The sequence below is a fragment of the Cibotium barometz genome, chromosome 10, assembly GCF_041138505.1.
Source record: "Cibotium barometz isolate CiBa-2024 chromosome 10, ASM4113850v1, whole genome shotgun sequence".
Classification (NCBI taxonomy): Eukaryota; Viridiplantae; Streptophyta; class Polypodiopsida; order Cyatheales; family Cibotiaceae; genus Cibotium; species Cibotium barometz.
The window spans coordinates 8,767,899-8,839,987 of record NC_141055.1 but is presented as its reverse complement, the minus strand read 5'-3'; the positions used below and the strand labels follow the sequence as shown (position 1 = coordinate 8,839,987).

Genomic DNA, 72,089 nt, shown 5'->3' with positions numbered 1-72,089 from the left:
AAAGGTAGAGAAGGCTATGATAACTCACTGACAGCCCATTACAAAGCTTTAAAGTCACCTAGGTGGCCAGGTCTAAGAATATCTCCTTTTTTTAAATTTTTTTTATTTTTGTGAAAAATCAAATATATGCTTTTAAGACTAGGCCTCTAGGCTTGGTCAAAGATGGATTAGCATTTTAAGCATTTCACTAAACGTCCAAATTAAAGGGCCCAAGAAGACTCCATTGAGTTCCTAATGATAATGAATATAGAACAAAATCCCACTCATGCCTATCATAAGATTTATCAAAGTCAAGCTTTAAAAAAATGAAGTCCTGATTAGTTTGCTCGACATTACTTAATCTCTCCCACAACCCAATTATGGCATCCAAGGTGTATCTAGTTTTGATAAAACCCTTCTGGTCTTTTCTAATCCAGTCATCCAGATTCTTAAGTGCAGCTTCTTCCGTCTTAGTGAGGTCTTGAGCAATAAAAACTGGTTTAGACTCCTCACCCAGATCTGCTAAGTCTATCTCCTTAACTACTGCAGGGCCATCGTAGACACTGCTACTCCCATTGGTAGGTGTTCGTTGGGCTTTTGTGTAGACCACTTTACGTTCCCCTCCTGTGGTGGTGAATGATTTGAAATGCTCGGGTGCAGGGTGTAAGTCTACTGGTTCTTGTTGTGCTCAATTTTTTTCTTTTAATTCCACCTCCTTTTGTTGCTGAGCTGACTCTTGGTTTTGCCGCCTTCTTGCAGTACGACTTAGTTTTGGCTTCTCTTTGATTTCTAATTGGGCTACGTCATGAGGTTGCGGAATACACCACATGACACTTTGGAGGTATTGTCCCCAATTATCTACTAACTTTCGATGAGCGTCAATAGCTCCTACCTAACTAAGCCATTCTGCAGTGGATCTCTCTTTATTTATTGCAGTTCGTACATTAACTCGATAGCGTTGTCGCTTATGTCTCGTTTTCTTCTTACCAAGTTTTTGATTTTTGTTTCTGTCAGACTCGAACTCACTTGGTCGATCTTCACTTGTGTCACTTTCGGATGAACTGCAGGAGGTCACCGTCCTAGGCCTTGAGCACCTTGCTTCCACACGGGTGAATATTTGATTCATCCCCCCCATCAGGCTCAGAGTCAGTTTCTTCTTGAGATTCATACTCAGAGTTGCATTGGTCAGAGTTTTCGCTACTTTCAGTGTCAGTGGAGTTTGCCGCTTTCTCGCCATCAGGAGTCAAGTGCATAACACCTATCATGTTTATTGGTACTAACGGTGGTATATCTTGCCCCTCAGGTGTTACCCAACTTGTGCCTCTATTTCCCCATGTGTCTATGGTTGCCGCTAGGTGTACCCAATCCACGTTATCCGACTCAGTCATACCCGGTAGGACATCCATATAAGGAGAATCTTTCCCATCATCAGTCTCTTTTTTGCATGTATAGCAATACCTTAATGGGGTGGAGTGAATAGTGGTATCTGATCGATTATCAATGATAACCTTGCTTCCTAAAGGATGTGCACGACCATTCTTAAGATCAACTCGAATGACAGAGTCCTGGAATTGTAGGTAGACATGGTTTTATAACCAATCATGTACCATTTGTGCTTCCCTCATGAAAGGACATCCTAAGATCATTTGATATGACATAGGATGCTTGGAGAAATCTATTACAATGAAGGTATGTCTTACTTTGTATCCCAGAATCTTGATCTTAAGGTCTCTTAACATTCCAATAGGTTTAGCAATAGTTCCGTTTGCCATCTTAACCACTATGTTTGTGACTTCAAGGTGAGGTCTTTCCATAGACTCCCAACAGTTTTTAGTCACTCACAATGCTGACTCCAGCACCACCATTGAGGATTCCCTTTAGAGTTAATCCCTTGGTAGTAATGGGGAGAGTTGCGTTAGATTCGTCACCTTCAAAGTACTATCCCAACTTGTTAACAAGTATTTCAACGACCGAGTCTTCATCTAGGTTGGGTTGTAGATCCCAATGTTCCCCTTCATCTTGAAGCATGTCAGGTCTATCCATATTTGCAAATTGTGGTAACCCCGCCTTCAGTTCTCCATTGAGAAATGCTCGAAGAGCTAAGAATAGCTCAAGATCTCCGTATAACTTGGATATGATGGTGGTTTTGATTTCAGAGGACATGAAATCCATTAGCTTGGACACATTCAACGATACTTTTCGAGACATCGCCCCTTGACTAGGGACTGGTAAAGATGGAATCATTTTCTCTTTGATGGGGTCAGGCATTCCCTCACTAAACATTCTTTCCAGCAAGAAGGGTGTTTGCCCACTTCTTCCTAATCTCCTATCCTCACTTTCTTCCCAAATGATACTAGGTATAGCTAACGGTTTATGGCTCCTGTGAGGCTGAACTTGTGTAGGAAACACTGTGTCTAGACTTTTGATTCTTCTCTGGTTTGGCTCCAGTTCTCTTTGTGTTTCTTCCACCAAACCCCTTAAGTGTTGCACTTGTTCAATCTCCTCAACTGGGTTTGGGTAAGTTCCAATTTTTTTCTTGAGGGTTTTTGGCCCACGTGGCTTGTCTTGGGGAGTCTCAGTCAGTTTGGGTGGCCGAGAAGGCATTAGCTGACTTGGTTGTGGGGCTGGGGGAGTTTTCTTTTGTTTCCCCTGATTTATGTATTTGCTTGATTCTCCTTTGTTGAGCTCTCGAGGGGGTTCCTCCCTTAAGGTAGTGGCTTTGGTCCCCATGGTTTCTATTGAATCAAAATCATCTTCAGGATCATTCATATACACGAGGTCGTCTCCTGTCCCTATGTTAGTCTTTGAACTAGGCTTGGAGCTCGTGGCATTAAGTGATCTCTTCCGCCGCGTTTTCTTTTTCTTTGCTCGAGCAATTGATGCAGTATCCCTCTCTTCGAGAATGTAGTTTTGATTTTGAAGCATTGACCGTGTAACTACATTCGCGGGTACAACAGGTGTGGTTCCTCGTGCCTAGTTGGTGACCTTAACCAAATTCAATGGCGTAATCTTGGGTGCACTAAGATTATGTGGACATTGAGCAATCAAATGATCTATGCCACAACGATTACATGTAAGTACCCGCATTCCCGATGTGCTCCCTTGATTTGGTTGCATTTGAGTAGCGATCTTCTGTAGCCTATTAGGGCACTCCGCTACACGATGCGGTCCACCACAATCATAGCATTGAAGAGGGGGTCTCCTTGCCAAGGTATTAAGGTTTTGCCCTCTTGTGTGGCGAGAGCAGCCGCTTGATATACAGGCTTCACTTGCCCAAAATGATCCTCCATGTAGTACTGTGGAGTCATTTCAAACGTATCAATCCCATATGAAACAGTGGGGTCTATCTCCTCTTCATAATCCCCACACGCACTATGTGACTCACAACCCATCTGGTTTATTGGGGTAATCCTTGGATCTGGAGGTTGTGGTCCTAGCACTAGCGGTGGTAACGGCACAGACTGGACTACATTCAGGTTCCTTGGAACTATGTGCTATGACGGTTGCTCGACAAGTTGCTCGACACAGACTGGACTACATTCAGGTTCCTTGGAACTATGTGCTATGACGATTGCTCGACAGGTGGTGCAGGCATCAGTGCAGGTACTTGAGGTGTGTTTGACCAGGCTAGTGGTGCCTGATTTGCCAACATACGCTTAAGTACTAGGCAATCCTTAGATTGATGGCCATACTTACCACATGCATTACAATTCCCATTGAATTTAACTCTGAATGTGGGACATTCACTCGTGCTATGTGGTCCTAGGCAGACCGAACACCATTGTTGCTCTCTTCTTGGGTACATATGGCTATTTTAAGGAGCTCGATTACCCCTAAAGTATTCTTGGAGAACCTTAGTAAGGTCGGTCTCACAGACATACATTTCGGATATCTTGGGCTCCTTGGCAATAGGTTTTACCGTCATTGGCTCGTGCCCAGATGCTTGCAAACTAACGGATTTTGTCTCCGAAGACACCTTTTTACCTGCAATCATCAAGTTGTCTTCTAACTGGATTGCATTGGCAGTGACTGCTTCCCATGTTGTAAGACCTCTAATGACTAGGCCATTGTATATGTCCTCGTGGCACAATCCTCGGATGAATCTATCGAGCAGTTGGTTGTTATTGAAGCGCTCATCGGGAGTGCAGCGAGAATTTAGATGTTTCAATCGACTAATAAAGTCTCTCATTGACTCCCCTTCCTCGTGTTCAACTTTTTGGAGTTGAGATGCTACTCCCCAAAGCACACCCTCACATATGTATTCTTTCAAGAACAATCTCTTGAGAGTGGGGTAGTGAGTACGCTCTTCAACCCTTAAGGTTCGATACCAATCTCCAGCCTTCCCACTTAAGGTTAAGCCTAAGGCTTTACATTTATGTAGCTCATTGTGCTCTTCCAAGGACACACATGTGTTCAAAAACTTCAATGTGCTTCCTAACATCCTCGTTACCACTGAAGTTCTGAGTGAGCTTAGCCACTTGTACCGCCTTGCTTCTAAGTTCTCTCTCAGGCATGCCCCGCATGTTTTCCGCAATGGATCGTCCGATCGTCTGAGCAAACGCTGCGAGATCACCTAGGTGAGTAGGCATAGCTGGTGGAGGCACTTCTGGGATAGCCTGGTTGATAGGAGTTGGCGTTGGTCTTGGTATGTATGCAGCTGACGTAGGATATGATATGTGACTAGGCCTAGCTCCTCTTGGATAAGGGTTGTGATAAGGCGGTCATGGAGCATACGCCATTGGCATACTAAGAGGCATAGGAGCTACATGAGCATGAGTAGTGATAGGTACATATGGTCGATAGGCATTGGCACGCATTGTTGTAGGTACTGTTCCACTAGGTAGCGGTGTCATACTAACTACAGTGGTAACATGTGCACTTTTCGTCATGCTCATCATCGGAGTAGGCATTGTGGATTCCCTAATGGAAAGTTGAGCCAAGTTTGGGAAGTTAAAGTTACTGCTCGTGGGCTCAACCTGCATTGAGACTCCAGGTCAAAACAACATACGAAGGGTCTATGGGACTCACCAAGGGAGTCTCCAATTGTGACTGGGTTGGTTGTTTGGCCTTGCCCGTATCCAAAAATCTCATAGGGCCAGTGGAAACTAGGTTCACTCCCCTATTCTGCCTCTCAAATCGGATAATTCTATGAATAACCTCACATATCATTTGTTGTTGCTCCTCTAGATTAGTGGCACTAGACGTAGATCGTATGACTTCTAACCAACCTACATGGTATGTGTAACCCGTGTATAGGTCAATTAGAGTCTCTGTGTGTAGATCATATTCCCAATTTTCATTGAGAAATATCCCATCTAGACTTGACGTGCCAAACGGTTCTCTTGAAGTGGACGCAATGTCACTTCTTATGGATTGACTTCTAGGGACCTCTACTTTAGGAAGAGCATCAGAAGGTGGTAGCTCAGTAGGGCCTTCATTAAACGAAGTGGGTAGAATATCCACATAGACACTCTTTGGGAGGGTAGGGTCTACATAATGGCGAATCTACTGCCCCTCCTTCTTCGTTTACTTCGCTTGTCGCATGTTCAGAGCGTGCAGCGCTACTCTACATACCTTTGGAATGCAATTAGATTTGGTATGCAATTAGATTTGGAATGTGTGGATAAGTGGGAATACGGAAGTTTTTCAACAAACTGTCGCTTGTGAAGGGAAGAAAAAGGAAGAAAATGCATACACTACCAAAGATAGTGAGCATATCCAGAATATTTTGGAATCTATCTAATGGGAAATGTTCATTTTTCTAGTAGCCTTTTAATATATATATATATATATATATAGCCCGCCCGCCCAAAGAGGGTCTCTCTCTCTCTCTCTCTCTCTCTCTCTCTCTCTCTCTCTCTCTCTCTCTCTCTCTCTCTCTCTCTCTCTCTACGGAGGACAAGTGTGGTGTGGCTGCGTAGGATGCCTTGTAATTCTGATCATACGATATTCTACAGAGAATAAAGGGAAAGGCTAGGCTTATTCACACACAACATCACTTTAAAAAATGTCCCCTACACGTGGCTTGGTCTCACCTTTACATGTGTCAATAAGACAAATATAGATGGCTGAATTGTATCTTAAGCTCGCATGCTCTAGGCCATTGAAAAGAATGTATCAAAGCTTCCGAGCTTTTGATCCACCGAGTATCACTCCTTTTGTCCCCCTTTTTTTAACAACTCATGGTTGCCATCTTTGCTGTTGCGACTGCCGTCTGAGCCTTGCCGCTTTCTCTCGGTAGTCACCTTTATGCAATTGTCATCCTACTTTTCTTCAAAGTTTTTTTTTTTTTGTAGCTATTAGTGTGCGCATTTTATGATAAGAGTTACATATTACAAAGCTCTAAAACCATCTTTTGCTGAAACAAAGCAACACTCGCACAAGTTTCAAAACAACCCTCGTATATGCTCAATACCAAAGTGCTTACTCAATCAAAATTTTATTTCTCCAATCATATAGTCTTCCAAGAAAGGGCACTTTCTTTGGCTCTTGTAATTTTTGGAGAGTGAGCCAACTCTTCACCTATACCAATTTGTGGTTTTAGTACTATTATATTAATTTATATAAATAAACACACAAATGATATTTATGTGTTTTCAAGGAAATCTATTTTTATAATCATATATCAAAGTTCTAAAAATACATCTCATATGCTCAGTCGAAAAGATGATTTTGAATTAAGTCATAAAGAGTAAGTGTGTATGGTGCCCATTAATAGAATCCACATTTTACAAAAAAAAGCTCTAAAATCAATTTGCTCAAATAGATGCTTAGAAACTTTATGAAAGTATTTAGGTTTATGACACCCATGTATTTACAATGTATGGGGTGACATTGTTCATATTGGAACCATCGTGTTTTCTTCTAACTTATGATGCTAAGGTGGGTGCCCTAGCAAATTGCAATGTATAGGGGGTAGTCAATGGGTGAGGATATGGTCCAAGGATCATCCAAAGTGTATCTTGGATCCCAAATAAAAGTGGCTAGAGATGGTGCTCTAGCAAAGGCCATAGATGTATAAGTATCATGAATAATTAGGCCTAATGAAGATGCATGTGGAGTGCATGACTCTAGATAAGGCATGGAATCACAATGTGTACCATGAGGTTTCTCCTCCATGAATCTATCATGAAGTGGGGAGAAGTGCTCCTGATAAAAAGAGCAAGCCAAAGGATGGGAAATAGTCAATGTTAAGGCTATCTATTGCATAGTGTCCATAGACATTGACTCCAAATGATTTGAAGTGGTTGTCAATGATGAGGACAAATACAACTCAACCACTGATGCAAGATAATTTGGATATCTAATGGGTGTGCTTGACAAAGCACATGCTACCTCACTAGAGGGCACAAGATATGCATCATGGTGTAACACCTCCATGTGAAACTCTAAATAGAAAAAATTTGTGTGATCCTGGAGTAGTAAGAGGTAAAAAGGAAGGCCATGATGAGATATATACAATAAAGGGCCTCTATACACCATATCATGATGGGTGGAATATGTGTCTCCAAAGACCACACAAGAAATATCCTCCCATGCCGCCCTTAGGAATGGAACTAAATCCCAAATATCCTCATAATATCAAAGGATTTGCACAAAACTAGTGATGCAAGTGTGGTCATGGGGGATGGGTAGCTGATAAAGAAATGACACCAATGAATCCATGCTAGATCATTAAAGGAATGGAGAAAAATGTAGATGTGTGATCAAAGTGCATGTGCCACCTTTTTGTGCCTATGTGCACACAAATGGGGGGTACAAAATACATGGGTATGATCCACATATCTCAATGGAGTGAAGATACAAAGATAAGTGGTCAAATACACCACGAAAAAAATGCAAGGGTATGATCCACATATCTCCATGGAGGAGTGCAGATACAAAGATAATCACCACGAAAAAAAATCTAAGAATCTATAGGCCCCAACAAAGGTGCAAAGAGAATCACAAAACCTTGATTCCCCTCATTTAAAAAAAAATCATAGTGTAAAATATTGTCAAAGGGGAGTATAGATGATTTTTTAAATTTTTTAAAAAAAATTAAAAGGTTAGAAAGGTGTTAGGAAGTCAGTCTTTTTTTTGTTTAATAAAAGTTAAGAGGGGTGTGTGTGTGTGTGTGTGTGTGTGTGTGTGTGTGTGTGTGTGTGTGTGTGTATAGTTAAGAGGTGTGTGTGTGTGTGTGTGTGTGTGTGTGTGTGTGTAAGGGAGTGGGTGAATTTGTGTATGTGTGTTAGAGTTTAGTGTGTTAGTTACTAGGGTAGGGGATATCAGGTGAGAAAAGAGGGGAAATTTTTTAATTGGTGGGGGGAAACATGTGGAGGGGAGGGAATAGGGGGTTAGTTGTTGTGAGGGTTTAGTTGATAGAAGGATAAGGGGGGTAAGTTTTAGGTTTTCTTTTAATTAATGCTCTCACCCTCAATGGGTTTTCGATGTGAAGAGAAAGGGTGGCTGCACCACTTCTAGGGTGCTTGCCCGCCTAGCTACACTGCACTCTCTAGTGCAGTGTAGGATAAGGGGGGTAAGTTTTAGGTTTTCTTTTAATTAATGCTCTCGCCCTCAATGGGTTTTTGATGTGAAGAGAAAGGGTGGCTGCACCACTTCTAGGGTGCTTGCCTGCCTAGCTACACTGCACTCTCTAGTGCCGGGGGCCTTTGCTTGTTTTCTCTCCCCGTTGCACATGCAGGTGGCCCTTTAGCCTATGTAGAGGATGAATATAGATGCCTAGCCTCTTCTCTTCTCCACCCGTGTGCATGCTCTTCTCTTATTGTTTGTGGGTCATTTGAATACATCATTGTGTTCAATCAATATGTGTGCTCTGTCTTCTTATGTTTATTGCTCTAGCCTAAGTTCTCTACGGGTGGGTGCTCCCAGTGCTACAGTCTCCTTGGCTATGTGTCTCCTTGCCATGTGCGATTGCTCCCTCCCATACTCTTTTCACCAGTCCAAGTGAGTTGGTGGGTTTGTCTTGAAGCTCCTCCCCACATGCTTGTTGTAAATTAAATCTTCCCACCACTTTCACTTCCATCATGGTGGTATTAAGTGATGTATTTTGAGGGACATCAAAAGAAATGGTAGCAAAAAGCTCTTATTTATTGCAACACCTTTCTCTCTCTTGAGCACATAAATTCATCATGAGTACTGCATGTGAATTCACCCATTCCTAACAACCATTGTCATTGATTGAACAAAGCTGAAAATGATTACCAATATTATCCATGACTTAGCTTTGTTGTTCTTGGCACTTTTGTTGATTGTTGTCTTTGTTGCATTTGCCAAGTGTTGAAGTAGAGTTTCGTTGTTCTTTACAAACATTTCCTAGCAATGAAACCAATGTGTAGTTTTTTTGTGCTCCTAGGTGTTCGCATGCCAACGGAAGACATGTAGCAAGCTTGACACCCAAATGCTTGCCTCACACAAGCTCTTGGCAAGGAGACGAATGAAGAGAGAGTGGGTGTTGAAGAAAACCTGCACTACCTAACACCCTTATCAATGAAATGAATAAATGAATAAGCAAACACATACAGCAATCTATCAAAGCTTATACACAACTATACACATCCCTTCACACAACTCTCTCTCTAACACCATGAACAATCCCAAGTATCAAGTTAAGGGCTCACTTAAACATAGAGTGCTCTCACCACCATGTCAAAATAATGGGGAGTATGCACAACGGAAGCAATAGTTGATGGCAAGATATAGCAACATATATGAGAGAGAGAAAGAATACAAGATGCATAGAAAGCTTCTATATTACCTTCTATTTCAGCCACTCCAAAGTTGTCTTGACCTTCACCTTATGAATGTCTTAATTGTGTTACAAAAACTGAAGCCTCCTGCCCTTTACATAGGGTTCACCAAGGGCTAGGGTTGCCAACCCTAGATCCCTTTTCCACCCACATGCCCACTTTATTTAGGGTGTGTTCACACCTACATGACCTCTTTCTCTCACTCTTTATCACTTGTATATCATATATTTCAACACCCCCTCTCAATGTCACCATGGGACAATGCCAAACATGGAGCAAGGTGAGCATTGGACATACAAGAACAAAAGACCCCCTCTCAACCATAGGATATATGACAAGGTAGATAGCCTTTATAGATTAGGCTTTTACAAAAGTGATGAGTTATAGAGAATTGTGGTTCACTCCCTATTCTAGTAAACATGCTTCACTCCTCAACCAGAAGAGTTACTTATGTGGATCATTTGAGGAATTTACATAATTCCCCTCAACCTTAGTAACATCTTTGGTACCATCTCTTCTATAGTGGTTTTGTGCACCACTCTTATTGCTCCTTCGCTTTGATGAAACCATATTCTTGCAAAAGACAATCTTCAAGTGAGATTTGGATGTACCATTCTTCATTACATTGGTTTCATTGGTTAGACACGCTTCATGCGTACATGTCTCCTTCTAATCATGCTAGCTTCCTTAGTCCAGCAACCACATAGATTAACACAAAGCTGCCACCCATGTTTCAATAGCTTATGCATGTGCTTCTCAATGTGCTTCTTGCTTCCACCTTCCACTTCATCATGATGTATAAATACATACACCAATGTGAACACTGATTTAGGAGAGGTCTTACCACTTAGTTATCAACACAAGGGAAGTGTCTAACTCCATTACAATACGATAGATGACTTCCATGCATATGAGTTCATAAAAAAAAATTAGGATCGGATTTCATGCTTGATGCGTTGAATTGTTTGGTTTCAGAAATTGTGCATACCTTGCACTTCCCAAGCGAGAATGGCAAAAATAATTCCTTCCTCTGCTTGCCTTGAGCTTGAAGGAAATGAGGGACAACCTTTGAGAAAAAAAAAGTTGAAAACCTTTGAAATTAAGGTTTAAAAGAACTTTGAAAGTAAGGTTTAAAAGAACCTTGGAGATAAAAGCTTATAAAAAATCTTGGGGAAAAGGTTTTAAAAGAACCCTTTAAAAAACTTCTGAAAAAAAAGAAAGGTTTTTGAAAACATTAGATAGTGGCATTTTTTTCTTTCCCTATGAAAAACGCGGCACGTTTTGTTGCTTGATGATGCACTATTATGTGGCTCCAATGACGATTGCAGAAGCTGGCATTTACTTGTTGTTGCAGAGGTAGCTTGTGTTGTAGCCGAGCTATTGCTTAAGCAACAACAACCACCCGGCAGGCGCACCAATCCGATCAATGGATTGTGATGAAAACTCAAGGGATGGACGACGGCGATGAACGATAGAATGATGGTGGACAGTGACCTTGCATTTTGGGTTGATGTGTTTGATGCGCCTGCAATCTTCCCGCCACCTTTGTTGTGGGACAGAAGCTTAGCAATCATTCAACCAATCACACAATAGCTTCTTTGGATGGCTCCAAAGCTTCCAAAAGAGGATCATTGACGGAATTCTTTGACAAAAATAAAAAATAAAAAAATACCAATTTGCTTGCGTTTTCTTCTCCTTTTTCCTCCTCTTCTTCTTCTTCTTGTCGATGATGAGGAATGTCTTCCTCTTCTTCCTCCAAGCTTCAAGAACTTGTTGATGATGATGGAATCTCCTCTTTGATGAAGCTGTTTTGATGCCTTCCTTCTTGAAGCCTTTTTTCTTCTCACCTTCTTCTACCACCATCCTTCTTGATGAAGCTCTTTGATGGAATCTCCTCTTTGATGAAGCTCTTTTGATGCCTTCCTTCTTGAAGCCTTTTTTCTTCTCACCTTCTTCTACCACCATCCTTCTTGATGAGGATGTGAATGGCTTATGATAGTGAGAGAGAAAGAAAAGGGGATTGAAGGGAAACTTAGCCTTTGCAAGGCTCTGATACCATGTCAAAATAATGGGGAGTATGCACAACGGAAGCAATAGTTGATGGCAAGATAGAGAAACATATATGAGAGAGAGCAAGAACACAAGATGTATAGAAAGCTTCTATATTACCTTCTATTTCAGCCACTCTAAAGTTGGCCTGTTGACCTTCACCTTATGAATGTCTTGATTGTGTTACAAAAAGTGAAGCCTCCTACCCTTTATATAGGGTTCACCACAAGGGCTAGGGTTGTGCTAACCCTAGATCCCTTTTCCACCCACATGCCCACTTTATTTAGGGTGTGTTCACACCTACATGACCTCTTTCTCTCACCCTTTATCACTTGTACATCATATATTTCAACACACCATTCCACATGCAAGGAACCTAAGAAAGGACAGTTACACTCTCCCATCTTTCTCCAAGCAAGAGATGCAAATCCTCAAGCACACAAGGCTTCCTCTTGCAGCATAACCTCACACCTTCTTGCTAGCTACATAGTAAGAAGAAGGGACAAGAGATCTTTCACCATTGCAACACACACTCTCTCTCACACAAGGACTAACAAAAGGGCAAAGGGAACAAGAGGAGACTTTTCATAAGAACAAGCTCACACTCTCACTCAAGGACAAGACACAAGAGTGGATTCCAACTCTAAAGTAGAGGGGAATGAGCTCTCCCTCACCCATGCTCTTATTATATAGCTAAAACAAGGCTAGCTATATGCCACATGGTAAGTATAGGTGAGTTACACAAAATACAACCAATGAGGTGTGGACAAGCCCATCATCCCTCCATTACCTAAGGCAAAAACCTTACGTGCACCAAATAAATAATACAATGTGTGCAATGTGCATGTACACCTAGAGTGGTCAATGAAGCTCAACGTTAACCCCAAGGTGTTAACCTGTGGGTGTTAATCCCTAGACCCTAGTGGTTAACACCATGTCACCAACATGATTGCATTACAAGGCAAGAAAACCCAACCCCAAACCAAAAACATGGTTTGTCAGAAAGAAGTTGCTAGAAGCCTAAGGATACTATGTAGGTTACATACAACTCTGGCTACCCAAGACAACACAATCAAAACCAACTCGTCAAGAAAGCTATCTCGAAAGGAGGACTGCTACTAAAAGAGGGTTGGTACGTGATGCTCTTCAAGTGACCCAAGGGTATTATGAAGGTAATAAAAGCACTTGGATACCTAAAGCCACACCAACATTACCCCCAACTTCTGTAGCCACCACGGAAGGTACCAAGTCAAGGTGGCAATAGCAATCCAAAGCTACTAAGGCAAGGTGGCAATGGAAACCCAAAGCTAGAAATAATACTAGAACCCCCATGCTGATCCATAACAAAGGGTATGAGAAAGATTGAAGAGTTCATGGAGCCACGTGACCATCACCAAACACACCATAATAACATCCCTTGGAGAGAGTCTTCACAAGAAACCATTAGAGATTCTCTCACACAACTCTCACATGTATAATAACAAGATCTCAAAATTCCAAAGGAGTAGTCTCCCATTATAATCTATGGATAGAACAATGTAAAATAATCCTAGTTTAGTGACAATGTATGCAACAATGGATCATTGTATAATGTTAAAGATGAAGATAACAACATTCACATGCATTCCCTTCATGAGAACAATTTTAAAACTACCTATAAGATCTTGCACCTCCACAGTGCACCTCAAAGATAACAACATTTACATATGCATTCCCTTCATGAGAACAATTTAAAAACTACCTATAAGATCTTGCATCTCCACAGTGCACCTCAAAGACCAATGAGTTTCTAGTAGTTATATAATGGTTTTGAAAAGGATGTATATAATTTCTAATAATGTCTCCTTGTAAAAAATTGAACAATCCATTGCTATAAATGATGCCCTAAACTAGGCTTGTTTGCATCATTCTATTAATATTTGATTGTGAATCAATCTTTAAACTAACATTTTAAAAAAAAATTATTGACCATTCAAGACCTTATTGAGATTATGTGTATATAAGGGTTGTGAGACTCTTTAATGATTTTCCATAAACTCTTTTCTAGGATTATTACCTTTAAAAAGATTTCATCATAGCAATATAAAATCAACGTAAGGAGATATTTCTTACCTTTACTATCTTTGGAAGGAATAAAGATAAGCTATTTTTTCATCACTGTGATCATCTTATATTAGTCTTTGATGTCACCTTTTTTAGACTTCTATCAAGATGATCCTTCTTGAATACCACATTTATGTCACAAGCCATTTCTTTCAAGCATGTTGCAACCCATTCAGGGGGCTCAAAATAGGTCCACTTTTTTAATTACAAAGGGGTGTTTACAAGAATACAATTTGGTATATCAACGAGTTATTTATACAAATCTATATATCCATGCATCTTTCTTCTTCCTCTTCTTTGGATGTTTAGAATCCCTCATCAAAGTTCACCATAAATATACTAAGGATTATGCAAGCTAATGAAAATACTAGATGGTATTGGTGATCGAATCTAACGGCTTTAGTTGTTTGATAAAATTTATGAAACATTTAGAGATGTTAAATAATCTTGCTATAGGCTTTTAGCCTATGCCTATATGACAACTCTAATTGGTTGGCTAAGACTATTAAATTTGGAAGAGAAATGTAATTTCAATGATTTAAAGGAGACCTTTAGCATAGGGTTTGCACAAAGGAGTACAAGATGGATCCCAATCATATAATTGTATAGAATTGAATAAAGAACCTAAGTAAACATTCAAAGATATTGTGTGCATCAAGTACCTTGACTCCACTGCAAGGAGAGAAAAGAAATTAAGTGACAGAAAATTATGTTTCCTCTTAGGTCCTAAGCCACATAGTTTCTTGCTTATAAAGGAAACACCCTCATTCAATCAATGTTATAAAGATTTAATATGCATGAAATGATATTGAATCAAATCCCGACAAAACAACAATGGATAAGTCATAATACTCTCATCATTTAGGGCTACACAAGATTTAAAAAAGTGGAAAGATCTATCACTAGAGTGATTGTAGAGGGGATTGTTGTTTCACTTCTTGAATATATAACTAGAGTGATTGTAGAGGGGATTATTGCTTCACTTCTTGAACTAGAGTGATTGTAGCGGGGATTATTGATTCACTTCTTAAACATATATAACTAGCATGATTATAGAGGGGACTGTTATTTCACTTCTTGGACATATAACTAGCATGATTGTAGAGGAGATTGTTACTTCACTTCTTGAACATATGATGGAATAATGCCCATTGAATGATTATACCTTTACCCACCATAAAGAGACATGGTATAGTGTGTAGTGTGCAAAAAAAAATCCCACAAACCTAGAATGTTTGTACCCTAGACCAAATCCATATGTATACTATATACATTGTGTTGGACATATCATCTCTAGCTCTCTTTTACTCCATTTTATGCCCCCTTTTTATCTAGATATTTATTTGATGTCATTAGGAAATTTTCCCATATTTTTCCACTATTTTATACCTTATTTTTAGGCATTTATCACTTTTGCTACAGTCATGTGTCTTTTTCTACTAGTCAACTACTCTCCATGAGATGTATATAAGCATGGCCATTGTTCCTTCATAATTAATTTAATACATTTCAGTTTTTGGCTCAAGTGTTGGATCTCTCTTGGTTGTCTACTCTCTCTTGTGTGATCTCTATTTGCTTTTGCTTCATATTCACATATTCTCACATGGTATCAGAGCTCTTGTGCTTCCACAGATCAACATAAGAATTATGCCAGAGGAGGTATCATCGTGAGAACTTTGCTCAGAAGGTAGCCTTGGAATCAGCTCTCCAACTTGAAGATTACCGATAGTGCTAACATCATGGATTCTATTAGAGAGTTCATAACCATTCAGAAGCAGTTGGTCTCTTTGGGGAGCAAAGCTACTGACGAGGACTTTGTCAATCGTCTCCTATCCCAAGAAATTCTCTAGTTTTTGTGATATTATATCACTTCTTCCTTCTACTCCTGATCTACATACCATTGTTGGCATGCTTCAGGATAGGGCCATGAGAAAGAAGAGTAGCCAGGGTACTTCTGAGACCCTACTTCAAGCTAAGGGCAAAAGAAAATGGCAGTCCAAGGTTGAGCAATAAAGGTGACCACAAACATGCCAACAATCCTGCTTATAAGGAGCTTACTTGTCATTATTGTGGTCTCAAAGGGTCACATTCAGCCTAATTGTCACAAGAAGAAGAGAGAAGGTGGTTCTGCTAAAAAACCCCCCAATCAAACCTCTTCATCTACCAACCAAACTCAAAAATCCTCTTCCACCAAGCACATTATCTTCATCGGTATTGAGGAGCTTCCCTCTGACTCTCCTTTTTCTTCCACCTCACGTCTTACAACACAGATTGGGTGGTTGATAGTGGGTGTAAGGCTGCTCACATGACTCCTGAGAGAACCATTCTTCATCATGAAATTTGTCCTAGCACTTTGACGGTGTCCATTGGTGATGATTTCGGCTTGGAGTCCTCTTCAGTTGGTAATGTGCGACTTACATCTTCCTCGGGCTAGCCTTCTACCATTCAGGATGTGTGTTCCCAAGCTCTCTAGCAATCTCCTCTCAATTTTTTGGATTATGTATCTAGGAAGGGAAGGTGGTCTTTATCGGTTGAAGGACTTTGTGGCTCTTTGACTGAGTCCCAATCTCATATGCTACAACTTCTTCACAGCTATCATGCCTTGGTAGCTCTTGTCGATACGAATTTGTGGCACATAGAGAAACTTGAGATAGGTGCAAGTGATATATTTCATTGCTTTGAATGGCCCCTTTTTATATGAGGAGGTATACCCTTGGGCTTGTACATCAATGTGGGATAATTCCCTTTGCTCATGTAGCTGCATGCTATGCTTTTTTCTCTTATTTGGCATTCTCAACTCACTCCCTATCTCTTCCTTGTGCTCTTTGCTACCACGTCTCTCAACACCCCTTCTTGGTGCCAAATCTTTGGGCTACTCAAGGTGGTTGGATTCCGGTATTTACAACATATTTTAGATTAGGGTAGTGGTTGGTAGCTTGATGCTGCTCAGTGGTACTGCTGGCTTGAGATCTCCTTGCTTTTTCTTGATCAAGATCCCTTGTTGCTTTCTTCATTCTTCATGTCGATGTCGTGTCATGGATGCTTGTTGGCTCTTGGTCTTTGCTCTTTGGCTTGACTCTTGGCTCTTTGACAACCCCTTTGGTGTGGACTTTTTTATTTATGGTTTGCACACATACGTTCACATACTCCTGTGGTTGTGGCGTTTTTACATGGGTTGTGTGCTCCTTTTTCACACACACACACTAGAGTGCTCAATTGGACACTTTTATAATCCTTTTTACACTTCAGAGAATTTTGCCTGGTCATATTGGTGGCATGTACAATGGTTGCGATTTTTTGTGAAAAAAGAATTATCGAGGATGATTTTGTCAAATGTGATGATGCCCAAACGACACATGTTGGTGACAAGACCCCAGACAAAGCGTATATGGAATTTTCTGAGCCCCACATATTTGCATGTGAACCACCCCTTATAGTGGGTAAAGTAGCACATATTTCTTGGAATTTGGTAAGGTTTATTAAAAACCTTTGATTTTTTTTTAAATTATTATTATTTTTTCAATAGTTTTCAAGCTTATCTCTTTCGTATCTTGGGCGGCTGTCAACGGAGAAGATAAATCCTCCTCTGCAACATCTGAAGCGTGCCAAACCCATGCCTTATCACTGCTGAGGTGCTCCTGCAGAGTGGCTGTGGAAGGCACATATCTTTAAGGTCTTGTTCTGATGCATGAGAAGGTGAATCTTGCTTATAACCTTGTGCTTCAGCAGAGCAGCCGGACTTGTCCCACGCCCCCCTCTCCTTCCACTGATTCCCGTCCTTATCGAATCGATAAAGCTTGGCCTTTAGGTCCATGAGGGCATCTTCGTCCTCCTCGCATGTGATCACAGAGCAGCTTGCTGGCTTTTTCACCTTCGTGGGTGCAAAGAGCTTAGCAGCAGCAGGCTCAAAGAGATTATGTGAATGCTTCACTTGCCCCTTCTACACCAGTTTTTTTTTTTTAAAGATACACAGAGAGTAGCTTCTTGAATTTGGGTGGAAGACCGGTCTTGTGTTTCCGTTCAATGAACTTGGCTATGGCTTGCTAGCTGGAGCCATTACTTTCTAGCTAGTGCTATAGGAGTAGCTAATGCTCAAGAGAGGAGGGAATCCTAATCTAAGACTAAAACACTTGTTAATGAAATCTAATCATTTCCTAAAAACTAGAGAGTCTTACCCTAGCTCTCATACCATGTTGAGAATCATGGATCAAGCTCTCCTAATGACAAGCAACTACCTAATATGATGCTACTCCTACTCTAATGATAACACAATTAACATAACTAATCTAAGATGGGTGTTACTTAAGTGAACTCATGATGATGAGTGTGTGCTAATTAAAGTACATTCAAATTAATTAAACTCCAAGATAGATTAACTTGGACACATAAAGAAAACTGAGATAAGTGTAAGTGATATATTTCAATTCTTGAAATGGTCCCTTTTTATGTGAGGAGGTATATATACCCTTGGGCTTGTACATCAATGTGGGATAATTTTCTTTGCTCATGTGGTTGCATGCTATGATTTTTTCTTCCTTGGCTTACTCAACTCACTCCCTATCTCTTCCTTGTGCTCTTTGGCACCACATTTCTCAACATTCTCAGCAAATGGTTGATGGTCTTCCACTACTAAAACCCTCCCACTTTATTTGCGTGGTTTGTCTTCATGGCAAAAAGCAACACCAAGATGCCTTTCCTCTCACAAGGCTACTCATCGGGCTTCTCATAACCTCCCCAATTAAACCTCTTCATCCACCAACCAAACTCAATAATCCTCTTCCACTAAGGAGACCATCTTCATCAGTATTAAGAAGATTCCCTTCTTTGACTCTTCTATTCCATCCACCTCACGTCTTATGGATTGGGTGGTTGATAGTGGTGGGTGTACTACTCACATGACTCCTAACGCGACCATTCTTCATGACATTCATCCTAGCTCTTTGATGGTGTCAATTGGTGATGGTTTTAACTTAGAGGCCTCTTTGGTTAGTAATTTGCGACTTACATCTTCCCCATGCCAGCCTTCTACCATTTGAGATGTGCTTCATGTTCCCAAGCTCTCTAGCAATTTGCTCTCAATTTTTTGGATTACAAAGAAAGGATATGGTGTCTACTTTGACAATTCTATCCTTGAGATCATAGACATTAGCACCTTGCATATTGTTGCCATAGCTATCCAAGAAGGTGGTCTTTATCGATTGAAGGACTTTGGTGGCTCTTTGACTGAGTCCCAAGCTCATCTGCTCCAACTTCTTCACAGTTAGCATGCCTTGGTAGCTCATGTGGATACGGATTTGTGGCATGCTCGCTTCGGGCATCTGAATTGTACTTCTTTGCAGCTGTTGTCTTCTCAGCAGAAGGTTGAGTGTCTTCCACCATTGAAACCCTCCCACTCCACTTATGTGGTTTGTCTTTATGGTGGCAAGCAACACCAAGATGCCTTTCCTCTCACGAGGCTACTTATCGAGCTTCTCATATTCTGGAGCTCATTGTAAGAAGAAGAGAGAAGGCGGTTCTACTAAGAAACCCCCCAATAAAACCTCTTCATCCACCAACCAAACTCAAAAATCCTTTTCCACCAAGGAGATTGTCTTCATCGGTATTAAGGAGCTTCCCTCTAACTCTCTTGTTCCTTACACCTCACATCTTACACATTGGGTGGTTATTAGTGGGGTTTACTACTCACATGACTCCTAACAGGACCATTCTTCATGACATTCCTCCTAGCTCTTCGACGGTGCCCATTGGTGATGCTTTCAACTTGGAGGTCTCTTCACTTGGTAATGTGTGACTTAACTCTTCCCCAGTTCTATCCTTGAGATCATCAACACCAGCATCTTGTAGATTGTTTCCACAAGGATCTAGGAAGGTGGTCTTTATTGGTTAAAGGACTTTGGTGGCTCTTTGACTAAGTCCCAATCTCATCTGCTTCTGCAACTTCTTCACTGCTGTCATGCCTTGGTAGCTCATGTGGATACAGATTTGTGGCATGCTCACTTTAGGCATTTGAATTATACTTCTTTGTAGCTATTGTCTTCTCAGCAGATGGTCGAGGGTCTTCCACCACTAAAACCCTTCCACTTCACTTGTGTGATTTGTCTTCATGGCAAGCAACATTGAGATGCCTTTTCTTGCGAGGCTACTTATCAGTCTTCTCATATTCTAGAGCTCATGGTTGCAACAAGAAGAAGAGAGAAGGTGGTTATGCTAAGAAACCCCCCAATTAAACCTCTTCATACACCAACCAAAATAAAAAATCCTCTTCCACAAAGGAGACAGGCTTCATTGGTATTAAGGAGATTCCCTCTGACTCTCCTATTCCTTCCACCTCACGTCTTATGGATTGGGTGGTTAGGGTGTAGTACTCACATGACTTCTGACAAAGCCATTCTTCTTGACAATCATCCTAACTCCTTGACGGTGTCCATTGGTGATGCTTCCAACTTGGAGGCCTCTTTGGTTGGTAATGTGCAACTTAACTCTTCCCCGGGCCAACCTTCTACCATTCGGGATATGCTTCATGTTCCCAAGCTCTCTAGAAATCTCCTCTCAATTTTTTGGATTGCGAAGAAAGGATATGGTGTCATGCTTAAGATCATCGACACTAGCACGTTGCAGATTGTTGCCACAAATATCCAGGAAGATGGTCTTTATTAGTTAAACGAATTTGGTGGCTTTTTGAACGAGTCCCAATGTCATCTGATGTAACTTCTTCATAGATATCATGCCTTGGTAGCTCATGTGGATATAGATTTGTGGTATGCGCACTATGGGCATCTAAATTATACTTCTTTGTAGTTGTTGTCTTCTCAACGGATGTTCGAGGGTCTTCCACCACTAAAACCCTCCCACTTCACTTATGTGGCTTGTCTTCATGGGCAAGCAACACTAAGATGCCTTTCCTCACGAGGCTACTCATCGGGCTTCTCGTATTCTAGAGCTCATTCATATGGACCTATGCGGCCCCATGTGGACATCGTATACATCTATATATTCCTTGAGAACTGCTATAAATTTTGTCTTCTATATGGGTTAAATTGGTGGCTATCCACACCAATTTGGGTTCCTCTCTATCCACTTGTTTTGCATATTTTGGTCCATCATAGGACACTCATGATTCCTTGGGTTTTTCCTTTTTTGGTGGTGGCACACACACCTTTTGATTTTCCACGTTATATTTTTTGAATGGAGAAGGGACTTGTTTAGAGTCCTCTGCCTAATCACTGGTGATTGGGCTTGAAGGCTCAGCCTCTTTCTTGACTCTCCCTTCCTTTATGGCTTTGTTTCATCTTCTTTGTCCAAACTTAGAAGTATTTTTGGATTCCATTAAGTTACATCATAGGAGTAGTTTTGGGCTAGCACTTCAACTATCTCAAGATCTATTTTTGTGGCATTTACACCTATGTTGCCTTCAAAGCTTCCACATATTGCAAGTATTATTCTTCCCCCTTGGTGGGTTCCTGGCTCTAATTTTTGCTGGTTTCTTAGCTCTTTTGAGTGGAGCTTCTCTTTTTTTGAAGGAATTCTCTGATAAGGGCATGATGTTCATTGTTTTAACACTTCTTCTTCTTTGTCTTCGTTTGTTAGAGGAGCTGCTTAGTGCAAGACTTGCACTTAAGCCCTTGATTGGTACAACTTTTGGTTTGTTCGAAGACTTTTTCCCTATTTTTTATTCCTTGCAGAACTAATCTTTTTGGAAGCACTAGGGTTACAGTCCTGATCGGAATTATGTCGCAGTAGTTCTCTCACAAAACTATGTTCCCATGGGCATAGGACATACATCCATCATTGATAGCAAGTGCATCTAACTTCACTCCTATTCAGGATTTGGTAGTAAAGCTATAGAAGCTTTATCTTTCGACTCGCAACTTTTTCCACTTTATTCACTAAAGTGGTACATGTGAATTAAGTTTGATCCCAAGTCATCGATGGTCATTCTCATACATCCATCATTGATAGCAAGTGCATCTAACTTTACTCCTATTCAAGATTTTGTAGTAAAGCTATAGAAGCTTTATCTTTCAACTCGCAACTTTTTCCACTTTATTCACTAAAGTGGTACATGTGAATTAAGTCTGATCCCAAGTCATCAATGGTCATTCTCATGACTTCTTTGTGCTTAGGGTATTTTAGGTTTACCTTAATGGTATTTCCCTCTTGAGACGGAGGTAAATGACCTCATAACCCCAATCCTGAATCATGGACAATTGGCGGGGTGTAATTTTTTATAGTGAGCACTTTTTAGTGTTTAGGCGAGTAGTTTCTCTCTCTACACTTCTCTCCCTCTACTGTCTTGCACATTGCCACTCATGGGTGACAATAGAGGAGAGGAGTACATGGATACAAGCGCACTATACACATTGCAACTCATTCACAACTATCAATGCAACTCATTTACAACTACCATTGCAACTCATTCACAACTATCAATGCAACTCATTTACAACTACCATTGCAACTCGTTTACAAAGTCACCATATTATGATCTTAAACTTCCATTATTTTCCCTAGCAAATTTATAAGGCCACAGAATTACATGACAAACACCTACGTACTTCTTTACAAAGACACCATATGAAGGCATTTTGGGCTTCAACTATCATCTTGGCCTTTTCCATCTACCCTAACTTGCGAATGAAGGTGGCAACTCCAACTCTAAGAGGAACCTCCTTTGCCTCTTCAATGATGCCGAAAGCTCTCCATATCACAATGGCTGAAGTTTCTTTCACCTCTAGCACATTCTTGTCTGCAAGGTCTACCGCTTGGCATATTTTGAGCTTCTTGTAGAGCTCACATACTTCAGAGATGTTGTTGTCCATGCTTCTAAAATGGCATCCAATCTGGGTCCCTTTTTTTGAGTTACATGAAAGATTGAAGTGCTTTACTTAAGATGGTTACAAACGTAGTAGTATTAGAGGGATTGCTAGATGAATCCATAACTAAGGAGTTCACAAGGACCCTACTGCAATATGAAGATATAAGGGGTGAGTGGTGTGGGATATGTCTAGAAGAAGAGTATTGGAACATGGCAATCTCTACTATTTTTATAACTTTAAAAGGAATTAAAAAAAACTCTTTGAGCACTAGAATTCTTACTTTAAGCATAAGAATAACTACTTTAAGCACAATTGTTATTATTTTAATGTCTCGATCAAACACACTCTCTCTCTCTCTCTCTCTCTCTCTCTCTCTCTCTCTCTCTCTCTCTCTTGCGTGTTGTTGAGATCTCACACCAATTGCTACATCTCTCTCAAAAAACAATGCCATGGAAGAAGCAAAAAACAAAGCCATCGACATAATATGAGTGAACAACAATAATGTCAAACCAATATATTTCGAGCATTACAAGCTACTAAAATACATCAGTACAGACGTTGCACGGTGCACGTGCCAGTGGAAGAAGAAAGGTGGTATGGGGTATGGAGCTCTACCAAATGGTGCAAGTGCAGGTGGAAAAAGTGTCCTTGCAAGATCAGTCCATGGTGCCCATGAGGGAACTACAGCAAAAGAACCTACGAGGGATGTATGTGGCATGACATGTCAATATTGGGGCTCCATTGGAACACCAAGTGGCCATGAAGAAGCACTAGACTGCGTTGGGCTCATGGGTACTGGGAGGACTAGAGGATATGGTGCCCCCACGTCCATCTGCTACTCCCGTCAAGCAATCACCCCTCGAAAAATTAGTTACCCAAATCATCGTGCACAGCGGCAAGTGGTCGCAAAAATGAACTAAGGCACACCTCGTCGCTCTCCACACTGATGCAATGTTGTTGCAATGTCCTGCATGCTCTAGCCATGGTCCGAGTACCAGCAAGGCAATCTAGGACTGTATCTCTGCAATCAATGAACGTCCCGAGTAACCACTTGCCATAGTACATGCTCACAATTACCATATGTACAAATGGACAACAATGTTTAAGACAATAGCTATATGAAGATTTCACTACTCGAATCGTGCTTTAATTATCTTGCGAAAGGCCGCTACGCTCAATAGTATATCAGATTGGATTCCTGTCTACATCCAACTGGTATGGGGAGGTTTCCTCATGCACTTTCGACTCCAAGAAGATATCGTCACCCACCTCAAAACCTGAATAATCTTCAACTACCTCGCCTCCCTATACAATTGATAAGCGTAATATTAACTCTGAGTTACACATTGGCTATTTTTTTAATGCACTAACTAGTGCACATCACACATTTGCATAAGGGATTTTCTACATATAGTTGTGCAAACTATAGCATACCATTAAGAAGTAAGGAACCAATTCGATGATATACACTGTCATGTGTTGAAATAAGTGATGCTAGAGTGCCAAGTTATCTCACATGAGCTATCATAGCTTTGTTGTACTTTCCTCATATAAAAGGAGGACATTTGAAGCATTGGAATACAAGCACAACATCTCAAGTCTTTTTATGAGTACAAGTTTCCATCTTGTAACCTAACTGAACTTGAGTCTAAACTTAATTAGCACACACTCATCACCATGAGTATTGTTCATTTTTATCCACCTTAGATTAGTGTTGTCATTAGTGTAGGATTAGGTTAAGATTAGGATCTAATTAGATAGTTGATTATTTAGGACAGCTCGATCCATGATTTCAACATGGTATCAGAGCTTAGGTCTAGCTCTCTTAGCTTAGTTTTTAACTCATACTAACCTTTTCATTAATTACTTAATTAGCCACTAATCTCATCTTATCCCTTCTTCCTCTTTGTGGCCCAAACTTCAAACCCTTAGCATTGCTTATCCTCTCAACCATTAGCCAAGAGTTTTTAGGAGAGTATTACTTAACCATAGGCTAATCTACATCCAAGAGGAATTAGGAAATTCCTCACTCTATAGCCCGAAAACGGCGCTCAAGCGCAGATTGGTTTTTTGTCAAATTTGCCGACCGTTCACAATTAGCATAAGCCCTCTTACAGCAAGCTTAGGCATTACTTAAGCTACCCAAATCCAAATCTTAGCTTAAATGAGTGAGTGGTTGAGCCATAGTCTTCCATTAACCAGTCGCCCGCAAGAATCATCTTGTTATGCCGATTTGTGCCACAATTTGAGTGATTTGTGAGCTTGGGGACTAGAAACCTACCAAGGACAACAAGAATATGCAAAAAGTGCCAATTATTTTGCCTTCCACAAGCTCAATTGAAGCCTGCTAATCATCATGATTAAGCACTAATTACTATCATTAGTGTTGTATTACCAAAAATTGAGCTAAATTAAAGGCAAAAATTGAGCTGAATTAAAGGCAAAATTGAGCTGAATTAAAGGCAAAATTGAGCTGAATTAAAGGCAAAATTGAGCTAAATTAAAGGCAAAATTGAGCTGAATTTGTGCCACAATTTGAGTGATTTGTGAGCTTGGGGACTAGAAACCTACCAAGGACAACAAGAATATGCAAAAAGTGCCAATTATTTTGCCTTCCACAAGCTTAATTGAAGCCTGCTAATCATCATGATTAAGCACTAATTACTATCATTAGTGTTGTATTACCAAAAATTAAGCTAAATTAAAGGTAAAAATTGAGCTGGATTAAAGGCAAAAATTGAGCTGGATTAAAGGCAAAATTGAGCTGAATTAAAGGCAAAATTAAAAAATTAGAGTGCTATTCCATTGTGGGAAACCTTTGTTATATCAAAATTCACTACATCCTCTTGCATTACTCAATTGAAGAGAATTTTTTGTTTCATTATCATCCTTGTATTGGGACTAGACACTGGCTGTGAATCATTATCATGTGCAAAGACCTTCCCGACCTTCACACTACAAATTTGTATGAGATTAGACACTGCTAACAAAGCAAAATAAAAGCTTGTTAGTAAGACCTTCTCAGTATGGAGCGTGTTGAAGTTATTTCAAGATTTAATGGTGGTGATGGTTTTTTTAGATGGCAAAGCAAGACCATGTACTTGCTTATGTGTAAGGGGCTTTGGCACCTTATTGAGGATGAAGAAGTGGAGGTTGAGCCACTTCAAAACAACAAAGCATTGGGCCTCATCGCTCAAAATATTGATGATGATGTGATTAGTCACATTGTTGGCATCAAGGATGCCAAGTTGGCATGGCAGGAACTCAACAAGATTTTCGACACCGACTCAAAGAGCTCAAAGATCAACCTTCTCATGTAGTTTTACAAGCTCGACAAGAAGGAGACCGAGACAATGGCACAACACATCAGTAAATTCAAAGGTATCAAACAACAACTTAGTGCATTAAAGAAAGTCATTGAGGAAGATGAATCTATTGCTATATTGCTAAAAAGTGTTGACAAAGAACCTTATGAATCAATTGTTGCTACACTTAAAAGTGTGCCCAACACTAAACTTCAAGATGTAGAATCATATCTACTTGAACAAGAATCCACATTCAAAGATAAAGAATCATTCAAATCACATTCAAGTGAGCAAGCACTGTATACAAAGGGTGGGAGATTTCAAAGGACAAATCAATCAACATCTCAACTTCCAAGATGCTATCACTATGGAAAACTTGGTCATACCAAGAATGAATGTCACAATAAAGATAAACCAAAGCTTGTTTGTGACTATTGTGGAAAAATTGGTCACCTAGAAGAAGATTGCTATCAAAAAAAGAAGCAGACAAACTATATCGAGGCCAAAGCTGTCCCAGCTGAAGACGTGCTCTTCTAGAGAAAGAACCATTGTATTTTTCACCCCTCTTGTCTCTACAAAAAGTGTGATGTAATCAACCTCTAAGGCCATATGATGCACTCAAGCTAAAATTCATAGCCAAAGTAGCTATAATGCCAAAGTAGCCTAGCACAAGGGGAGAGAGAGGAGGAGTGAAAGCCGAAAAATTGTACCCAATCTAGCATCAAGGGGGAGGTGTTAAAATGAGTGATGCTAGAGTGCCAAGTCACCTAGCCACGTTATCCCACATGAGCTATCATAGCTTTGTTGTACTTTCCTCATATAAAAGGAGGACATTTGAAGCATTGGAATACAAGTACAACATCTCAAGTCTTTTTATGAGTACAAGTTTCCATTTTGTAACCTAACCGAACTTGAGTCTAAACTTAATTAGCACACTTTCGCAAAGCTTTGGGCTTGCTCCCCTTTGTGGACTGATCTACTTCGGGCATGGCACTCCCCTATATATGAATGCCCGCTCTCGTTCACACCATCACTCCCAGGGAGGATTTGTTGCCATATATATATAGGGAGTGATGTGTGTGAACACACTTAGGACCGCGGGGGCACTTTTTCCCTCTTTAGGAGATTTTTTCCCCCGGCTTGTATATACGCCCATCCTTCTAGAGCTAGCTTATCTTTTGTACATTGACACAATCTAATACACTTTGTGTTGTGTGCATTCTTGCTTCTTCTTCTCCAAGCTTTGTGTGCTTTCCTACAACCCTAATTCTAACAATTGGTATCAGAGCAGGCATCGGCTCCCAAGGCTACGCCGTCGGCACCCTCCAACTCACGTTCTTCGATTGAGGTGAGCTTTCACGAGCGCTTCCAGGTCCCTATACTCTGCAAACAAGCCCATAGGGCTTAGCGTTCTCAGAATTTGCATCTGAGGTTGTTTCGGGCTCCGTTTTTGCATTTCAAGTTCTGCACAGGTGTTTTCGTCATTTTCTGCAAAAATTTCGACAGTGCAGTTTTCTGCAAAATAGGCATACGTATTCTATTGTGGACCGTGCTACATAGCACGAGTTGTTTTCTATTCAGTCTTTGCTTCATTACAGGTAGCTTTTGCATCAGTTTCAGTCAGTGGCCATGGCTGATAATAGCAATGATGTATTTCGCATGTTGTCTGCTGAAGACAAACTGGATGGAGACAGCAACTACCCACTTTGGGCATACATGATGTAGCATGTTTTGGTTGCAAAAGGAGTGTGGAACATTATACAGGGTATGGATGTAGGTCCAGGTTCTGTGGATGTAGGATCTGTTGAGGATGTTGCAAGTTCTAGTAGCTCTACTGTTGCTGCTATTTTACCCACTACTGAACAAGCTCGTTGGGATGGTAAAGATGCGCAGGCTCATGCCTTGATTGCACTTTCTATCAAACATAACATCACCCCACATATTCGTTCAGCTAAAATAGCAAAACAGGCTTGGGATATTCTAGCTGGTTTGTATGCAAGTCATAATGAGGCAAAAATCGCTTACTTGCGTAAAGAGCTAGAATTGAAGATTATGCAAGAAGATGATGACATGAATGTTTTTCTTGCTGAGATTAAAGATCTCAAAGAACAGTTGATTTCTGCAGGTGAGATTATTCCCGATCATTCTCTTGTGCAGACTGTTCTTGATGCTTTACCTAAGACATATCAGACTTTTGCTTCCACGTGGAGACTTCTTAATGAGGACAGACCTGATGCTGTCAAGTATGATACTTTAGTCAACAAGCTCTTGCAAGAAGCGCAGTCCAGGCAAAACAGAGCCAAGCAGCGTGCAGTTGATCAAGCATTTATTGCTGCCGAGTAGCAGAGAAGAAGTGGTAAGGCAGCCCCTTCCACTGTTTCTTCTCCTATTAGTAGGTTTGCAACTTCTTCTCCTTCCACAGGTAGCAACAATAAGTCTGAGAAGGCTCTTGATAAAGGCAAGAAAAAGACTAAGTGCAACTATTGTAAGGCAAATTATCATGTCATTAAGAATTGCCCTAAGCTAAAGGCTAAAGAGGCAAAGAAGAAAGAGTCAAATGCAGCCACAATAGCGGATGCTTCTACAAATGCAGATTTTGCAAATGTTGTGCAGGATACAGAATGGGCGTTTAGTGTGTATTACCAGTATGACCCATCTGTACATGATGCATGTTTGGCAGTTTCTGTTGACTCTCATGTTTGGTATTTTGACAGTGGTGCTACAAAGCACATTACCTCCCATCGTGATATGTTCACTTGTCTTGAGGCTGTCTCTAATGGGAATACTGTCACATGTGCCAATAATGCTTCTTACCCAGTGAAGGGCATTGGTAAAATTATGCTTACGGCTGCAAATGGCAGCGCTTTCACACTTTTAGATGCTTTGTATGTGCCAGGGATAAAGAAGAATCTATTGTCTGTCTCTGCGCTTGCTAGACTTCGATTTGTAGTCAAATTTGTGGATGACAGATGTACTATTCATGATTTAACTTCTGGTGATACGATTATTGCATCTGGCACCTTGTTTCGTGGGCTGTATAGGCTCAATTCTTATGACAAGTGTGTGCAAGATTCAGCAAATGCAATTTCTGATGAAAAGGCAGTTTCAGATGCAAAACTATGGCATGCTCGTTTTGGTCATCTGAACTTTGCCAGTTTGCTGCGTTTGCAGAAATTTGATATGGTTGCTTCATTGCCCCCTCTTGAGGCACCATTGAAACATGTTTGTGAAGGCTGTATTTTGGGCAAAATGCAACGTTTTGCGTTTCCAAAGGATGGTTCTATGCGAGCCACTCGCAAATTGCAACTTGTACATAGTGATGTATGTGGGCCTATGCAAACTCCGTCATTTGGTAAACACTTGTACTTCGTGACTTTCATTGATGATTACTCAAGGCATGCATGGGTATATCCACTGAAGGCAAAATCCGAAGTGTTTTTGTGCTTCAAACAGTTTTTTCTTATGGTTGAAAATGTATCCAATTGTACTGTGGACACCCTCCGTTCCTGATCGAGGGGGGGAGTACATGTCTAAAGAGTTTGATGCATTTCTCGCTAGTCGTGGAATAAAACACCAATGTACAGTGCCGTATACCCCTCAGCAAAATGGTGTTGCTGAGAGAAAAAACAGGTCACTTATGGAGATGGCACGATGTATGGTCAAGAGCCAAGCTTTGCCACATGCATTTTGGCTTGAGGCTGTCATGTGTGCTGCATATGTACTCAACAGGTGTCCCACTAAGGCCTTGCAGTCTATTACTCCATACGAAGCTTGGCATGGCAGGAAGCCTTCTATTAGTCACTTACGTGTCTTTGGTTGCTTGGCCTATGCTTTAGTGCCTGTGCAACAATGCAGAAAATTGGATGATAAGGCTGTCAAATGCATTTTTATTGGTTACAGTGCTAAGAGCAAGGGTTATAGATTGTATCATCCACAGTCAAAGCATATCTTGATTATTCGAGATGTTGTTTTTGTGGAAGATGCTGTGCAACCTTTGTTATCATGTACCAAAGAGACATGTGTGAGCTCACGGGATGTATTTGATACATTGTTGCCTCTGTTTACAGGTGGGAATTCAAATGTAAGTCTAATGAGGCAAATATTCAGCCTATGCAGATTTCAAACGACATCATAGATCAGCCTATTTCTGATGCAGATTTACAGGATGTAATTCATGAGGATAGGGCTGAAAATGAGCAGGCTAGAGGTATGCCAAAATGGCTGGTGCAAACCTTGCGTGATAGTAAGATTGATGCACCTATGACTAGTCGTACTCGTTCAGGTTTTCAGCATGCCTCTTATACATCAGATTGTTATGCTTTGGCTGTGTCTAGTATGTGTGAAGAGGAAGAACCTCTTTCATTTGATGAGGCACAAAATTCAGAAAATTGGTTGGTTGCAATGCAAAGTAAATATGATGCTATAATGAAGAATGGTACATGGTCTTTGTGTGATTTGCCTATTGGTAAAAAGGCCATTGGATGTAAGTGGGTTTTTAAGTTGAAACGAAAGCCAGATGGCAATGTTGATCGCTATAAGGCTAGACTTGTTGCAAAGGGTTATGCTCAAGAAAAGGGCATTGATTTTGATGAGACCTTTGCTCCCACTTGTCGTATGACTACCATTCGTAGCATTTGTGCATTGGCAGCTCATAATAGTTGGAATGTACATCAGCTGGACATAAAGACTGCGTTCTTGAATGGAGATTTGCATGAGGAGGTGTATGTATCGCAGCCTCGTGGTTTTGTTCAAAGAGGACAAGAAAACAAAGTGTGCAGGCTGAAAAAGGCTTTATATGGTTTAAAGCAAGCTCCACGCGCTTGGTATGAAAAGATACATGCATATTTGACTGCACATGGTTTTCAGAATAGTCCAACAGAAAGCACTTTGTATGTTAAACGTGTGGATGGTATACATCTAATCATTACTCTCTATGTCGATGACATGCTGCTCACAGGACCAAATGAGAGTCATATTGCTGATTTTAAGGCTGATTTGAATGCCTCTTTTGAGATGTCAGATTTGGGGCATTTGCATCATTATTTGGGGATACAATTTAAGCAATGTGATGGAGGTATTGCTTTGTGTCAGACAAAGTATATTGAGACATTAATGCGGAGATTTGGCCTTGAAGACTGCAAGCCTATTGCTACTCCAATGGAGACAGGTTTGAAGTTGAGTCTTCATGATGCTGGAGATCACTTTGATGTCACACTCTATCAGACAGCTGTTGGTTGCCTCATTTATGTATGCATTACGAGGCCGGACATTCAGTTTGCAGTCTCACAAGTGAGCAGGTTTATGCATAGCCCAAGGTCTCAGCATTGGAAGGCAGTTAAACGCATCTTTCGCTACTTGAGTGGCACCATACATCTTGGGTTGTTTTATCCCAAGGGGGGATCGTTGCTGCCAGATTTACATGCTTTTTCGGACTCACATTGGGCTGGTTGCTATGACACAAGAGTGTCCACAAGTGATTTTTGTTTCATGCTCGGTAGCTCATGCATATCTTGGTTGAGCAAGAAGCAACCTACTGTGGCCACTTCTAGTTGTGAAGCTGAGTACAGGGCAGCTTTCATAGCTACGGTTGAGTGTGTGTGGCTCAGACGGCTTATGGGTGGCTGACTTGGGTGGCTGACTTGGGTGTTGGATAGGAGTCTGCCACCTCTATCTTCACTGACAGTCAGAGTGCATTGGCAGTTGCGAGAAACCCAGTTTTTCATGCTCGCATAAAGCACATTGAGGTGCATTATCGCTATGTCAGGGAGAGACTCTCAGCATGAGAGATCAGCTTGGCCTATGTGCCAACACAGGACAACCTCGCCGATCTTTTTACAAAGGCGCTTCCTCGTGAGAAGTTCGAAGCTTTCCGCAAAGCTTTGGGCTTGCTCCCCTTTGTGGACTGATCTACTTCGGGCATGGCACTCCCCTATACATGAGTGCCAGCTCTCGTTCACACCATCACTCCCAGGGGGGATTTGTTGCCATATATATATAGGCAGTGATGTGTGTGAACACACTTAGGACCACCGGGGCACTTTTTCCCTCTTTAGGAGGTTTTTTTCCCCGGCTTGTATATACGCCATCCTTTTAGGGCTAACTTATCTTTTGTACATTGACACATTCTAATACACTTTGTGTTGTGTGCATTCTTGCTTCTTCTTCTCCAAGCTTTGTGTGCTTTCCTGCAACCCTAATTCCAACAGAGCCAATGTACCGCGAGCTAGCAGCAGCAAATGAGATAGGGATGCAGATGTGTGTGAACACACTTAGGACCGCCGGGGCACTTTTTCCCTCTTTAGGAGGTTTTTTCCCGCGGCTTGTATATACACCTATCCTTCTAGGGCTAACTTACCTTTGTACATTGACACAATCTAATACACTTTGTGTTGTGTGCATTCTTGCTTCTTCTTCTCCAAGCTTTGTGTGCTTTCTTGCAACCCTAATTCCAACAATTGGTATCAGAGCAAGCATCGGCTCCCAGGGCTACGCCGCCGGCACCCTCCGACTCACGTTCTTCGATTGAGGTGAGCTTTCACGAGCGCTTCCAGGTCCCTATACTCTGCAAATTAGCCCTTAGGGTTGAACATTCTCAGAATTTGCATCTGAGGTCGTTTCGGGCTCCGTTTTTGCATTTCAAGTTCTGCACAGGTGTTTTCGTCATTTTCTGCAAAAATTTCGACAGTGCAGTTTTCTGCAAAACAGGCATACGTATTCTATTGTGGACCGTGCTACATAGCACGAGTTGTTTTCTGTTCAGTCTTTGCTTCATTACAGGTAGCTTTTGCATCAGTTTCAGTCAGTGGCCATGGCTGATAATAGCAATGATGTATTTCACATGTTGTCTGCTGTGAAGACAAACTGAATGGAGATAGCAACTACCCACTTTGGGCATACATGATGCAGCATGTTTTGGTTGCAAAAGAAGTGTGGAACATTGTGCAGGGTATGGATGTACGTCCAGGTTCTGTGGATGTAGGATCTGTTGAGGATGTTGCAGGTTCTAGCAGCTCTACTATTGCTGCTATTTTACCCACTGTTGAACAAGCTCGTTGGGATGGTAAAGATGCGCAGGCTCATGCCTTGATTGCACTTTCTGTCAAACGTAACATCACCCCACATATTTGTTCAGCTAAAACAGCAAAACAGGCTTGGGATATTCTAGCTGGTTTGTATGCAGGTCATAACGAGGCAAAAATCGCTTACCTGCGTAAAGAGCTGGAATTGAAGATTATGCAAGAAGATGATGACATGAATGTTTTTCTTGCTGAGATTAAAGATCTCAAAGAACAGTTGATTTCTACAGGTGAGATTATTCCTGATCATTCTCTTGTGCAGACTGTTCTTGATGCTTTACCTGCTGAGACATATCAGACTTTTGCTTCCACGTGGAGACTTCTTAATGAGGACAGACCTGATGCTATCAAGTATGATACTTTAGTCAACAAGCTCTTGCAAGAAGCGCAGTCCAGGCAAAACAGGGCCAGGCAGCGTGTAGTTGATCAAGCATTTATTGCTGCCCAGCAGCAAAGAAGAAGTGGTAAGGCAGCCCCTTCCACTGTTTCTTCTCCTATTAGTAGGTCTGCAACTTCTTCTTCTTCCACAGGTAGCAACAATAAGTCTGAGAAGGCTCTTGATAAAGGCAAGAAAAAGACCAGGTGCACCTATTGTAAGGCAAATGATCATGTCATTAAGAATTGCCCTAAGCTAAAGGCTAAAGAGGCAAAGAAGAAAGAGTCAAATGCAGCCACAATAGCGGATGCTTCTACAAATGCAGATTCTGCAAATGTTGTGCAGGATACAGAATGGGCGTTTAGTGTGTATTGCCAGTATCACCCATCTGTACATGATGCATGTTTGGCAGTTTCTGTTGACTCTCATGTTTGGTATTTTGACGGTGGTGCTACAAAGCACATTACCTCGCATCGTGATATGTTCACTTCTCTTGAGACTGTCCCTAATGGGAATACTGTCACATGTGCCAATAATGCTTCTTACCCAGTGAAGGGCGTTGGTAAAATTATGCTTATGGCTGCAAATGGCAGCGCTTTCACACTTTCAGATGCTTTGTATGTGCCAGGGATAAAGAAGAATCTATTGTCTGTCTCTGCGCTTGCTAGACTTGGACTTGTAGTCAAATTTGTGGATGACAGATGTACTATTCATGATTTAACTTCTGGTGATACGATTATTGCATCTGGCACCTTGTTTCGTGGGCTGTACAGGCTCAATTCTTATGACAAGTGTATGGAAGATTCAGCAAATGCAGTTTTTGATGAAAAGGCAGTTTCAGATGCAAAACTATGGCATGCTCGTTTTGGTCATCTGAACTTTGCTAGTTTGCTGCGTTTGTAGAAATTTGATATGGTTGCTTCATTGCCCCCTCTTGAGGCACCATTGAAACATGTTTGTGAAGGCTGTATTTTGGGCAAAATGTAGCGTTCTGCGTTTCCAAAGGATGGTTCTGTGCGGGCCACTCGCAAAGTGCAACTTGTACATAGTGATGTATGTGGGTCTATGTAAACTCCGTCATTTGGTAAACACTTGTACTTCGTGACTTTCATTAATGATTACTCAAGGCATGCATGGGTATATCCACTGAAGGCAAAGTCCGAAGTGTTTTTGTGCTTCAAACAGTTTTTTCTTATGGCTGAAAATGTATCCAATTGTACTGTGGGCACCCTCCGTTCTGATCGAGGGGGGGGAGTACATGTCTAAAGAGTTTGATGCATTTCTGGCTAGTCGTGGGATAAAACACCAATGTACAGTGCCGTATACCCCTCAGCAAAATGGTGTTGCTGAGAGAAAAAACAGGTCACTTATGGAGATGGCACGATGTATGGTCAAGAGCCAAGCTTTGCCACATGCATTTTGTCAAGTGTGCTGCATATGTACTCAACAGGTGTCCCACTAAGGCCTTGCAGTCTATTACTCCATACGAAGCTTGGCATGGCAGGAAGCCTTCTATTAGTCACTTACGTGTCTTTGGTTGCTTGGCCTATGCTTTAGTGCCAAGCTTTGCCACATGCATTTTGGCTTGAGGCTGTCATGTGTGCTGCATATGTACTCAACAGGTGTCCCACTAAGGCCTTGCAGTCTATTACTCCATACGAAGCTTGGCATGGCAGGAAGCCTTCTATTGGTCACTTACGTGTCTTGCTTGGCCTATGCTTTAGTGCTTGTGCAAGAATGCAAAAAATTGGATGATAAGGCTGTCAAATGCATTTTTGTTGGTTACAGTGCTGAGAGCAAGGGTTACAGATTGTATCATCCACAGTCAAAGCATATCTTGATTAGTCGAGATGTTGTTTTTGTGGAAGATGCTATGCAGCCTTTGTTATCATGTACCAAAGAGACATGTGTGAGCTCACGGGATGTATTTGATACATTGTTGCCTCTGTTTACAAGTGGGAATTCAAATTTAAGTCCTAATGAGGCAAATATTCAGCTTATGCAGATTTCAAACGACATCATAGATCAGCCTATTTCTGATGCAGATTTACAGGATGTAATTCATGAGGATAGGGCTGAAAATGAGCAGGCTAGAGGTATGCCAAAATGGCTGGTGCAAACCTTGCGTGATAGTAAGATTGATGCACCTATGACTAGTCGTACTCGTTCAGGTTTTCAGCATGCCTCTTATACATCAGATTGTTATGCTTTGGCTGTGTCTAGTATGTGTGAAGAGGAAGAACCTCTTTCATTTGATGAGGCACAAAATTCAGAAAATTGGTTGGCTGCAATGCAAAGTGAATATGATGCTATAATGAAGAATGGTACATGGTCTTTGTGTGATTTGCCTATTGGTAAAAAGGCCATTGGATGTAAGTGGGTTTTTAAGTTGAAACGAAAGCCAGATGGCAATGTTGATCGCTATAAGACTAGACTTGTTGCAAAGGGTTATGCTCAAGAAAAGGGCATTGATTTTGATGAGACCTTTGCTCCCACTTGTCGTATGACTACCATTCGTAGCATTTGTGCATTGGCAGCTCATAATGGTTGGAATGTACATCAGTTGGACATAAAGACTGCGTTCTTGAATGGAGATTTGCATGAGGAGGTGTATGTATCGCAGCCTCGTGGTTTTGTTCAAAGAGGGCAGGAAAACAAAGTGTGTAGGCTGAAAAAGGCTTTATATGGTTTAAAGCAAGCTCCACGCGCTTGGTATGAAAAGATACATGCATATTTGACTGCACATGGTTTTCAGAATAGTCCAACAGAAAGCACTTTGTATGTTAAACGTGTGGATGGTGTACATCTAATCATTGCTCTCTATGTCGATGACATGCTGCTCACAGGACCAAATGAGAGTCATATTGCTGATTTTAAGGCTGATTTGAATGCCTCTTTTGAGATGTCAGATTTGGAGCATTTGCATTATTATTTGGGGATACAATTTAAGCAGTGTGATGGAGGTATTGCTTTGTGTCAGACAAAGTATATTGAGACATTGTTGCGGAGATTTGGCCTTGAAGACTGCAAGCCTATTGCTACTCCAATGGAGACAGGTTTGAAGTTGAGTCTTCATGATGCTGGAGATCACTTTGATGTCACACTCTATCAGACAGCTGTTGGTTGCCTCATTTATGTACACATTACGAGGCCGGACATTCAGTTTGCAGTCTCACAGGTGAGTAGGTTTATGCATAGCCCAAGGTCTCAGCATTGGAAGGCAGTTAAACGCATCTTTCGCTACTTGAGTGGCACCATACATCTTGGGTTGTTTTATCTACCAGATTTACATGCTTTTTCGGACTCAGATTGGGCTGGTTGCTATGACACAAGAGTGTCCACAAGTGGTTTGCTCGGTAGCTCATACATATCTTGGTTGAGCAAGAAGCAACCTACTGTGGCCACTTCTAGTTGTGAAGCTGAGTACAGGGCAGCTTTCACAGCAGCTACGGTTGAGTGTGTGTGGCTTAGACGGCTTATGGCTGACTTGGGTGTTGGACAGGAGTCTGCCACCTCTATCTTCACTGAGAGTGCATTGGCAGTTGCGAGAGCTTGGCCTATGTGCCAACACAGAACAACCTCGCCGATCTTTTCACAAAGGCGCTTCCTTGTTGAGAAGTTCGAAGCTTTCCGCAAAGCTTTGGGCTTGCTCCCCTTTGTGGACTGATCTACTTCGGGCATGGCACTCCCCTATACATGAGTGCCAGCTCTCGTTCACACCATCACTCCCAGGGGGAATTTGTTGCCATATATATATAGGCAGTGATGTGTGTGAACACACTTAGGACCGTCGGGGCACTTTTTCCCTCTTGAGGAGGTTTTTTCCCCCGGCTTGTATATACCCCCATCCTTCTAGGGCTAACTTATCTTTGTACATTGACACAATCTAATACACTTTGTGTTGTGTGCATTCTTGCTTCTTCTTCTCCAAGCTTTGTGTGCTTTCCTGCAACCCTAATTCCAACACTCATCACCATGAGTATTGTTCATTTTTATCCACCTTAGATTAATGTTGTCATTAGTGTAAGATAAGGATCTAATGAGATAATTAATTGTTTAGGAGATCTCGATCGATGATTTCAAGATCATGTACCGTAAAAATGTACACACCATTGTTGTAAGAGAGATATTCATCAAACCTTGCATCCAATGATGCAAAAGCCAACACACTATTGTAACTATTGTAAGCTTGGATCTTTAAAAAAAAATTCTTACTTGCAATATCATTAGCGCATAACAGAGACCTCAATGGTTCAAGCAGTTTTGCAAGAGCAAGAACAGACACACGCCCACCTTTATAACAATATTTCTGAACAACTTGACTACAACTCATCTTCTTTCACACTCCCACAATTGTGCTCCACAAAACCCACATTTCCTCCTAACGAGTGTATCGTAGCACCTGAATATACCAAAGGCCACATTTCCTCCTAACGAGTGTATCGTAGCACCTGAATATACCAAAGGCCACATTGCAGGATGTATAGCTAGTACAGGGGGAAACTCATGAAGGATATACAAAATCGCTCCCTTTTCTTTATAAAAAACATAGCAGGGGATTTCTTGCACATTCGCTCTTCTCATTGTATCAACAACTACTCGTATTCCTCTCTCATTATGATCCAAAAAGGAAGACACCATAGTTACATCCTCATTAGCTCCATTCACATATGCCACTAATATCTCATTATGTTTCAAAGATGAAGATATTATAGTAGTACCATTCACTACTATCCTTCTTATTGCACCCTCATTAGCTACACTTACAAATGCCACAACTCTCTCATTATGTGCCATACATGAAGGTATTGTAGCAAGACCCTCATTAGTTCCATTCAATGTTACCCTTCTTGGTGCATTATAAGAAGTTCTATTCATAGCAATTAAATATCACATGCTTTTAGTAAGTTTCAATCTCTCTGCCCCCCCAGTGCCATACATGAAGGTATTGTTTCTCTTGTTAATGCACTCTCATTGGCTCCATTCATTGTTGATAACGACTATTCTCATATTTTGTGAATCTGGGATCTGTTAGTATTAGATTGGCAAGCATGCACATCAAAGTAGTTTTTGCTATTGACATAGAGTTGTGCACATCTCCTTGTCTATACGCATCAAAGTTATCCTTTTTAGCATGATCAACATAATGTCCTAATCCACTTTCTATCACATGAGTCTCTTGCATCAACATAATGTCCTAATCCACTTTCTATCACATGAGTCTCTTGCATCAACATACCACCATTATTATAGGCAATGTTATGTCTCTTGCATCATAGCAATTAGAATTACTATCCCTTGGCTCATTTGCACTTATTCTTCTCCAAATTACTTCTCGTATTTCTCAAAACATTCAAGGAAAAAGGATGCATCATAGCAATTAGAATCACTATCCCTTGGCTCATTTGCACTTATTCTTCTCCAAATTACTTCTCGTATTTCTCAAGGAAAAAGGATGCATCAAAGTGGTAGCCTTCACTATTCTCACCAAAAACCTATATTTAATCAAGTACTGAATCGAAACCATTTATTTGTTAAAACATTTATATAATCTCTCTCTCTCTCTCTCTCTCTCTCTATATATATATATATATATATATATATATATATGTATATGTATATATATATATATATATATATATATATATATATATATAATTAAATATTTAAATAGTAATATATTTATACTAATAAATAAACTTATCTTCATGAAGACAAATTAATCTAACCACAAATAAAACTTTTTCTAAGGGGGTAACTTGGTCCATTGAATCCATGTAATAGTTATTCTTTAATTATTCATTTTATTTATTTATTATATCTAATAAAAGTAAATAATAACAAACTCACATAAAAACATACACAATACACACAAAGAACATACCTTCAATTTAAACAATAATAAGACAAAACAAAAAAAACATGACTTAAAAAATGCTTACAAAAAAATTTAGGAAGGTCTACCTAAACACTACTCCTATTACGTAACTTTGGTAGTTCCTCACAATACTTAATCCAAGCTTGCACTCAATAATACCTTAACAACAAAAAAATATACAATGAATTAATAACAGTTTCAGTAAATGTACCCTGAATGTGTGCGTTACTTGCACATATGTGTATGTTTATATATATTACACATGTCTATACACATATCCATAGTCATACATTTGTGTCTATACACACATAGATGTATATATTATAAGTGATTAAGAATTTATGTACCTATATGTATAAATACCAATTTTTATCTCACTCTACCTCCCCCCCTTCTCTCTCTCTCTCTCTCTCTCTCTCTCTCTCTCTCTCTCTCTCAAACCATACATATAAACTAAGAGATTTTAAAATTAAAAAAACATCAACACTTTAATCCTTAAAGAAGTTACTTAAAAGGACAATATGTTTTTCAATACATATAATCATCGATGCTTTTCAAACGTGTGATTCATCTTGGTTACTAAAGCTGCAAGCCTATTTAAAACTATTCTAAGGCTAGTTATTTCCCTACCTAACATGGTAACATGGCCATCTAACTTGTCATGTTGCTCCTTCATAATACCAACAGTCCTTTTACAACCAACCTTAATAGTCCTTTTACAACCAACCTTAATAGTCCTTTTACAACTAACATATGTTGCTCCTTCATAATATCAATAGTCCTTTTACAACCAACATCACACAACCTAATCCTCTTGAATGTACCTCTTCCACAATCTCCTTAATTTGCCGATTGTTAGTTACAATGGAAGTAATAGATTCTCGTGTTCACCATTTCTACTACTTAACTGGCAGTAGCACAAGCCACTAATCATACTCTCCACATTAGACATGCGAGAGTTGGTATTAGTGTGATGAATTGTAATACTTTTTTTTGAAGTTGGAGACACATTCTTTTTCACATGGGCATGGCATCGCCCTCGTTGGACTTTTTAAGTTTCTTCTATATCACCCATATCTATGCAAAATTTGTTACAAACAAAACGACTTGCTTCTATCTCGGCTCACCTTACCTTGCTGAGGTTCGGAACACTCTGCACTACGCCCTCTCTTAAACTTTTATTTCAAATTTCAAAATCCAAAAATCCTTCTTTCTCTCTGACCCCGTTTCTCCCTCTCATTTGGCCACGTGGAGAGGAAGCAAGTTTTGTTTAATAATCACTGAATTTCAAAATGTTAAAATATCACTGTATCAATACTTCAGAGTGCCCTAGGGCCATTCTATAATGCTAGCAAACAAGACCCGTAGAACATGATTATCAGTCACCCAAAATGTTAGATTGTGTAAAAGTTGTACATATCCTTAGAAAATTAAAGCTTACCAATATCCTTAATATTTGACGTAGATTTATGAATATTATATATGTTCCTAATTTAAAAAGAAATAACTTTTCTCGCTTCTCTCGACATATTAAAGAACTAGGGTGTCTTCGCGAAGTTTTAGGGTTCTTCAGCAAGGCGAGGATGAGTGGAGCAGGAGGAGGAGGAGGAGGTGTTGGTGGTGCTGGCGGAGGAGGAGGTTCAGCCAAGACCCCAGCGGATTTCCTCAAGTCCATCCGAGGCCGCCCCGTCGTCGTCAAGCTCAACTCCGGAGTCGACTACCGAGGTACCCTTTGTGTGTGTGTGTTTGTTCCTTCATCTCGCTGCTGTCTGTATGCTCTGCTATGTATGCATGCCAGCGTTGTAGGTCCCATGTCCCTCTTTTAGACTACGTTTTGGACGGAGAGAGAGAGAGAGAGAGAGAGAGAGAGAGAGAGAGGTCCAAATATGGCCTATGAGACCCAAACCAAGACTGGTCGTGTACGAAAAGAAAAAGAAAAGGAAAAGATATGGGGAGTAAATTCATCTGATGCTGGAATACCTTTGGAATAAAGGTGGGCAATGGTATTTCCCTTCTCCGGATAGTATGGATGTTGTGGAGTCTTTAAAAAACGTGAAGAAAGCATAGCATGTATGGATAAATCCATAAGCTGGACTATCCAATAGACCGTTTCTTGTATGCCAAGAAAGCAATGTGTGCACGTCCTGCCAATGAGGTGGCAGCTCAAGTGGTGAAGTGTTTGTCTTGGAACCAAGAGGTCTCCCCCACTAGGTGCTCCCGTGGTGGCATTGCCTACGGTCACGCCTATGGGTGGTGAAAAAACGGTTAATATGGGAGGATCTTGGGCCTAAGGCCAGTCGGGAAAAAAAATGTATGCAGGTTCTATGCATCTCCACTCTTTGAGCACGCTTGCTCTATTGCTTAGCCTCAGCGCACATATGATGGGATATGAGCCAAATGGTAGTGATGGTGTGTGGCATGGGTGCTCTCAAATTGAGGGGTGATCTTGCACCTCTCTACAAAGAGAGAAGAGAGCTTCATATACGGAAGGGACTCCTCCCAAAGGATCACCTAATACACACGCATATACAAGATTAGTACAAACAAAGAAGGGTGCAGGTAAGCTCATTACCCAACAATAGGTTTTTATTTGCAAGCCTTCTTGAAGCTAGGGGCCACTCCCACAAGTCCATGCTTGTCAGCCGCCTTGGCGTCCCATACCACCAGTTTGTTGACAGTACAAAAAACATTGACACTAACTCTCTCTCTCTTCTTCTCTCTCCTCTATCTTCATCATGTTTAAGTCGACATCTTGTTCTTAATAGGGTTGAAGATCAGTATAACAAGCCTTCCGCACATGCAACATCACAAGGGTGCCATAATGATGATGTGCAACGAGAAAAGCAAATGTACAAAGTTACTTGAGTTGGAAAATAAGGAGCACACCAATGAGATGAAATAAACAACTCCAACATGATATCCCCTAGGTACGAGGATTTACCATGTCATGAAAAGAATGGGCATTATGTTATAGTTCTCGCAGATAGTTGTATCAGCAATATCGGGTTTCCAATTCCAAGGATCGAAGGATGGTTTATATTCTTCAAGAACCTCAAAAGGTTATGTTTTTTTGTCTTGTTCCCACAATCATATGCTAACAACTTTAGTTGAGCTGGTTCTTGGATATGTGGCTATGTGGAATTGATAGACAGGTCTTAACTTGATTTCAAAGACAGTATGATTGGATTGTCATTTATAGCAACAATAAGCACTATATAAGTGAGTCTTGGGTTAATATTGATTCTTCATGGTCTGGACCTGGACCTGGACCTGGACCTGGACCAAGATGCTTACTCCTACCATGGACATGGCAAATCGTAGGTAGTCTTGCCGTTGAATAAAGACACAATGAGGATGAATGGGGAGAATCCTAGTGATGATGTTAGTAATTGAAAGACAATTATGACTTCAGCTGAAACGCATTGATGCTATGGTGAGGCCTATTGTCCACTTGTTGAGGCTTGTAGATGCTATGCAGCCATGCATCGGGAAGGTGTATGAGGCAATGGATAGATTGATAGAGAAGTTGCAAGAGTTAGAGCCCGATGAGGACAGATACGAGGAGATTCGTTCCTTATGTGTGACGAGGTGGAACTCCTATGCCTCTCCTATGCATGCAACTGCATATATGGTGGACCCTGAGTTTCAGGGTAATGGACAGGAGGGTGACAGAGAGGTCAGTGATGGTTGGAGGCGTATCTTGGATCATCTAGTGCCAGATGGAGGCATTAGGTGCAAAATCAGAGACCAGCTTGTTGCATACAGGTCCTTTCGTGGTGCTTTTGGTTGTGCGGATGCACAGGAGGATAGGTTGAAGGTTGGGGCTGCTTTGTGGTGGGAAGACTATGGTTCAGATGGGCCTGAGCTGCAACACTTGGCCGTCCGCATTCTCAGCCAAGCTGTAAGCTCCTCTTGTTTGGAGCAGCTTTGGAGTTCTTACAGCCATATTGCATCAAAGAAGAGGAACCGCCTTGGTGTAGAAAAGGCCAATGATCTTGTCTTTGTAAGCGCAAACTTGCGAATGCTTTGCAAGGGTGCGAATGGAAAGGCAGATCCCTTTACTCAGTGGGAGATGGAGCAGGAGGAGGAAAATGAGCAGGTGGAGACACAACAGAGCCCAGAGGATGATGCCACTACTCACGCTCCAGCCTCCGATTGAGCATTGCAGGCTCTATGATTTATCATTTAGCTATGTTTCATTGTTTTTATTTTTGAGTCTTGACTCAGCACTTTATGTGCATTGTAGACACGTATTGCACATTTAAAGTGATGCCTTGAATGTTCAAAGTGTAAAAACATAAATGTTATTCCGATTGAGCATTGCAGGCTCTATGATTTATCATTTAGCTATGTTTCATTGTTTTTACTTTTGAGTCTTGACTCAGCACTTAATGTGCATTGTAGACACGTATTGCACATTTAAAGTGATGCCTTGAATGTTCAAAGTGTAAAAACATAAATGTTATTTTATTTAGTGTGCTTTGTAGTCAATAAATTGCATATTCCATATGCCGTCCCCGTCCCCCCGTCCCCGTTCCTTGCCTTTCCCCGTCCCCGTCCCCGTCCCCGTTCCCGTTCTCGTTCTCGTTCCTCGTCCTATGTTACTATGACTGTCAGAGACTCTCTTGAAGACCTAAACAGGGTTAGGGTTAGGGTTTACAGAAAGAAAACAAGCATAGAAAACCAGCAGGGAGTGAACACGACTGATGTAGATATCTCAATCATAGAAAAATGTGAAGTACAAGCCACATGATAGTGACCCCTAAAGGATAAGTGTTCACATGACCGGCCATAAATGTGCCGGGTGGACCAAAACACTTATAAACTGCATATAAGTGAAAATGAACTAAACTGGGGGAAAAAACCTCCACTAACTGAAGTAAAAAGTGCCCCAGTAACCTACTGATGATCACTAGCACTCCTCTGGGTGCATACACAGCATAAAACCCAACAAACCCCCCTGGAGTGATATGTGATCACTGTACATCATCCACCAAAAGGAAACAAATTCAAAGCATTGCGGAATGCTTCAAATTTCGGACGTGGTAATGCCTTGGTGAAGATGTCTGCCACATTCTGATCTGTAGGACAGTAGATCAGACTGATATCTCCTGCCTGGAGTCTCTCCCGAACAAAATGATAGTGAATCTCAATGTGTTTCGTGCGAGCATGAAACACAGGATTCCTGGCCACAGCAATGGCACTCTGACTATCAGTATAGATAGGTGTAGGCTCCTCCACCACTGAAATATCCATATCAGTCATAAGACGACGCAGCCAAACACACTCAACAGTGGTAGTGTAGGCTGCTCTGTACTCTGCCTCACAAGATGAAGTGGCCACCGTGGTCTGTTTCTTGCTTAGCCAAGAAATGCATGAAGTGCCAAGGAAGAAACAATTCCCACTAGTGGAATGTCTGGTATCAAAATCACCAGCCCAATCTGAATCACTGTAAGCATGTAACTGCATGTCACCCCCCTCAGGATAAAGCAACCCAAGTGACAAGGTACCCTGCAAATAACGGAATACACGCTTCACAACTTGCCAATGTGACAACCGTGGGCTGTGCATGAATCTGCTCAACTGAGAGACTGCATACTGAATATCTGGCCTTGTATTACACAAGTAAATGAGGCACCCAACAGCCTGAGCATATGTAGTGGCATCAAAGGAAACACTGTCATCTTGTAGTGACAGTTTCATCCCAGGCTCCATAGGAGTACTAATAGGCTTGCAATCCTGAAATTTAAACTTCTCCAGAAGTTTAGCAACATAACGTGATTGCAACAACCCAATGCCTCTTTTATCCTGCACAAACTGTATGCCCAAATAGTAATGTACAAGGCCCAAGTCAGACATGTCAAATGTCTGTTGCAGTATCTCTTTAAATGCTGCAATTTTGTCATCATTTGATCCCATGAGCAAGAGATCATCCACATAAAGACTGATGACCAGCAGATCTGTCTCTTCTTTCTTCACATACAAAGTGGTCTCTGATGGACTGTTCACAAATCCCTGAGTGAGTAGAAAAGCATCTATTTTTGCATACCAAGCTCGTGGAGCTTGTTTCAAACCATACAAGGCCTTTTTCAGCCTGCATACTTTCCCCTCATGACCATGTTCTGCAAATCCCATGGGCTGAAATACATAAACTTCCTCCTCGAGGTCCCCATGTAGGAATGCAGTCTTTATGTCCAACTGGTGAACAACCCAACCACGATGTGCAGCCAATGCAATGACACACCTAAGTGTCGACATACGGGATGTAGGAGCAAATGTCTCCTCATAATCAATGCCCTTCTTCTGTGCATAGCCCTTTGCAACTAGACGGGCTTTGTACCTGTCAATGGATCCATCTGCATGTCTTTTCAACTTGTAGACCCATTTAGTACCAATGGCTTTCTTGCCTTTGGGCAGATCAACCAAATCCCATGTTTGATTCTTTTTAATAGAATCAATCTCATCCTGCATGGCTTTGTTCCAATGCACATTATCTCGTGCATCCACAAATGAATCAGGCTCATCATCATCCTGTAAACTGGCTGCCATAACCAGATTCAAATCCATGATGTGTGCATGCTCATTGGTCCTTGTCTCCCTACGAGTACGACCAGCAAGAGGACCCTCTAAATGGCTGTCCTGTAGTGTCCTCAAATACCATCTAGGTATATGTCTGACCTGTGGTGCCTGTTGTCCCATATTTGGTTCAGCTTCTGGCTCATTTAGCTGCTGAATTTCTGCACCTCCTACATCATTTGCTGGCTGTCCAGTACCCTCATGAGTTGGATCACCAACTGTGGAATGAAACTCCATGGGTAGAAGACCTTCAAATACATCATTTTCAGCCTGATTTTTCTCATAACCAGCCATGGATAATTCTGATTTTTCATCAAAAATCACATCCCGACTGATAAATATCTTCCTGGATAGTGGGTCATATAACCTGTAGCCCTTGCTCTCACGGCTATACCCAACAAAAATGCATTTTGTGGCTTTATCATCAAGCTTCCTCCTCAACTCTTTGGGTATGTGTGCATATGCAAGGCACCCAAAGATACGAAAATGCGATACAGAAGGCTTGCGGCCATGCCAAGCCTCAAAAGGAGTAATAGAAACCAATGCCTTTGTGGGACATCGATTCAAAATATGACAAGCACACATTACTGCTTCCACCCAAAAGATATGTGGTAGTCTTTTTGCCTTTAGCATACATCTGGCCATCTCCATGAGTGACCGATTTTTCCTTTCTGCAACCCCATTCTGCTGTGGAGTGTAAGGAGTAGTATACTGATGTTTTATACCTCTACTCCCAAGAAAAGAATTCAGCACATGTGACATATATTCCCCCCCTCGGTCAGAACGGAGAGTCTTCACCTTGCATCCAGACTCTGTCTCAACAAGTGCTACAAAGGCCAAAAATGCATCATATACCTGTGATTTCTGTGTCAAAGGATAGACCCAGCATATACGAGAGAAGTCATCAATAAATGTTGCAAAATAAAAGCAACCACCTAATGACTTCGTCTGCATGGGACCACAAAGATCACTGTGTATAAGTTGCAACTTTGCAGTTGCTCTTAGAGCCTGATCACGTGGGAAGGAAAACCTGTGCATTTTTCCCAAAATACATCCTTCACAAATGTGATCTGGAGGCTTCTCCATGAGAGGTAGATCTGTAAACATATTATGTCGCTGCATAAGCATAAGACTACCAAAATTTACATGCCCCATGCGAGCATGCCATAACTCCGCATCAACCATAGCTGGAGTAAGAGTGCATGCATGATAAGCAGACTGATCCACTGGCTGAAATGCATCCAACTCATAAAGTCCATGACATAATGTACCAGTAAGCATCAAGGTCAAGGCATTTGCTTTGTCTCTGACCATGCATTTATCATCATCAAAATGGACTTGCATTCCACAATGTGCTAAAGAAGAAATGGACAACAAATTCTTCTTTATCCCTGGTACATATAAGGCATCTGTAAGGCGGAGAATGGAGCCATCAATGGCTGTAAGCTGAATCTCCCCAATGCCACACACTGGATATGAAGCATTGTTGGCACACTGAACAGTTTTGCCAACAGGGGCAGGGCCAACATGACTAAACAAATCCCTGCGAGATGTGATATGCTTTGAGCACCACTATCAAAATACCAAGTACATGCATGCTCTGTCATACTGAGTGCCTGTGAAGACCAAGAGGCATCATAGCTGCATGTATAGAAACAGTAATCCCTGTCCTCAACAAAAGAAGCAGTCTCGGGAGGAGCTTTAGGAGCATCATTAACAGACATCCCAGCTTCTTTTGCCTTCTCTTTGGCAATCCTCTTCCTACATTCCGTGATGTAGTGACCTGGCTTCTTACAGTAATGACATTTGCCCTTCTTCTTGGGCTGTCCATTACTTTTCTTGGTATCCTGTGAAGAACCACCATCACCTGAATTTTGATTTGCACTCTTTGGCTGAGATTTCCCTTTCCCCTTTTGACCTGTAGTAAATGCTTGTTCAGCATTTGTGTTCATATTCATATTCTTCCTCATTTGCTCCTCTTGTAGTAAGAGAGCAACAAGTTCCTGATACTTGAGGGGTTCAACAGCATTCCTCATGCTGAGGTTCAAAGAGGTATGGAAAGCCAAGTAAGATCTTGGCAAAGAGTGCAAAATGGTGGACACAAGCTGTGTCTCAGGAATAATCTCATCCACATTGATGAGTTGCTCTCTCAAATCCTGCAGCTTGTTTAAGTGGCTAGACATATCATCTCCTTCATTCATTTTCTGATTTTCCAGCTCTCTTTTCAAAAATGAGATCCTAGCCTCATTACGAGCAGCATACATTTGCTCCAAAGTCACCCATGCATTCTGTGAAGTGCCAGCTGAACGAATATGAGGTATAATGGACCTCTGAACTGACAATGCAATGAGTGACAATGCTTGTGCATCCCTGGCATCCCATGTCTTTTGAGCATTTGTTCTCTGAACAGGCAATGGCTGTCCTGGAGCCTGTACCTGTTGTCCTCGTCCACGAGCACCCCCTTGGGGAGGGGTCTCTGGAGCCAATGGACCTGGACGTGGTTCATCACCACTAACAAAATCCCAAAGACCTTTTGCCACAAGCACATTTTTCAGCATAAAACTCCACAAGGAGTAGTTCGTGCCATCCAATTTGTCTTCCTTAGACAAATATGTGAATACATCACTTTGCTGTTGATTTGCCATTATGCTTTACGCACAATGTTGTACCTGTTTACCAAAAAAACCCAAAAGCAAAAACCCTGATAACAACTGTAGTCCACTGAATACAGTTTACCCAAATCTGCCTGCACTCTCAATCCTCTGAATGTGCAGCTTAATGCACCAATGACTGAGTAGGGCAGCAAATGGTGTACACAATGCCAAAATGCCCCAAAAATGCCCAAATTTGCTGCACCCAAACTGTGCTAAAATCTGTATATTTTCTTGCTAGAAAATTTGCCTTTTGTGCCTGTATTTTTCTTGATAGAAAAACTGCTTGTTGTGCCTGTGTATTTTTCACAGAGAAAAATAAGAATGCCCAGTATTCAAAATATGTAATGCTTACCACTTCTGTATTGTGCAGGTACTCAGCAAATCAGTCGAGGTGCTGTTCTGAAGCATGTACGAAAGCAGTAGACTAAAACTGCAGTTTAATGTTGACGTTGCAGGTTCTGTCGACTGTACTGTGCAGGTTTGTACAGAGGCGCAGACTTCGAAGCAGGTTTCGACTTGCACAAAAGGTGGCGCACAGTTGTACTATTGGCGCTGAAGGCGTAGGCGTACGGTGGCTTGACAGGCTGCAGGTACGGAGCAGGAACACCAGATACACAGCAGGTACACGTCAGCTGCAGTCGAGCTGTATGCAGGTACAAGCGTACGTAGCAGGTACAACAGCACTGATGACAGGCGCAGTCTTTCGAATCTGATGCACGTGCGCTGACTGGAACTGAAGCGGAGGGCGGCGCTGACTGTTCGAGGTTGGTACACGTACGCATACAGTACGGGGCTGGTACACATACGTAACTGCAGGCGACGTGCGACTGGATGTACGGGCAGCTTGTGCGCACGGCTGAAGCTGAAGGCGGCGCACGATTGGAGTACGGACAGCAAGTGCGCACGTGTGACTGATGGCGGCTCAGATATGGACTGGTACAGTTGTACGGGCTGCAGCAACACAAAGCTTGTACGGATGCTGTACGTTTGATGTACGGGTAGAGCTGAGCGCAGGCAGTGTACAGCAATGGGCAAGGGCCAAACTTCAATGGCTCTGATACCAATTGAAGACCTAAACAGGGTTAGGGTTAGGGTTAGGGTTTACAGAAAGAAAACAAGCATAGAAAACCAGCAGGGAGTGAACACGACTGATGTAGATATCTCAATCATAGAAAAATGTGAAGTACAAGCCACATGATAGTGACCCCTAAAGGATAAGTGTTCACATGACCGGCCATAAATGTGCCGGGTGGACCAAAACACTTATAAACTGCATATAAGTGAAAATGAACTAAACTGGGGGAAAAAACCTCCACTAACTGAAGTAAAAAGTGCCCCAGTAACCTACTGATGATCACTAGCACTCCTCTGGGTGCATACACAGCATAAAACCCAACATCTCTCAAGAGACTTATGCCTTCCATGCGAAGCATTGGAATCCCGAGAAGCACTTGATTGGCCCCTCGAATTCGGCACTTCCAGTGGGTTGCCCTAGCTGTCCATTTAATTAAGTGTGCGTGCTTGCTTCCGATCTCAAAACTCCGTGTCTCCTCTTGAGAAAGAGAGATGACCGGGCTTTGATACCAATGTGACTGCTCCCTACAGGAGGCCTATAGATCGGAAGACAATATACACATATTTAGAACACTTAATTTAACTGATATTAAACAATGAAAACAACATCAATAACACAAATATTGGAAATACTGAAAAATACAAATGACACCAGCACTGGGGCCGGAAAGGGCCGGCTCCCCCCTCAATACTTTTTGTATTTCTTGGAGTATTTATATTTGTACAAGTGTCACGGGCCTGACAGGCCAGATTTCTCCACAAGGGAGTGAAAACAACCAAATAAAACTGGTTCAAGTCGATGAAGAGGTGTTGGTCAGAGTAGCCCCAAATCATAGGCTCATTCCCACCTTCACTGGGTGAACACGTGCCTTTCACTGGTCTTCCGGGACCGTGCACCAACAGGCACGCTCGCACTAACGTAGGCCAAGGAGAACACCGCAGAGGAAACGTGGCGTGTTTCTCCCCAATGATGCTTTGCTCCCAAATTCCCTGGTGAGTCAAACCTTCACTGGCTCGCAGAAGCTCTGAGAATGTGGTTAACAACACCACACAGGGAAATATACTAGCCACACCAGGAAGAATTTCCTGAACATGGTCAGCATATACATGCCATGCTCCTGCACTACACAACTTAAAGCATTCTCTGAATTTAAATTAACAAATTTCAGATTTACACAAATGAGAAAAATATGAGAGCACCTGGTACGGTTAGTACAATCCAGATACAACCGGTACAATTTGTAGCAGGTACAATCAAGCACGTTAGGAACTTCACATGTGTGCAGGTACAGCCAACCAATTAATATTTGGGTTTTGTACTTTGCAGCAGATACACCAAGTACATTAAATGCTTCACACGTGCAGGTACAACAGATATTGTTTGTATAGCTAGTACAATGGGTACAACAGGCATGTACACTAGGTACATCAAGTACTACAGGTGGGTACAACCATGTACAGCTGGGCAGCAGGTACACCAAGTATTACAGGCAGGTATAGTTGGGCAGCAGGTACACCAAGTACTATAGGTGGGTACAGCCAAGTACATCAAGGGCAACAGGTATACCAAGTACTACAGGCGGGTATAGCCAGGTACATCAGGGGTAGCAGGTACACCAAGTACTACAAGTAGGTTCAACCAGGTACATCAAGGGCAGCAGGTACACCAAGTACTACAGGCGGGTTCAGCCAGGCGTGAAGGAGGCAGGTACAGCTAGGCGTGAAGAAGGCAAGAAGAGCCACCAACCCCACACGTGGGTATTTTCCCAAAAGAGTCCCATGCAAGGCTTTTTTAAAAAGGTTATAAAACCTTTAATCAACTTATTACTCTGCCCCCGCCCCCCCTTCCCCCCCCCCCCCTCATAAGCAAATGTCGAGCCTCTATTTAAAATGGGTGTGAACACAATACCTTATAAATATTAAGGTTTACTCTAGTTTATGGATTTTACCTTTTAAAAAGGTCAAAATGAAAATACTTACACCTGTTCACACGCCACACCACAAGTCAACAAACAACACTCTACGGCACACTGGGGGCGTCCCGTCTAGTGTACTGGGACGGCATAACAGGCAAACACACGCAAATGGCTGTCCTACAGCAGGCCGACTGCTGTTTGGGGGCCATATAAAATGGCCCCATTGCCCCTTGCCACATTATGTATTGTATTCGGGATCTTCTTGTGTATACATAGTAGAGTTATACGCCTCTCTCTCCATTGCTGTTTTTTTCTGCATTTGCTCGTGTTTCCAGATTTTGTCATCATCTCCGTTGCGTATTCTGACACGGTCTTGTAAAAGTGACTCCCAAGTACACACATGAGTATGCAATCTCCATTGGGCTGCCCATGTAGGTGAGACTCAGTCGAGATGTGAAAAGAGGGGATGTGTTGAAGACCATAACCTTGGTTTTCCCAAGCTTTACTGTGAGATCCTTGCACAAGTGACAAAAGTCTTGTAACGTGTCGAGGTGCCTCTAGAGAGCCTCTCGAGAGTCTGCAATAAGCACAATGTCATCAACATAAAGTAGTATGGAAACAAGGATGCCTGCTAGTGATACACCACCTCCCGCTCTATTAATGAAGGCTGAAATCTCATCGTTGTAGAGAGAGAGAGAGAGAGAGAGAGAGAGAGAGAGAGGGGTTGTGTATTTAATATATTCATATAATACAAAAAGGTACATGGTCTGGCTGCCTTAGCAACCTCAAAAGTCCTAATCTATACCCTTCTCCATAGGGAGAGAGATGTCTAACAATGAGCAATGTGATGCATTTTATAGGCCTTGGGAGGAATAAACCAACTGGTCGACCTGCTACTGTCGGCCAGTGCCATGGACAATAATAAATATTGATTCTGCCTACTAGAAGTACCCAACCTCCTAAACCTGGCTGTCAGGGTTTTAGACCTCCTCAAGCTTGTTAGAGTATATACTGCTCCAATCTTGATGTTTATCTGCTGCAAATCAGGGATTAGCTTGGGATTTGCCCTTGAGAGGGGTTTGTTGGAAGCAAGGCCTTATCTCTATGGTTGTTATGGTCGGTCTAAGTGTGTGTGTGTGTGTGAATGGCTGCTAAGCTGCGTTATGTGTGTACTTGGTCAATATAGTGTGTAAGTGTATGTTACCACCTCTTAGAGGGGTTATAATAATATCTAGGTATTTGTGTGTGACATAAGCAATGATGTCAGAAGGAGAACCTTTGTAACCTATTAAATACGTGTATGTTACCACCACTTAGAGGGGTTATAATAATATCTAGGTATTTGTGTGTGATGTGACATAAGCAATGATGTCAGAAGGAGAACCTTTGTAACCTATTAAGTACGTGTACTTCATTGAACATCATTGAGTTGTGTACTTCTCTCTCTCTCTCTAAGAGCTTTGTTCTCTCTCTAACCCGCTCTTCTTCACTGGTTGCTGGTTGCTGTTTACACTCCATAGCCATGTATCTCTTCGACCCTCCATAGCTGCAGCTCTGTCCAGCTCCACCATGGAATTCAATAGCAGAGTTACGTACGGTCAAGCTCGTATATCAGGCGTGACAGGAGAGTTTCAGGTGTTGTCACACTGTGTTCTTTTATATCATGTCTTGCAGTGTAGGGCCCAAGTCACCATGGCTATTGAAGGCATAGTTGTCAAAACGGCCTGTTGGAGGCAAGCAAACGATGTTCTCACGTGTTGTCACGTGCATCCCGCACTTGGATGCCACGTAGACATATCTGAACAAGAAGGTGCAGGACTTGGAGTGGAAACTGGTCCCATCTGAGCCCAGTCCAAGACGAGTGAGCCAGGGTTCCACTCTACACCTTCGAGGTTAGGTGTGCATTGTCCTGCACATGAAGCAGTGCCAGTCCGTACTCTGAGTCTCCCTTTGGAATGATGCCAAATGATCTGTGTATCTGGTTTGCAACCGGATGCTGGACATCTGTAGAAGCATGTAGGATTTGCATGTAGAATAGGGGTCCGGCCCTTAGGACTACCCCAGAAGAGAGCCTAAGGCTCTTGCATGAGCTGGGTAGGCTTAGAGCCACCCCAAGGGGCCAGGAGGGCCCTAGACTTTGCCCACCAGCCCTAGTGTGGGATGGGCAGCAGGCTGTTGGCCAGCCCTAGGGGGCTTGGCCAGGCAACCGCCAGGCCCCTGGGCCCTGCCTGGCCAGTCGGCCAGGTGTGGGCCTTGGGGGCAGCCCACATTGCTTGCGCAAGGCTGCCCAGCAGCCCAGGTCCTTGCGCATGTTGGCCAACCACTTATACAGTGTGAAATGATGGCAAAAGGCAGCATTTAATGTTGTTTTGACCTGGTCGTGATGAATTCCAATAGGCTGACCCCTGTTGAGCTGGCCGACCAGCATCACTAGAAGGTATAAAAAGCCCAGCCGTAATTATCTCATGATTCACAAGTGGTGGTGCGTTCCAAGAGCTAGGACAGCCAAGGGGAAGTGCTCCAACCAAGGTGAAAAGTGCAGGTCAAGATTCACTCTTTATTTTCAGATTGACATCATTCTAATAAAGCAAATACACCATTTGTGGTGGGGGCTCTACCGAGGGTATTTGGGATCCAATATTGTGTCCACTCCCCCCCCCCCCCCCCCTCTCTCTCTCTCTATTTTCTGGAGATCTTCAGTATTGTGCGTTATAAATCGTCGTGGATGATTGCTGAATTCTGAGCATTGAAGTTATTGATTCTTCCACGAAGCTTCCGCATGTTACACGTGTGGAGCCTGCATGCACAGTTCAAAAAGGTGTTTCAATGTGAAATTGCCAACTTGTCAAAACATGAAGGTCTTACACGTTTGCAAACGCCAAACGTCACCCATACATGCTTAAAAAAAACGGGGGCCCAACCTTTATTAAAAAGGCGTGGTTGACCATTTAAAAAATGGGTCCTTCTAAAAACGGGGCAGCCTTTAATAATTGTAGGTGGCTGCCAGTTGGCAACTGAAAAGGGTTTCCACCTTACAAAAAAACGGACTGTCATCTGAGCAATCCTTATTATAATAATTTTGTTGTATTTTCTCTGATAGCGTTTTGCCTTTTCAAAAAACGAACGTTAAAAAAAAAAAACTTTAATAGCTCTGGTTTTTTCTGAGCTTTGCCTTTAGAAAAAAATGAGTTAATATCGAGCTGTTAAGTTTCACACACACACACACACACACACGAACATGCTGTGCTTTCTCTCTCTCTCTCTCTCTCTCTCACACACACACACACACACACACTTTTTTTTTTGTAAAACCAGTTGAAATTGCATTATATCATAAATGTACAAAAGGGTTTGACATCAAGAGGATGTCTGAACCCTAGAACTTAAAAACAGCAGTAAAAAAGTTCTATGCAAGATCAGGGCAGTGCTCAAGAAAAGAGCCTATGCCCTATCCATCAGAAACAGTAAAAGAAAAGCTGAACACAAGAAACATCCAAATCTTCCTCATGCACGGCATCATATAAGGATTGCCGCAACGAGGCTCGGAAGAACTCATAAGGGTGCTGAAGGGGTGAATTCAGATATGCATGATTTCGCTGTAGCCAGAGGGTCCATAAGGCCCAGTATCTGATCCAATGGAAGAAAAGAGAATACTGTGACAAAGAAACTGATAACGTGCCAAACATCCAGAAAAACTTGTAGAACCTGTGTGCAGGAAATCTGAGAGAGAAAAAATAGGAGATCTTGTCCAGAAGGTCTCTGGAATATGAACAAGACCACAATAAATGCGGAACACTCTCAGTAGTATGATGACATCTTGGACAAAGAGGAGAGGCAATCCTTCTTTGAGCCAATTTCAGTCCCACTGGAAAAATACCGACAATGCATCTCCAGAGAAAGAGTCTCTGTTTCAATGGCATTTTCAACTTCCATATCATTGTCAGTTTTGCTTTCCACCAGGCTAAAGACTTATCCAGATGCCAAAGAGAATTAGCATGCTGAGCAATCCATGGAGGAGGTAATATCAATCGATAAGCCTGTATAGAAGTCAATAGATGCAAAGATTGAGAGGATAATCTTGAACTTGAAGACTGAAGATGCCAATCTTGAAGCCTGTCTCTTACATCCAATGTTGGAATTGGAATGAAAGGGTGTAAGAGATCTGCAATAGCTTTCCATATAGATCTATGATGCATCCCAAGATTGTATTGTTGGCATGCTGCCGGAAAAGAAAGAATTTGCCCTCTAGTATCCACTACATCGTCAATGAACCGGATGCCCAATTTCATAAGATTGTAAGCTCTGATTGGTGGTTGTACAGCAAGGGGAGAGTAAAAAATAGCACTCCAATGTGTGCTTTCCATTTGAAGCGAGGAAGCTATAGAAGCAGGATGGGGAGACCATTTGATGCGAGAGAGCACTTTCTTCCAATCCTGAATCAAGGAAGTAGAAAATGGACAACCAGGGATTTTACCTTGAAATTTGCCAAGTACTACTTCCGATGGATCAACCAACCAACGACCATAAGCATTTGTGCGCATCCGACCACACAAAATTGCCAACATGATAGACCAAGGTTGCTCTTGTTGAAAAAAGGTTTTGAGCATAGTGATCTTTCTTGCCAGCACATGAAATTTGATGTTTATAATATTCAAACCACCGTGCATTTTTGGCGAGCAAAGCAGGTCCATTTTGAGCAACCTTGAAGCTTTTTTATGAAGCTTAGTTTTCCAAAAAATCTCCATGGCTTGAGACATAAAAGAAGAAAGATCTCGAGATGACCAATGTAAGAGGAAGGTAGAATTGGACATAAGCCAGAACAATGGACTGAACAATTCGAAGCTGTACATGTAATGGCCAAGTGGAGATCTTCCAATATTCTAATTTGTCCTTAATTTTGTTTAGCACCCAAGATATTTGTTGCTTATTTCTGATTTTCCAGCCAATGGGATAGCCCAAGTGTCTTACTATGCTTTCCGGATAAATAATCTGGCCGGGCCACAGGATAGCATGCCAGTCGCAATGCTTGAGAGGTAAGAGTTTTGATTTCTGAAAATTAATTTTTAAACCAGTTGCCAACCCAAAATCTGAAAGAGTATCCATCAATAGACGAAGCTCCAAAGGACTGTTCTTTGGCATGAAGAATGAATCATCTGCATAAGCCTGTGCAATGAAAGGCCGTGAACCAGAAATCTGAAGCCCCTCTAACTGTCTAGTATCAACCAGATGATCCATGTAAAGAAGCAAAGGATGCGAAGCAATAGCATAGAACAGAGCACTGAGAGGGCATCCCTGTCGAACTGATCGTTCTAGAGTCCAAGACTCAGACAAATGTTTCCCTATAAAGCATTGAGCAGTGGAATCTGAGTAAAGCCAATATATGACATTAACTAGCTTTGGCCCAAAACCAAGTTTAGACATGATTTGAGAAACATAATCCCACTGCACCGTATCAAATGCCTTTGCCACATCCACCTGCATGACCAAGACATCTTGAGCAGAGTATTTTGTATATTCCATTGCAATGAGAGTATTGGAGATATTATCATGTATATGCCTTCTTGGAACAAAACCATATTGCTTGGGATGAAGTCCATCATGAAGGATATCCTTTATCCGGTGTACCAACATTTTAGCAATAAGTTTATATATAACAGGCATCAAAGTGATAGGCCTCCAGTCATCCATTGTCTCACACAGAGGTTTTTTGGGCAGAAGCTTAACCAGACCATGCTTCCAAGCTGAGGGAAGATGTTGATGCTGCCAGGCTACATTAACGAGCTTCAAGATTGGACCCTTCAATTCAGCCCAGAAGGCTACAAAAAATTCAACCGTCAAACCATCCCAACCTGGGGATTTATGTTTACCCAAATGCTTGAGGGCTTCATCCAATTCTGTATGTGAAAAGGACATTTCCAGCATTGAAGCTTTTTGCAAAGAAACAATAGGAGAAACAAGCTCAATAAATCTGCTCCGAGCCAATGCAGCCTGAGATGTAGAAGAAGATGGTAGAGAAAAAAGAAGCCGAAAATGATCCAAACATTGTTTTTCTAGCTGCGATAAAGTCTGGGTCCAAAGACCATCCGGTTTCCTGACTCTCATGATAGATTGACTTTGTCTGTATGTGTGTAAGTTTCGAAAGAAAGATTTCGAGGAGCAGCCCTTATCTAGCATAGGTTTAACTCTAGCCCTTGTCTGCCATTTGGAAAGCTTGCGTTTATCATTAGCACCAATTATGGAAGAAGCACTAGACAATGAATTCTGTTCAGAAGCAGAAAGAGACCTTTGATGGCTAATCTATACCAAGGACTGCTTGTATGATTTTGCCCACTGGATATGCTGTCTGGTTTCTGCCATGTACCATCTTCCATATTCCTTAATGACATTTTGAATACGATGTACAAAAGAGTTCCAAGCAAAATCCAGATCCTCCTGAGCATGAGATAACAATGGCTTACAAGCCAGTCTGATCATTTGCTGGAATTTTTCATGAGAAAGATATAATTGATTAACCTGCAAATGTTTGACTAAAGAGAGCTGAATCTCATCCAGAGGCATACCAAAAGAAAGGTTGAGCCAGAGTGGAGTATGATCAGATAGTTGTTGAGAATAATCAGTCCACATTTGACATGTATAATCATAATATTGCTGAGCATGAATAAGATACCATCTATCAAGCCTGGCCCAATATTTTGTAAAAGCATTATGATGATATGTGAATCCCAAAACCAAAGGGTGAGTTGCTGTCCATAAATCTGCAGTATGAAGAGAAGAAGTCATATGTTCCCATCACTGGATTTCAGAGGGAAGCATATGGGATTTATGTGTGGTATTGTCCTTCCAGTGAGGAGAATTATTAAAATCACCACAAAGTAGAGCATTTGAAGACCAAGGATATTGGTTTATGGAGTCCCACATTTGAGCTCTGGAAGCTGAAATTTGAGAGGCATACAAGGAGCCTATTTCAAAAATCTCTCCATTGATCATGCATTGGATAATCATCCATCGGCCACAAGGATCATTATATGCTACACAGGGCTGCAGATCATGTCTGGCTAAAATGCATAGCCCAGAGAATTGTCCAGATCCTGCATAAAATATATCATAGCCTGAAAAGAACCCATGTTGGCCAGCAAAAGAATGCTGATTATGCTCTTGGAGACACACAACATTTGGATGAGTATTATTTATATAATGCCATAGGAGCCTCCATTTATGCTGATTGCAGAGGCCCTGTATATTATAAGAAAAACATTTAAGAGAAGTACGCATGAAAATATGTACAAGAGATGAGCAGTCCTCAAAGAGAAAGGGAGGCATCAAGCCTCTGCCATTGCCACAGGGTCTTGCTGACCCTCAGAATCCAATTCCCTGACTAAATCATCTTCTTCACAAAGTGGAATACCCTTCTTAACTGCATTGACCCATGCCTTCGAGATGGGGCTGTCCGAAGAGGTAGAAGGTTGACCAGGAGATGGAGCAGAAGCATCCCAATTGTGAGATTGGAGAGGTCTTTGTTTGAGAGGCACTGTCTTCTTTGCATTCTGCCAACCCTCGTGAGAAGATGAATTATTTTCCACTAGCTTGCTTTTTCCTTTATCCTTGTTTTGGGCTAAATTGGCTTGGTTCCTTGTATGAACTGAAGGCTTTGCTCCTTTAGCTTCAGTCTTTTCCACATAAGTCTTTTGACCTCCTTTATTAGATGGCGGAGGAATGGCAGCTGGAGGAGGCGGATGAAGGATTGAGGGACACTCAGAAGCTAGATGCCCGAACTTGTGACAAGAGAAACAAGCTCCAGCAAAAATGCCCCATTTCAAAGTGAAATATTTCTTTCCCAAATTAACACCCTCAATCTCAACTGCAATAGAAGAGGGGGTTGGTCTATCAGTATCCCATAAGATGCAAAAACGATTTTTGTTACCTGTGGGACGAGGGGGACAGATCACTTGTCCCAATGTCATCGCTAAGCCTGGAAGCTCTGTTCTCATGTAATCTAGGAAATCAACGACTTCAACCCATACAGGGTAGTGATGTTTGATGAGATTCTGATAATCCTTATTAGGAGACCAAGGCATGATGTGCACCATTTGACGACCAAAAAATAAAGGGGACATTTCCAGCATCTTTTGTTTTGTCAATGCATCCAAGAGATGAACTTCATAAAATCCTCTGGAGGCAAAATAGACTCCTTCTACATAGCATCCACCTAGGAGAGAATTCACCCATTGTCCCACATCATTAGCCGAGGGTATTTTACCTGGAAAAAAGATGATGACTGCAGTTTGAGAGAGCTTCTTCAGAGGATGCACAAGAGAAGGCAACTTCATCTTGTAAGTGAGTTCCGGAGCAGGTAGTATCCATTCTCTTCTACTTTGTTGAAAATCCTCATTCAACATGTCAAACACATAGGAAGCATCTTCAGATGAAGGAGCTATGGGGGGCAGAGATTCCCTTGATTGTCTTTTAGGTTCAGGAGAAAGAGCTCTCTCGACATAATACTTGCTTGTTTCTGCCACCATCGAGACTATTCGATTCAGCAGGAAGACACAGATCAGAAAAAAAGGGGGGGACAGCGCTATTGGAATACAATCATACAAGGAGGGGAAAAACAGAGACCTGTAGCGACTTACACAGAAGGGAAAAAAGTGACCTGTAGCGAGGCACAGACACACACGCGCACACACACACACACACACACACACACTCCTATACACGCACACAGGTCGCGGAAGAGAGGAAGAAGAGCAGATTGGCGATGAGAAAAAAGTGGATCTGGGAACCCTCAGAAGGTCGCGTAGATTACTGCAAGGCCGACACAGTCCAGGAATGAAGCCCGATACAGTCCAGGGACAAGCACCTCACCACACGTGCTCACCCAAAAGGGGCGAGCAGGTCGAGGGAGCAGGCGAGCAGGTCGACGGAGCAGGCGAGCAGGTCTTTGGCGGCCGAGGAGCGCACGCACCACCACACACTACTCTCTCTCCTCACACACACACCATCTCTCTCTCTCTCTCTCACACACACACACACAAAAACACACAAATGAACATGCTTTGCTTTGTTTCTCTCTCTCCCATAGCTTTGCATGGACATTGGAACCACAATGTATGTGTAGAGGTTGTGTCTCCAAGAGAAGCTACATTGAAACAACACATTGCCAGTGCACACTTCTCCTGAAGGGCTCTTTATCCTTAGACGAAGATATTTGCAAAAGAGCCTTGAAGTGCAAGTGCTTGCTAATTTTGTTCTTGGAGGACTTAGAGAGCTTATATCTTAGGGAGAGGCGGCCTTGGAGTGAGAGAACTTGGACCCCAATTTGGAGACAAACTGAAGCACAGGCTGCACAAGCCTCAACATTACTCGAATAGTTTCATATTAGGCATTCTTCAAATGGCACTTGGAGACAACTCGGGATGGTGGCATCATGTCACAACCATACAGGAGTTTCCCAATGGTTCAAGAAGGTTCGAATGCATTCATTGTGGAGTGCGGAAGACTGGAAATGCGTATCGTGTGCGGTGCCACTTGCTTGGTATCCAGAAGGGTGGCATAGTCATCTGTCGCAAAGTGCCTCCGCAAAAGATGCAAGAGGACCAAGCCTTAGCTGCAGCTGAAGCTTTCAAGAAAGGATTGGCAGTCGCCCCACTCTCACATACACCCATTATGAGTGCATGCATGTCTTCTCAACCTCCTTTCGTAAACTCAATGAGAAGTCGGCCATTTCCAAAAAGGTGCAGGCGGTTGTGCTAGCACCTCTGCACATCCTGAGGTAGGAAAAGCTGCAAGTTCTCGTGGTGAGTTCTCAAGAGGAACTTTGAAAGATGCATGGCAGCCAGGCTTGAAGGCGAAAGCAGATGTAGCAGTCGCTTGGTTTTTTTATCGGAGTGCTATATCATTCTATGCAGCCCGAACCTCCACTTATCAAGAGATGGTTGATGCTATTGCTGTGGTAGGACCGGGGTACTTATGTGCCACCAGCATATGATGCTATTCGGCGTAAGTTGCTTGACGCAGAGAAGGTTGCATTGCAGGAATCATTACAACATGTGAGAGACGAGTGGTCAGCGTTTGGTGTATCGCTAGTTGCAGATGGATGGTTTGATACCCACAAGCGAGGTGTACAAGGGTTTCTGGGGTATTGCAGAGGCAAGAATTTCTTCGTGAAGGCCATTGATACTTCGTTAGGCAAGTTTGCTGCAGCATTATTTGAGCTTTGGGATGTAGCGGTGCAGGCTGTAGGACCTGCCAATCTGGTGCAGATGGTGGCCAATGGAGAATCATCCAACAAAGCCGCAAGAAAGCTACTTAGAGGAAAGTATCATCACATCTATTTCAGTCCCTGCATGGCTCACTGTCTTAATAACCTACTTAAGGATGTTGCGAAGTTCGTGGATTGTGCCTCTCATAGAGAAGGGGAAAGACATTGTAACCTTCTTAGCTATCGATCACTATCTCCTTGCTATCTTTCACAAATTGTCTTCAAAAGACTTGCTTAAGTACTCAAACACCCGGTTTGCTTCCAATTTTTTGATGTTGGAGCGCTTGTACGAGGTGAGACATGCACTGAGACAGTTGGTTGTCTCTGAGGAGTGGTGGAAATCTCCGCTCGCAAGAAGCGAGGCAGCTCAGGACATGTACATTGCAGGGTTGGATGATGCTTTTTGGGAGCAGATAGACCGATATGTTGCCGTCACAGAGCCCATGGTAGCCATGATGTGATTGGTTGATGGGGATGACCCCTACCTTGGAAAGGTCTACGAGGGGTGTGATAAGATGGTGTTGAAGATGCTTGAGCATGAGGTAGATGATGCAAGAAAAGAGGTGTTCAGCAACACAGACGCCGATACAGGGATGCGGAGGTGGCTGCTGTGTGGGATGATGTATTGCAGCGTTGGGTTTTGGACGAAGACGAGTGACGCCTCATCAAAGAATAGATAGCCTCTTACAGAAGAAAGGGAGGGTTTTTTGGAAGTGAGGACGCACAGGCTGATTGCTTACTTAGATCTAGTGCACTTTGGTGGGAGGATTATGGAGCAAGCACTCCAGAGTTACAAGAAGTGGCTATCAAACTACTCAGCCATGGTTGCAGCTCATCGCCATGTGAGCGGCTTTGGAGCTCATTTGGAAATATAGCAAGCAAGAAGTGCAATCAACTTGCTTTTGAGAAGGCTGCTGATTTAGTTGAGGTGAATGCGCATCTTCGCAGGAGAGCGCACAAGGAGGATTTAAGGGGGAGGCATATGTTGGATGGACTGAGACCAGAGAAGCAGGAGGATGCACAATCTAGTTCTTCAGACGCATAATAGTTTGATTTGTTTGTTTGTATTGTCTTATAATTTCAAGCAAGCTGCAATTATGTGTAGTCCTTTTATTTTCAGCAATGTAACTTGTTCTTTGATTAATGGAAGCAGCCAGGGGTTTTTTGTGTCATATTTGGTTTAAAGAAGTAGATCTTAATCTATTCTTTAGTTGTATATTTTATTAAATGGTATTATGTTTATGCAAATATGACTTGATGACGTGGCTTTGGGATCGGTTCCCAACTCCAAATTCCTGTTGTGTTGCCGTTTGAGGGCAGGCAGCTTTTTTCCCGTTGGGCCGTTGCGACAATTGTGATTGAAGGTCTTCTCAAGCATCTCCACCTTCACTCCGAAGGGGGGTTTGTTGGATATTCGGAGTGTAGTAGGTGGGAATGCCCTCTTAGGTGTGAACACCCTCTATATATGTGTACGTGTTATGACCATGTGAACACTCCCTATGAGTCATAGATAAGTGTGCCATGTGTAATTATATATATATATATATATATAGAGAGAGAGAGAGAGAGAGAGAGAGAGAGAGAGAGAGAGTGTCCAGTTGTGACACGTGTCCAGCTATGTGGCAAAAGATAAGGCTACCCCCTAGCCTACAAAAGCATTGTACTTGGTGAACTCTATCAATCAATCTAATCATCATTGAGTCATGCAATATTCTGTCCCTCGAGCCTTCTGTCCCTTGAGCCTTGTCACATCTTTCTCTTTCTCTCTACACACACACATAGCTTAGTCTTGTACCTGTGTAAACCCTAAATTCAACAGCCTTAACCAATAAACCCAATGCATAGGAACAAAGGCTTCCAATTTTTATTTTTTGAAAAGCTGGAAATATTTTCTTGTAGCAATGGAGAATTGAGTAAAAATAGGGAGTCCTTCATGTTTATCCTGGCTGATCGCACAGGCAAGATTGCTTGTAAGCCCATGGGGTGTGTTCATGATTGGTCCCCCTCATTGGCGTGCCCTTATGATTTTTACAAATGTAGAATGAATCATTTATGACGGGCTGGTCATTGCTGAGCAGGTATTTTGGCCTGTCTTGATGGTTACATGAACATTGCCATGGAGCAGACAGAGGAATATGTCAATGGGCAGCTAAAGAACAAGTATGGAGATGCCTTCATTAGAGGGAATAACGGTAAGTGTTCCCTCCTTTTTGAAGTATGCCCTTCTTCCATGGTTTTAAGACTTAAAGTATGGCTAGTGTTTGCTTTTCCAGGTGAGTGAGTGCTTTTGAAGGTGAGTACGCTTTTGTTGGGAACAAAGGTTTGTGTTGTGTATGGTTATCTAACTGAAGTTTATGTTCGTTCTTTTACAGTGCTTTATATCAGTACCTCTAAGAGAACTATGGGTGAGGGAGCTTGATCCCAAGCAGAGGGTTATATGGGGGGCTTGATGATACTGAGTCAGGAAAAATGATGATTCCATAAGCTTGTTCGCAGTTGTGATGGTTATATGTGACCTTGTTTTGACTCGGCATATTATACGTTTTACAGCAGCAACATATACTTTGGAGCATGCTAAGTAATACTGATTATTCTGGACTTTGTATCACAACTTATACGTCACAAGTATATGGTTTCTTTGAGAACATTAGGATGAGTTAATTGAGGATTTCCCAGAAATGGGAGTGATGGTGTATGGAAGTTGGTGTGTTCAGTTGAGGAAAGCTAATGTAAGTTCCTATCTTAGTTGTTGCAAGTATTGCCCTGATTTGGTTTGAATCATAGCACAGAAGGTACAAGGCCAGTTTCAATTTACATTGTTGAGGGAGGGAGATAAATGTGTCTCTTAGTAGTTGGATTGTTTTGTATGGCATTTGTGAGGTTTATTGCACATTACCCAGCCTTAAATATTATTAATATGCATTACGAATATTAATACGTGAAGAGTCCAACTGATTACATAGCACACGTCCTCTGCTACAACGTGCAGGGGTTCAATCCATGGCCTCGTATCTGGGACTTTGACCCTGTAACACGGTGGGGAAGGTGGTGGAGATTTCAATAACTTCTTGAAGCATCTTCTTAGGATGCCGTTCGTGAATTATAAAGCAAAGACTTGGTGCTTTAACATTCTCATTATACTACATGATGGTAGGAAAGGTGAGATGTGACGATGCCATGTGTGTGTGTGTGTGTGTGAGTGTGAGAGAGAGAGAGAGGGAGAGAGAGAGAGACTATCGTCATGATTGGAGGTGTCATGTTCTAGATTCCTTTGATCTACATTATATTATGCTGTTGCATTTGTGATTGTCGTCGTCAAAACTCTGTAATAGTTGCATGACCTTAAATGTGAGATACGGCATCATGAGAACTACAGTCGGGCTAGAATTTTGTCTCTCAATGCATGTGCTGCCAATGCTGACAATTGATGGCCAGAAGGCTGGCGGAGATAGCTGCGTGGCTTTTTAGAACGTTTCTTGATTTCTTTACATGTGGATCCATTTAGAGAACCTTCTTGGTTCACACATACACACATACATACTTGCATGTACATGTATATACATGCATTTATAGATCCCTTTACTTTTATATTGTGTGTACACGTGTGTGTGTGTGTGTGTGTGTGTACATACATACATACATACATACATACATATATATATATATATATATATATATATATATATATATATATATATATATATATATGTATATCAAAGTGATTGTATTGCTAATGAAGCATGGTTTAGAATTGGTAGTAATTATTCATTCCCATTCCAGAACTAAGTTTGTTTCTAAACAAACTCAATCACAAAAAACTTACAGTTAAGGGTGTTAGTTTGTATGTAGATTGTATGTTCAAAGTATTCTAAACATGGCATATTCATGTCTTGTGTAAAGGGAATCCATTCAGGATGATCTTGTAGTTCAGGTTGACCTAACAATTGCCATAGTTTAAGGGAATCCATTCAGGATGATATTGTAGTGTAGGTTCCAAACATGGCATATTCATGTCTTGTGTAAAGGGAATCCATTTAGGATGATCTTGTAGTTCAGGTTGACCTAACAATTGCCATAGTTTAAGGGAATCCATTCAGGATGATATTGTAGTGCAGGTTACCATAGTTTAAGGGTCATTACATTATGTTCATGCAATGGATAAAGTTGACCTTGAAGTGTGTGTACATCAAATGGTTTAAATCCAACATTAAATCTTTGAAGATTTAGAGTAGGATAAAGTTCAAGCGCTAGGGTTTCAAACTCCATGGGTTAATTTGGTAAAGATTTCATTTTTGGCTCCTCTTTGTGGAAGAGTAGTGTAAATGTAATCACTGGGTGTTATAAGGTGACAACTCACATTGATTAGTCAATAGAGTACTGAAAGCTACTTACCCAAAAGCTATCCAAGATGATTTCATCAAGGGGTCATCACGAGTAACTTGAAACTCCCGTTCTACGTTAATCTCTTTAATGAGAATAGTGAAATAATTTCATATTTCCATGTATCCTCCCTAGCATCTATCACATTAATGTATCTAGGAAGGTGAGTGTGGGTTGTCCCAAGGATACCCAAGTTCCCTCGGATACGATGCTGACTTTAGGACTAATCACTGCTTTTTCACGTTCAATATTCTTTTGCATAGGAAAATCTAGCTAAACTTTAATAGGCTTCTCAAAAAGAATCATGGATGACCTTTGGTTTCACGTTTGCCATTCACTTTCAGATGGAGGTATTGAATCTTCATTCCTTGAAGCATGATTTTCCTCATTTTGGCTCTTAACACTCGGTTGGTAATAGGATAGAAAAGTGTTCGTGGACATTTTTATGTCCTCATTATTGACCAACTATATGGATCTCTTTGGAATACTTGGATAGTGAAAATCAAAGGTTCTCTTTTTTCATATCATGAGATACATAGTGAAGGAAAATTGAGATTTTTTGGGATCCAATTTGTTACCTCTAGGCTTTTCAATTCCATAAGAATTCATAGGCCAAATTACATTCATAATGTAAAGCTGTTTGGGCTATATTTGGATCAAAGACTTTAATTAGCTAATTTCTCATTGCTTTCGAAGTTTTTGGATGCACATTGCTTCACAAACATATCAATGGTATAATACAATCCATCTTAAGCTCAAAAAGCAATTATAACTCCAAAATTTAGGTCTTAACGAAAATTTTCAGATATTTAACTGTCTCAAAAAAATTTAACTTTGAGGAACTTTATAGCTAATCAAACAATCATAGACTAGGGCCAAATCTTGCACACATATTTTGTACAATGTTATGGTTTGCTGGTGTATTTTGTGAGAGCCAATCACATACACCTATCTTTTAGGCACTTTGTTTTAGACGGAAGTCTATAAATTTTGAATCATATTCATTACTATAGAATAAGAGACTTTCACGCATCTCGTAAAAAGTCAATACAAAGAAGTACTAAATATTTTGCTCACCTCTTAATCGTCGTGCTAGCACAGCTGCATATCCTTCATCAAGATGGTTACTCACTTTGCGTGGATTACACACAGCTTAGTGTCTTCAAACAAGCTGACAAGGTAAACTTCTACAACTTCTTAGATAGCTTTAAGCGTGCACTGTGCGCACAAAGGAGGTCTACGGAATGAGGAGATTGGTCCTCTTTTGGTAGTGTCGGATCTTATACAGGGCCGCGATTCCTTTGCTTATGTTGATGTGATAGGGTGCACGTTGGGGTCCTTGTGACTCGTGGTCGGTAGAACTTCTTGGGATTTTTCTGCTTACGGGTGATGCTTGTGATCGCCATGCTTATCCTCCCCATATCTCCCCCTCTGTTGCTCTATATAATCACACGTTATTGTGGGGTGGGAAGGGACCAAACATTTCTTGGTAATGTTTTACTCCCATGGTGATTGAGCATTAATGGCATATCTTGGCCAAGCCAAGGAGGAGGGTTTTCTCATCGGTTTCGGTGTCCTGTGGGTATCTCTCTTGTTTGTGTCCTTGTCACTATGGATTACCCCTTTCTATGGCCTCTTGGACCCTTTTCTACTAGCTGGTGTAAGCCATTTTGACGTTGCTTTTAAGCCTTGTGCGTGCATGTGCTTCGCCTTCGCACTAGCCTAGCCTCTTGTGTCACCACCTCTTCTTTTGCCTTATTGGTTATGGATCTTTCCTTGTAGTTTGTTTGGTTCATGCCATGGTGATGGTGCAAAAATTAATGTGTAATTTTTCTTATATATATATATAGAGAGAGAGAGAGAGAGAGAGAGGAAAGCGAGAATGAGTTCTTATAGGTACTTATAGGGCCAAAAATGGCATTATAATCTAGAAAAAAAACCCTAATTTTTAAAATTTAAAATTCTCAATCGCACTTAAAAGAAAGGCAAGCCATATAGAAAAACTTCTTTTTTTAATCCAACACGAACACATGAAACAATTGTACAAGCTACATGACAACTTTTGCCCAATGCTTTCCATGTCTTCTCATTATTAATCACTAAAGCAACATGGGAACATGGGCATATGCTCACTTCCTCTTCTAAAAAATTGACACCTTCTTGAATTTTTGGACGGCATTGGCAAGCTTGGATGCTTGTGCCAACAACTCCTAAAATTTTAGCAAGGTGGTGGCTCGTCTACTTTGTCAGATCTTTTGTTGGGTTGTCCTAGGTAAAGCCTCCATCACCCACTATTGATGCACCATAAAGTCCCCCGGGTATGCTCATAGGCGCGCCACCAACATGATGGTTTGTGTCATGAGCTTTGTTACACTTTCCCAAGGCAAGAGCTTCAACTTTCCCCATTCTTGTTGAATGAGGTCTTCATAGTTGCTTGGTTAGAACATCCTAAGAAAGTTGTCCCTCATGGTGGGCCAATCTGCAAAGTGATCCATTTGTCAGCAGAGCCTGCCAATGTGGAGGAGAAGAGTACCTCAATTCAATCCCCAAGAAGTGTCAACATGGTCATCCATGTCTTCCATGGCCAAGAAGTGTTGAACATGGTCATCCATGTCTTCCATGGAAAAACCTCTAAAAGTGGAAAGCTTGACATTGACCCGGACTAGCATAGTGGTCAATGGCTCTAGAGCAAGTGGATTTCCACCCTGGTTGTTTCTAGTAGGATTTTCTATATTTGTATGTGCCATGGGAAGGGGTGGATGATTTTGGGGTGGTATAAAGTTGTTTAGTCTCCTACAACTGTAAAGGGGGAGAGAGAGAGGACTTCATATTAGACCGACTTGATTGACATGAGAATGAGTATGGGGCATACATAGAATGCTTAATGTAAACTTATAAAAAGAAATCTAGGAACTCTCACTAGTAAAAGTGTCTCATCGGGTGTGCCAAATTTTTAGTGTACTTGTAGTAATAGCAGGTCAGTTTGCCCATAAACACTAAGAGGATATGGTGGTTCAGTCTTAAAAAGTATATCCATAGGAGTCACAGGACAGAACAATAGGAAGGAATTCTTGCATAACACAGTTAAGTAATACTTAATTAAATTGGACGAGCAAGGAACATGTAAGGAAGAGTGCACAAGAATAATGTACTCCTTTTTTATTAAACTGGACAAGCAAGGAACATGTAAGAAAGAGTGCACAAGAATAATGTACTCCACTTGTATATTAAACTGAAAAAGCAAGGAAAAAGTAAGGAAGTCGGCTAGCTCTTTGATTAGCTATCCTACCCGGGGCTTTTACTTGATTTGGAAGCAACAGTGCTAAATGAGGCTTCCTATGGAGGTCCCTTCAAGTAATATGTGTGCATGAGTACCTATAAAGTTATCACATTAAATTTAATTACACTTCTATACTTGACTGAAATAATCCTTATGCAAGGAAACATGTATGATTCCACCAAGCATTTCCCTCCATAATTCTCACAAGCACGCGGCCCTAACCAAGAAGCTGTAAACAAGTGTTTATGTGTACTATGCCTGTGACTTCCCTAAGAACTATGATAAGGGAAACATGAAGCGTAACTTGTATTTTCCCTAAGAACTACGACAAAGGAAACATATAGCGCTAGTGTTCCATTTGGAAGCACTAAACCATAAGTTCCACTTGCAATACAACACAAACCACTACTAAGGCATTGAATAACATCATGCCTATCGTGCCTTAGAAGATCTCAAATTCTCAAAAACTTCACTCAATGTTCTTTGACATCCAAGAGATTTCTTTGCATATTTTGTGGTTTATGTGTGTGTAGGAAAGCACTCTAAAAGTGCTAGATATTGTGAATGGTAAGAGCCACATAAAAGAATGTGGAAAAGGGATTGCCACATGGCATGATGATGTCTAAGAAAGATTAGGCTAGAGGCTATCTATATTAGAAGCCTTTCATTATATGGTGTAACAAGATGCATATGCAATAGAGTATTGTTGAGTGTACTACTCTCTCTCTCTCTCTCTCTCTCTCTAGCCATGGAGTTCTTGGTGTGGTTCAACCGACCTTAGTTATCATGCTTAATCTATGCACTCCATCATGATTAATCCCATATTAGGATTCTCAACATGGTATTAGAGCTAGGATGGACTCTTGATTGTGGTGGATATCTATGCATAATAGTCTTTGTGAGAGTTCATTTGATTAAGCATATTGTATGATTTGGCATATTTTATTATGACAAAATTAAACACTCATTATCATTAGTGTTTCATTTGCAGAGAGATTATGCTATTGGTGATTGGAGAGATCATAAAGCTGCCTACAAAGCTGAAAATGGAGATTTTAGTAATATGAAGACCTTTAGAGTCTACATCATCTCACAACAAGGAAGCTGCCATGGAGACAATGGTGTCTGAAAAATCAGGTTAGTTTTGAAGTTTTGTATCACGTAGCTTGTAGCAGGTTAGTTTTGAAGTTTTGTATCACGTAGCTTGTAGCAGGTTAGTTTTGAAGTTTTGTATCACGTAGCTTGTAGCTGTGGGAGCTCAAGTAGTTGCAAAGTCTGAACGCTAGAGTGCGGTCAGTGGGGGTGCAACTAGGGTCTAGGGGTGAGGTCACCCAAGTCGTAGCATTTGGGCGATCGGCTAGGCAGGCTTATGGACAGACAAGCCCCTATAAGTGTTCGAGAGTGTGGTGTTATCTACACTATTCTCTATGTGGTTGGGTGGTGACTAGAGCTTCATGCCCTTCTTGACTATGGTGGAGGCTATGGTGATGTTATATTGGTATCAGAGTGGCACTTCCATCCATTGTCCCTCCCTCTTGCTTCTTTGATGTGACTGGGGTTCGAAAGAGGTAAGGCTTATCTTAATTTTATTTTTTTATGGTTATTTTTCTCTCTCGTTTTTCTCTTTTCTCTAACGAGTATCTATATGTGAACTTAGAGGAAGAGTAATTTGGGGGAGTTTATATCTATTTTGTGTGTGTGTGTGTGTGTGTGTGTGTGTGTGTGCGTGCGTTTATAAGAGCATCATTACATTAGGAGAAGGTTGAGGTCTATGGGGGCCCTTTAAGCTGCCATATTATGTTTTTAAGTACTTTTGCTTAAGGACTCTAAGCATACTTTGACTAGGCCTGACAAGGGGATCTTTATGCAATCATTATTTGAATTTCTATTTTTTCAAATATATATTTGCTTGAGCTAAAATGGGGGTAACTTTTTGGTTTCCCCAAATTCAAAATGGCTGAAAAGCCTTCCCTCCTCTCTTCCCTCCACGTTTTCTCTCTCTACATTCTCTCTGTAAGACGCCCTCGTTTCTCTACCACTCTCTTTCTCTTCCCCTTTCTCACATTTGGGTGTGCCATGGCTCTGCATCTCTGATTAGTAAGTTTCCATAACCTCTGCACTTCCAAATGTAGATATCTCACACTCTCTCATCCTCCATGCCTCATCTTTTTATCATTTTCTGCTCTCTCTCTCTCTCTCTCTCTCTCTCTCTCTCTCTCATGTCTTTCCCCCATTGAAGTGCAAAAAATCCCTCTGTCAACCTCCGTAGCTTCAGAGCTTACCATTTTCCATTCTTGCATTGTTTACCATACATATCCCCTACTTCTGTCTGCAATCTACATCTCTCTCTCTCTCTCTCTACTGTATTATGCTGCGCAACCTCAATCTACCATTTTCTATGCCTCTTGCCATCTTCCTTGTCCTTTCTCCTATTACCTAATCAGAAGATCTATGACCTTCTAATATTTTTTACAACAAAACTTCATTGCACTCTCCTCAGAATACCCTATCCTCACTCTTGCATTGTGTTCTACAAGAAGCTCTTTTTAGCATTGCCTAACCCTAAAGAAAATGCCACTTGAAGATATATCTAACAGAGCACCAAAGTTCAGGCTACATG

At 41.6% G+C, this 72,089-nt stretch overlaps 2 protein-coding genes across 2 annotated transcripts; both read left to right on the top strand.

The window, feature by feature from the left end:
• Window positions 1-40,842: 40,842 nt before the first annotated feature.
• On the top strand, window positions 40,843-64,564 carry LOC147634526 (uncharacterized). Its single transcript, XM_086803606.1, has 3 exons — window positions 40,843-41,056; window positions 63,888-64,001; window positions 64,182-64,564. Exons 1-3 carry the CDS (start codon window positions 40,915-40,917, stop codon window positions 64,226-64,228), a joined length of 303 nt encoding a protein of 100 aa, XP_086659732.1. The 5' UTR covers window positions 40,843-40,914; the 3' UTR covers window positions 64,229-64,564.
• LOC147634527 (uncharacterized) lies at window positions 42,754-43,490 on the top strand. The gene has a single exon (XM_086803488.1). It carries the CDS (start codon window positions 42,762-42,764, stop codon window positions 43,488-43,490), a length of 729 nt encoding a protein of 242 aa, XP_086659614.1. The 5' UTR covers window positions 42,754-42,761.
• Window positions 64,565-72,089: the final 7,525 nt, after the last annotated feature.

Excerpts from the sequence above, each read along its gene's own strand:
- LOC147634526 (XM_086803606.1), top strand. The coding sequence starts at position 40,915 with ATGAGTGGAGCAGGAGGAGGAGGAGGAGGTGTTGGTGGTGCTGGCGGA. Across the intron at positions 41,057-63,887 it reads CTCCGGAGTCGACTACCGAG|GTATTTTGGCCTGTCTTGAT; the intron begins GTACCCTTTGTG and ends ATTGCTGAGCAG. Across the intron at positions 64,002-64,181 it reads CTTCATTAGAGGGAATAACG|TGCTTTATATCAGTACCTCT; the intron begins GTAAGTGTTCCC and ends GTTCTTTTACAG.
- LOC147634527 (XM_086803488.1), top strand. The coding sequence starts at position 42,762 with ATGGTGAGGCCTATTGTCCACTTGTTGAGGCTTGTAGATGCTATGCAG.